Genomic DNA, 72089 nt, shown 5'->3' with positions numbered 1-72089 from the left:
GAAGTTCCATATCTACTGAATGTATTTGAAAATGCAAGGGTGTATAAGTGTATAAGTATATGAAGGTTTTATGTTTTCTTTCTCTCCTAATTAGTCATTTTTCCTTATGTTGGAATCCTTCTTGTTGTTATAATGAAGCTGAAGTCACACAAAGACCTTCTAAACTTGAGGAAGATCAATTATATTTTCTAGGTATTAACACTCATTAGCATTGAGCAATGTCCATCTTGAAAAGGATAACATATTCTAATTTCTCTCTAGAAATGGCAATCTAAGTGCCATGTCCTAATTTGCTAAATTTAAGGGATCAAGATAATTAGCATTAAATAATGATTGATTCCAATTTAATGAAAAATGGCTACATGTCATGGAAGAATGTTTATTCAACAGACATGATATTCTTTTTTGAGTCTTATATGTGTTGAGAGAGTTTTTAACTTATGGAGTCCTCTCTTGATAATTACTTTCATATATGTTTTAACCTCATTTGAAAGACTTCTTACTTTCTAGTGCGCCTAAATTTTATGTGAAATTACTCTTTCGCCCTCTAATCCACAGTTCTTAATTTTTCTTTTTGTCGGTTTCTCTTGCACTGGTGGGTATGGTCCACCCCACATATTGAAAAAGAACATAAGTAAACTAAATATTGGCCCAGCTGTGGGCCCTAATTTTCCGTTTAATTGGATTCGTTGGCAAATTTTGACAATTGCATGGGCCATATGTGTTATGGGCTTTAAATTACTGGTGATGATGTTTATGGGCTTATTTTTAATTTGTTTACAATTCTCTCATTCAAGCCATTGTCACTTCAGGCATCTACATGTATATAAAACCGAAACTTTTGAAACTCCCACAATTTTCCACGTCAGCACAATATTTAAAAAATAATTTTTTTTTGATAAATTTAAAAAATAAAATTAAAAACTCTTTTCACTAAAAAAAAAAAAAAACAAAAAAAAACCGAATGCTTATCTAAAAAAAAAAAAGAAGCGTTAGACACAAACTTAGCTTTGGAAACACGATTGGAGTCTGCAAGAGAATACGCAGAAACCCCAAAAACTAAAAACCCTAGACCCAAATCCTTCTTCTTTGTCTCCACTCCCATCTAACCGGATGCTTATCTTAAAAAAAAAAAAAAAAAAAAAAAAAAAAAAAAAAAAAAAAAAAAAACCGTTAGACACAAACACAAACTCAGCTAGGAAACACGATTGGAGTCTGCAAGAGAATATGCAGGAAACCCCAAAACTGAAAACCCTAGACGCAAATCCTTCTCCTTGGTCATCACTCCCATTTGAGTCAATCTCATTCCGGTAACGGTAAGCGATCAAAACCCTGCTCTATAAAAAAACAAAAATTCTAATTTAATATACAAAAATTTTGATTTTCTATTTTCTGATCTGTTAGATAAAGAGGTTCTTGTGTGTTTTTGTTGTTGGAATTCTGGATTTTAAGTTTCAATCTTGGAATTCAATCTCAAAGTAAGCAAAAATAGAAATACTTGTTTGATCTTATTCTCTCTCTTATATACCTACCCTTGTTTTTGTTGTATATTTGGGTTAGAGTTATAATATACATACATATAAGTTTAGATCTTTCAATTGATTTTTTTTCTATTAAATGGATCTTAATATGCTTTTTATGTCGTTTTGGTTTTCAAAATTTGTAAAATATACTCAATTGAGAAAATTTTATATTGGGTTTTTTTTTTTTTTTTTTTTTTTTAAATGGTTTATTACATTCTGTTTGCAACTAAATTGTGTATTGTGGTTTTAGCTGTGTTTCTCTTTGTATCTGTAATTGAGTCTGTGCACACACTTAGATAAGTCTTTGGGTTTGGAACTCTGTAATTGAGTTTAGTATAATCAATTTGATTTTTTTTTTTTTGGTTGTTGTTGTGGAAACTGAGCTATGGGTTTCAATTTGTTTAGTTGTGTTCTGTTTGTGTGTATATGTGTACATACTATGTATGTATTTAAGCTTCGCTGAAATTAATGCTATGTGTTTCATATTGTTCTGTCGGTTTTGTATTTCGTGACTAGGTTTTTGTGTTTGTGTGGTTGGTTTCAATGTTTTGCTTAATGAAATGATTTGGGACATGAAATTTTCTGAACTCTATTTTTAGTTTTTAACTGCCTTGATTTAAAGCTTTGAGAACTTCTGATTTGTTCACTTGATTGTGGTTTACTTTTATGCCAAAACTGATATAACTACACTAAACTTGATTTAAAGCTTTTTTGAGTTGTGCTTAGAAAGTATGTATTTTCTTTTATGCATGTTGTAGACATTCATTACGTTGAGGTTAGACATTCATTACATTGTTCAGATTGTGTGTTGCAACACAATCTAAATTTTATATGTTGAAGATGCTATGCTACCTTAGCAAAATTGGTGTGGTAGATTTTTTGTAGGTTGTGGCTAGATTTTTTGTAGGCCATGTGACCCAAGTGTAAAAAAAAATTTTCAACACAAATAGAAAACTGTAGAGTGTAGCTTAACATTGTTAAAATTTTAGAAGCAGAAAGTGTAAGTCAGACTTAATGTTCATTGAATTGTAGTTTTAGCTGTGTTTCTCTTTGTATTTATAATTGAGTTTGGAACTTTGTAACTGAGTTTAGTAGTGTGTTTTGACTATAATATTTTTTGAAGTGAGTCACATCTTCAATATTTTAAATAGATATTAAAATGGTGATAATCAATTTGATTTTTTTTTGGTGGAAACTGAGTTATGGGTTTGAATTTGTTTAGTGGAAACTAAGCAAAATTGGTGTGGAGTACGTTGAGGTTAGACATTCATTACATTGTTCAGATTGTGTGTCGCAACACAATCTAAATTTTATATGTTGAGGATGCTATGCTACCTTAGCAAAATTGGTGTGGGTAGATTTTTTGTAGCCCATGTGACCCAAGTGTTTAAAACTTTTTTCAACACAAACAGAAAATTGTAGAGTGTAGTTTAACATTGTTAAAATTTTAGAAATGCCCGTGAGCACAATGTTGTTTAGTTTTTCAGATTTGAATATTGTTAAGATTTTTTGTCTTCAAACACATGAACGCATGGACATGCAAGGTATAATGCAGTTGACACATTGATTAGATAAGATACATTCAAATACTTGCAAGGCTGCAAGACTATAACTGAAAGTAATTGCATAAAACAAAATGGAATTCTTAAATCAATTAGAGGATTTAGTTTAGGCTTTTGCTTTTAATTTCTAGGTTCTTTTGCCTCTATAAATTACTGGTCACTATGGAAAACATGAGTTGAATTTAGCTGACAGCAGCAACTATGGTGATGCAGGTGATTGTTTTTTCATTAGATAGAAACATTGAAATTTTTATGCTAATCTCTTTAATTCTTGAAGAAAATAACATATATAGGAATATTTCTCATTTTTTTAAGAGGGTAAGCTGCCTGCTATCACAATCAAATTGTTTGATTGATGCCTCAAAAAACTGTGTTTGAAGTGGTGCTGACGGGAGCAGATTTCTCCTTGATCATCAACTGCTATCTCTACAATTTTATGTGTGTGGCTTTCCTTGCATCATTCCATTCTATTTGATGTAGTTTTGGTTTATTATTTTGTCTTTACTACTATTAATGATCACTAGATCATAAGCGGAAACGCATTTAGAATATATTACTAAATCAGTTACCTATTTAAATAATTCTTGGTAATTCATGTTGACAATGACATTGATTTTGGGTTTTTTCTCATTTAATTGGATGTCTAATACCATCCTATCTTAGCAACTCGATTCATGAGAAATTTAGGAAAATTGTTGGAACTACCTTGCTTGAGATGGTTTGACTTTTTTTTTTCCCCTTTTGGATTGTTTTTGAAGCCTTTGTGAATTGCACTCGGCATGCCTTTAGTTTTGGTTTGGCATAAACTTGAAACAAATGCCATAACTATCTAGATTTTTGGCTTTTGTATTCTTAATGTTTGAGGTCTCAGGTCATGTTGTATTTATATATGGCAAAAGATAGTACCATTTTCCACCTTAGCACAATTCGTACTAGTATTTTTTTATATAACTTGGATATATTGAAGTTTTTTTGTGTGTGAATAATCTATTTTGTTATTTATTTCTTTAATTCATGATGAAAACCAATGTAATACTTTTTTCATGAAGATTATAGAAATGCTGAACTTTTTTAATAATTCAATAGTTTGGGTGGGGTTATTATGAAATTTATTGACATTAAGAGTGTTTAGTTTTACATTGTAAATATTTGATGTATTGGTATAATTTGGTGTTATTCTTGATACTAATTTGGCAAAAAATTAAGTGGTTTGAAGAAGTTGAGAAAAGAGAAGAGCCTAAGAAAGGGAGGAAATACATTCTTGAAAAGCATTGGATAAAGCTTGAAGATGTAAGCACAATTGTATATTACTTATTAAACCATGTAAGAGCACATTATGATTATTATAATATATTACTTCATAATATTTGTATTTATCTCATTTTTAATATTACTTCATAATATTACATGTGTCATCTTATATTAGAGACAATTTAGCTTTCAATAATTGAAATTTAAGAAATGTTTAAACCTAAACATGTTAACATTTGATTTAAAACAATCCCGTACATCACACGGGTTAGCGACTAGTTTCTTATAAACCATAAAATTATCACTGTTAAGACTAACAAAAACCAACAATGATGTGCATTAGATAATTTATATAAAACGGGTCTAGTTGGGCCCAACCAAGCAAGCCATATTGAACACAAATGGCACCGGCTCGTTATCCTTCCACTGCAAAGAGCGAAGAGTGGTCGTTGCTCTGTGAAGCCAGCCTCACGCATTCCCCTTCACTTTAGGAAAGGCTGGACCCAGAGCTTTTTGCCACCGGCTCGCTTTCACCCAAAGCCATTGATTCAACTCTTTGCTTGGAGCGGGCGAGCCAGCGTGAGCCAAAACCCCCACTTGACCAAGCTCGGCTGCAGGGGTGCATTGTTTGAAAGCTTATAAACGTATACGTTGTTGTTCATTTAGTCGATGTGGGATTGCTACCTCATTGTCCCCACTTCACCTGGTGCTTTGAGGTTTAGCAATCTCTATTCTAGCAATTGATTTTTGACATCATTCATGGAAAAAAAGAGGCATAATCTCACTTGTTTTATTCCTATTTTGTTCATTGCAAGCCTTTTATGTACAGGGATCAATAAATCTTCCATTAAAAACCACGTAATATTATTCGGGTCGGGTCGTCGAACCAGATCAAACAAACTAGGCTCCACAAAGCCCAACATACTGTTTAGCAAAGGAATTAGAGATTGCATGAAAACTTCCAATTCCAAAAGTCAATAGGCTAATATTGGTCACTAGTTAACTGATGATTTAGGTCCATTGAAGACTGGTTTGTGTTGTGCATAGACAGATATGACTGTTAATGTTGAGGGCTGAAATCAATTTGTGTAGAATTTAACTATAACATCCCAAACATAGATATTATTTCCTTATTTGACTTGCAGCAATGGACAGGTTGTTTCTTCTTATTGTATAAGAAGCAAACCTGTCATTCAAAGGAATAGACATTGCCATACACAATTAGAAGGTTTTAATCAAGAAGTATCCACCACATTGCAAACAAATGTCGTTAACTGCTATGATGGAGTAGTAATTTTTATGTTCTTCCTTCAATTCTTTTGTTTGGATTGATGAAGAACGGATAAAGACCCAAAGACAAGAACACCTCACTCCTGAAGGATGTGGAGAAACAAAAAACAAAATAGAAAGGTCTTTCAACAATCTGCTAGTCAACTACCATTCCCATGGCAATATTTTTGCAACTTTGATTAGTATTAATTCCATTGCTACACAAATTATAAATTTTATGATGGAAGCTTGTCTGTACAAAAATGGTTACCTTGCTAGACTAGCAAATTTGTTACAAGACCAATGTCCTTGATCTAGAACCTAGTCTGTATAATCGAACACATACACAAGTACACCTGTTTCTAGCATGTAAAGCTTTTTTTTTTTTTTTCATTTTTATTTTGTTACACCACAAAAGAAAACACATACTACGGTTCCACATGGTTTATAAAAAAACAAGCAGTTTGGTTAGCCCATTTTCTAATATGATCCATTAGCAAATCATTAACTACAATGCACCCTATTGCTCTTCCTGCATCTTTCCAATGATTGATGTCTTCGTCTAGGATTGAATCTCTCCGGATTATATGGTGCTTCCTTGTCCGCAGGGGCGGAGTCAGGGGGGGTCGAGAGGGGGCACTTGCCCCCCCTGACCTGCCCAAAATTTTTCTTTTTTTATGTGTGTAATAGTAAAAGGTGGAGATTTAATTGAAACTGAGATAAGTAGTGCGTGAGTAATTAAGCTATATTGAAAATCTCTTCAGCTACATGTTTCAAAATAATACTGTAAAGTGCAGAGCCACCATAAACAACCACATACATCCTTTTTTTCTTTGTGGGTATATATATCTCCCTATCTTTTTGAAAAGTCAAACTCAATTGATATATCATATATCTTCATATCTTTTTTTACTTTATCAATATTTTTTAAAGTTCAAAATTTATAAAAATAAACTTAAATAAAGAAGAAAAAGTCTTAATTGAAGAGACGAAAATAGCACCCAAAAAAAAAGTTTCCTTTCAAAAGTATTAAGATATAAAATTTGGAAACAATTACATGATAAATTCCATAAAATATATTAGGGGATTATTTTATTCGCTATATATTAAAAAAAAAAAACACTAATAAACTATACACAATATAATGATATGCAATGATTTTAGGGGATCTTTCAATATTGAATGATCACTTACTATTCATATTATTGGCATTTAATTGTCAAGTTTGGTTAATATTGTGTATATATGATGCATATGTTGTATGCTACATACACAATATGTATTTGTTTATAGAGACACATGTATATTAGTTATAAATTTTGCGCCCCCTAAAGTCGAATCCTAGCTCCGCCACTGCTTGTCCGCCTTGGTTAGAATCATCATGCTTGTGAATCCCCTCCCAATTGCCTGTTGTATTGCTTCCATTGCTGCCAACATTCCAGAGGTGTTTCCAAATTTTCCCTTTGTCGGTATTGTAGTTTGTATCTTGATTAGAGTTTCCATTATCAGTTGGTATCCCTTCTTGACAGTATATGTGCCAGAAAAATAAAGGGGGCCAGATGAGCTAGTCTTCCCCCACATTTTTGAGATGGGGATTGAGCTGATTTGCTTGGCTTCCCCAAAATTTTAAACCTGGTTCAATAATTGTTGATTCCATACTCTGGAGGAGTTGTCTATAAGGTTAGAAACCCTTGTGATGCCTAATTCTTGGAGTTGAGAAGAGGTGAATTTGGAGGGAACCAAGCAGTATGGTAAGATTTCAACGAATGGTCAAAAGTAGAGTAGAATACCTGTCGACGCCCGACCTCGAAATGGAGAACCGTTGGGCCTTCGTTCGACCACACGCCGTGGCGATGCTCCCATGTGCGCAGGGCCAGTTGGAGGCCCCTCTCGATGATGGCGTGGTTTGCGTGAAGCTTCAGGTGCTCTCTCTTTCGGTGGAGGAAGGTAGGTCTACCTTTGGAGGGGTGGCAGGAATTTTGGCCAAATTTTAAGGGAATTACCAAAGGTAAGTGAAGTCGCTACCAATCATTAGGTTTTTCTAAGGTGTGATTGGTCACCTGTTTCTAGTTGATTTTATTACCAATCCTAGGCTAAGAAAAAGGGCATTTTTCCTAATCTAATGTGGATGGAAAAAAATCTTGATTCTTGAGTCTGGAAGTTTGGTTACGTGTGGGGAAGGTGTTAGGCACCCCACAACGCCTGTCCAAGGACAGTCCATTGTTTTGATAAAACCTTAATTTTCGGAAATTTGCAGTAAAAACATGATTTTGGCATTGGCTTTCGGGGCTTTGCATGCATGGGGGTTTTGAGGTTTGGCTTTTGAATGGGTGTGGTCCCAATCTATGCTTTCCTAAGGTATTTGGGCAAAGTACCAAATTTTCACGGCGAAAATCTGGCGACATGTCACCTTACTTTTGCGGCAGAAATTAGGCATCGCTTTGCCTCAGGTGACATGGACTGTGACAATCACACCGGAAGGGGGGAGTAGGTATATATATACATGATTTTGGCATTGGCTTTCGGGGCTTTGCATGCATGGGGGTTTTGAGGTTTGGCTTTTGAATGGATGTGGTCCCAATCTATGCTTTCCTAAGGTATTTGGGCAAAGTACCAAATTTTCACGGCGAAAATCTGGCGACATGTCACCTTACTTTTGCGGCGGAAATTAGGCATCGCTTTGCCTCAGGTGACATGGACTGTGACAATCACATCGGAAGGGGGGAGTAGGTATATATATACATACATCATGCACAATGCAAGCACACAGAGCAGGAAAGTAAATGCCTACATCCCTAGAGCATGGCCCAAAATATAGGTGTAGGAAAGTAAACATGAGTCGCCATACTCTAGAGATGAGGACGAATGGTTCATGGCATGACATACCTAATACAACCCATCTAAGAGAGAAAGGAAGGAGAAAGGAAGGGGGTTTAAAAGAGTACATAACCAAATGGGTGAAGCTAGACTCCTAAATCTATTGCATATAGCCGCTTGGCTTATATCCACATGTTCGCATCCTCACCCTTTTTGCTTGCGCCTGGGAGACAGTGCCCCAGCACCATGTGTCCTTGCTCCATGTGTGTACATGCAAAGGCAAAGACAAGAAACCAGCAGACAAGCAATGGAAGGAAAAGATGCAAAGAGCATATGAAAGAGGCATAAAGTAGATAAGCATGATAGACATGGCAAGCAAAGAAACAAGAAAGCAAGCAAACAAGCGAGAAGGCAAACAAGCAAGAAAGCAAACAAAAGGTGGTGTCCGCGAGGGACAAATGTAGGTTTGGATCAAATGTCCATAACTTCATTGTGTTGAAGCATGGATGACAAACTAGCAAGCAAGACTCATGCATGGACATGTGAGCAAGCGTGTAAAGATGCATAGAAAGCCAGCGGGCATGGCAAGCATATCATCTCACGGAGCGGAAAATGGAAGGGTATGCACGAAGCAATCCGGCATCTGGAGACGCATCTCAAGTGGTCATACCCAAACAAGACCTTATGGGCGTCAGATGTAACCACACAACCACAAACCCGCTAAGGGTGTCAAGCATGGCAAAACCTAGAACTAGAGAGGCTAACATAAGCATAAAGCATAGACATGCAAATAGGATGATCCAAACCCTTTGATATGGGGCAAGGTGTACGGATGATTGTCAAGATCTAAATCCTACCAAGTGGCCAAAACACAAGAAAATGTGGTAAAAGGAACAAAAGGGCTACAATAGCACATGGCATGACAAACAAGGTCTAGGCCTAAGCACATAAACAAGGCGTGAATCACGCAAGCACATAGATAATGGCACAAGGCATGTAGAGAACATCGATCTAAGCATGTAAATAGAACGATCTGCACATATAAGCATGGAAATATGCATGTAGGAATGTAAATGTACATCTAAGCATGTAGATGTAAGCATAAAAGCATGGAAGAACACAAATCCTAGCATAAAAGCATGTGAAGGCATAGACATAGGCATATAGGCATAGAAACATGCATGTAAACATGTAGATCTAAGCAAGGCATGGACGGAGACGTAATATCAAGCATGTGAGCATGTAGACCCAAACACCAAAACATGGGAAAGAGAAGATCTAAGCATCTAAAGCATGACATAAAGCATAAAACATGTAGGAAGGACAAATAAACATGTAAACAAGCATGGAAGAACATGGATCTAAACCTAGAACATGCTAGGAGCAAGATAAAGCAAGAAACATGCTAAGGAAAGCAATAAATCATGTTATTAAGGCATAAAAGAGCAAGATAAATGCTAGAAAAAGATTTAGAAAGTTAGGGGTGTGGATAGTAGCTAAAAAGCTACATCCACACCCCTAAACCCCAAATCAAAAGTGTAGAAAAAAGGAGAAAACGATTGGGTATAAGAACAATATTTTGTATTTTTGGTGAAGAAGGAAGAATCAAAAGGCTTTGGTGGGATTTTTGTGTGTTTTTTATGTTTGTGAGAGGGAAAAATGTGTAGAAAATGTCCAGGCAGAGAGCAAAACCCAAAAAAGTCTTTTTTATTATTATTATTTTTGGTTTAAAGGTGCCTGGGGCCTTTTATAGCCCCAACACGCTTTTTGAGGCAGTGGCCCTTCAAGGGCCTCCATCTTCAAATAGCCTCGGATTGGGTTGTTCTTGACACCCCTAGAAAGATCTTGACTTCCTGTTTTTAAAAAGGTATGGAACTTGAATATCCAATGGTTGGATCAAAAGTTATGGCTCTTGGAAGTTAGTGGCGCATTGATCAGTGCATTATCCCGGATTTCATGATATCTCAGCCGTTCTAAGTCTGATTTCGACCCATGAATAGTCGTTGAAATGAGAATCTGATAATATTTGCAATAACGTTGGTTTCAACCCATTTTGACAGTCGGATCAAAATTAGGGCTTCTGGGGCCCACCAAGAGTCAACTTGGTCAAACTCGGTCAAAGTTGCCAAAAATCTCCGAAAAGCTCGGGTTTGATACAAAACCATGAAAAAAGTTATTTTGTGAGGATTTTGACTTTGTTTGACTTTCAGTCAACCCAGGGTTGACTAGGGGCGCTTTGAGTCATTTTGGTTGAAAGAGGCACTTTAAGTGCTTCGGTGTCCGAACAAGTTGTGCCACGTTATTCTAGATGTTCTCACAGCTCCATGGAGAGAAAATAATATTTTTTGATTTTTCGGAGTCCGGCACGTAAATCGAGGGTGGACAAAATACGGTATCAACAATACCAAAACAATTATAAAAAATATATAATAGAATAATAATGTATAAAATTATGAGGCCTTAAAAGCTAATTTTTCAAAATATCAAAAGGTCAATAGAAAGTCAAGTGTTTTTGTTATATATATATATATATATATATATATATATATGTATATTAAGTTTAGATGATGATGATGATGATGATGATAATAATAACAATATTAATAACAATGTTATTATTATTATTATTATTATTATTATTATTATTATTATTATTATTATTATTATTATCATCATTATCCCTTTTTGATTACTCTATGACATAACAAGACAATACACCAGATGGCCTACTTTGTGTTTACATGTGAATCATGTGATACTTTTTGACAAGTAGCGATAAATGGTTGTCCATATAATGATCATCCAAACAAGTGACTTCGTTTTAAATGGACGAACATAAGCGCATTAATCTCAAATATAAACTCAGCATTTAATGGCGAATGAAGAATGGATATGGAGCCGTGGATGACCGTTACAAACCTTAAATGGATAGGATTAAATAATAATTACTAAGCCATTTAATCCTCCAGCTTAGGTGCAACACAAGGTAAAGCCAACAAGTTACGCATTTAATTACAAATGGGCTATATAAAGCCAGAGGAGACAAGTAAGTGCATCATATCTACATTACGCACAAATTACTCTACAGATTGTTGATTTCTAAAGAGTTTAAGTTAACTTAAGTATTGGAGGGTCCTTTGCAGACCCCAAATAGGTGTCATCATTTACTTGGTGTTTTCTCTCAAACAGGAACGTTCATTGTCCAACAGTGCTGACGAGGAACGTACTGACAAGGCAATTTCTTGTTTTACTAGTTTGGCGCTATCTGTGGGGAATGACAAGCTATAATTCGACAAGCCATTAAATCTCTATTGATAAAGTTCCTAGAAGCCAATGGACTTAACTACAACTACGCCGCCGATTCCGGTGGTAATGGCCCAACAAATTCAAGCACTAACAGCCAATGTGCAAGAATTGATGAAGCAAAATGAAGATTTGAAGCGGTGGGTGTGTCTAGAGGGCACTAACACGTCCCAGTCACAGCGTAACTGTAACAATAATGATGACAAAGCCCATAGCCCAGAAAACAATAGGAGAGAGACTTCTGAGCATACTGCGCAGTAGACCTACAGCAATGATCAAATGATGAGAAATATGAGGAAGGAGTTAGACGAAGTGAAGAATGCCATGAAAGGAAAAGTGGCAATGAACCTTGAGGGCATAATCAAAAGGAGGGATTCACCCTTCACCGCTAGTGTTTTGGAGTGCCCCTTGCCTCCCAAATTCCATCTTCCACAGCTAGAGGTCTATGATGGCACTAAAGATCCCCTAGATCACATAGGGACATTCAAGATGATATTGAACCTCCAACAAACCCCAGACGAGGTGATTTGCAGATCCTTCCTAGCAACCCTCAAGGGAGTAGCAAGAGTGTGGTTTAGCAAGCTACCCGCGTCGTCAATTGCCAACTTCGAACAATTGAGCAACTTTTTTTTTCTGACATTTCATTGGAGGCTAACGCAATAAGAGGTCCACTTCGTACCTACTGACTGTGAAGCAGCAAGAAGGAGAAACCTTAAGGGAATATGTGAAGCACTTTAACAAGGCAATATTGGAGATCGATGAGGTAGACGATCAGGTAATAATGACAACCTTCCAAGCAGGCTTAAACAATCCTGATCTCGTCTTCTCCCTAGGAAAGATCCCACTAACTTCGATGATAAGTCTACTATTTAAAGCACAAAAGTATATGAATGGAGAAGACACACTAACCGCGAAGGGATTAGTGGGCAAACGAAAGAAAGAACAAAATGTCAGGTCGTAGAGCAAGAAGAGGGATCGCAAAGACAATTCCTCAAACACCAAGACCAGTAAAAGTAGCCCAAAAGCACCATCGAAGAAAAAATTGAATTCTACTCCTTTACTACTGCCTATAGACAAAAGTCTCATGCAGATAAAGGATAATCCTGCACTGAAATGGCTTAAACCGTTGAGTTCATCCTTAAAATGAAGAGATCCAAAGAAGTATTATCGTTTTTCACGAGGATCATGGTCATTACACTGATGAGGGTCGCAACTTGAAGGAACAGATAGAGGAACTAATTCAGAGTGGAAAACTCCAGAAATTTGTCAATAAAGACTATCAATCCCACCCTAGGATGGAAGAGAGGTCTAATGATGACCAAAAAGAAGATGAGTGGGACCATCCTAAACAGGATGTAGGGAAAATAAGGATGATCACCGAAGGACTGGTCATAAGGGGTTCGTATAGGTCCTTGAAAAAGGTAGTTCAGAGACAAGTCAATAGTGTCCACATAAAGCACCCAATAGCCAAGCATCGTCGCTCAGGAGATGAAGATATTGTTTTCTCTGAACGAGATGAAAGGGGAGTCAGATAGCCACATGATGACCCCCTCGTTATTATGCTAACCATAGCAGGGTACAATACCAGGAAGGTTTTGGTAGATAACAGAAGCTCGACAGATGCGATGTACATGACAGCATTCCAATAGATGAAGTTGGATCAAAAGCAAGTCCGACCTTTCAGATCTCCTCTAGTCAGTTTCAGTGGGGATCTTGTATTCCCAAGGGGCATCATTTCCATATTGATCATGGCAGGGAGCTATCCAGCATAGGTAACAAAGGAGGTAGACTTTTTAATCATTGATTGTCGTTCATCTTACAATGTGATTCTAGGACGACTGGCTCTTAATCGCCTTAAGGCTGCAACTTCTACATACTGCCTAAAGGTGAAATTCCCAACCCCTCAAGGGATCGGAAAAATCTGTAGAGACCAGCTTTTAGCTAGGGAATGTTACCAAGCAGTACTGGTCTCTAAAGAAAATCACACCTGGATAATGGAGGAAGAGCAGCCTAAGCCTATTGAAGAGATGGAGAACGTGGAATTGGTGAAAGGTGATTCATCTAAAACTACCAAGGTAGGAAAGGAGCTTTAATCATCATTAAAGGACGAAGTGGTGAAATTCTTGAAAATGAACCTAGATGTCTTCGCGTGGAGCCATGAAGAAATGCTAGGGATCGACGGTGATGTGATAGAGCATCATCTCAATGTCGATCCAATGGAGAAGCCCATCCAGCAAAAGCGACAGGTATTTGCCCTAGAACGAAAAAAGCGGTTATGGAAAAGGTAGAGAAGATCCTAACTACAGGCTTTATTCGAAAGGTTTACCACCTCGAATGGCTTGCCAACGTTGTCATGGTAAAGGAGTCCAATGGAAAATGGAAAATGTGTGTGGATTTCACAGACTTAAATAATGCATGCCCGAAAGACAGTTTTTCCTTTCCCAGAATTGACCAGCTCATTGATTCAACAGCTGGGCATGAGCTACTAACCTTCATGGATACTTTTTCAAGTTATAAGAATGCAGGTGCCACATACCAGAGACTGGTGAACCAAATGTTTAGCAAAAAAATAGGCAGGAATATGGAAGCCTATGTGGGCGACATGCTCGTAAAAAGTAAGGAAGCAAGGACTCACCTCGATGACCTCCAGGAGATGTTTAATACCCTGAGAAAATATCGAATGAAGCTCATCCTTGCTAAATGTGTATTAGGAGTTTCGTCAGGGAAATTCCTCGATTTCATGGTCTCTCAGCTAGGGATTGAAGTAAACCCAGAGAAGGTAAAAGCTATGCTTGATATGGCTTCACCAAGGATGGTGAAGGAGATGCAAAGGCTAACAAGACGAATCGTAGCTTTGAATAAGTTCATCTCCAAGGCTACTAATAAGTGTCTCCCCTTTTTCAAAACTCTTAAGCAAGTCTTCCAATGGACAGACGAGTGTGAAGCAGCCTTCTAGATCGTTAAGGAGTATTTGGCTAAACCACCACTCTTAAGTTCGTCTATAGAAGGGGAAGATTTGTTTTTGTATCTGGCTGTATCACAAACAACCATTAGCTTAGCCTTGATTCGTGAAGAGTTCAAGGTTTTGCGACCTGTTTACTACATTATCCAAGCTTTTCATGGTGTCGAAATGAAATACCCACAAATAGAGAAGATGGCCTTCTCCTTGATTGTCGCTTCAAGAAAGCTCTGTCCATACTTCCAAGCTCATACTATCATGGTGATGATGGACCAGCCAATCCGGAAGGCCATGAGTAAACCCGATGTAGCAGGACACATGGTCCAATGGGCGATTGAGCTAAGTTAGTTTGATATTGAGTATAGACCAAGGACAACAATCAAAGCTCAGGCACTAGCAAACTTTATCATTGAATTCACTCTTCCAAATCCTGATCCAGAAGCAGAAAACTGGACAATGTGTGTAGACGGCTCATCTGTCACAGGTCTCGAAGGTCTTAGAGTGATTGTAACATCACTTGAGAGGGATGTCCTTAAAAATGGAGTTCAACTCCAATTTCCAATGATGAACAATGAAGTAGAGTACGAAGCAATCCTCACCAGCCTGAGGATAGTAAAAGCTCTTGGAGTCAAGAATTTAAAGCTGAGAACTGATTCCAAGCTGAATGTTAGGCAAATAACCAATGAGTATGAAGCAAAGGAGGAAAGAATGAAGAGGTATTTGAAGTTGACAAACCAATTGGTTGATTACTTTGATGATGTCAAGTTCGAGCAAATCTTGCAGGAGAATAATTCAGCTACTAAGGAGATAGCCAGGTTGGCATCATCTAAAGATGCCATAGAGAAGCCTGGGCTATATATGGAAGAACAGACGGTCTTGAGCATAGAGGGATTACAAGCCTTCCCAGTCCAGCAGTCATGCACCTATATGAATCCAATCCTTTCTTACATTAAAGACGGCCAGCTTCTATCGGACCCATCTAAAGCAAAGAAGGTTAAAGTTAGAACCGCGAGATTCACAGTCATGAATGATGAACTCTATAAGAGGGCGTTTTCATTTCCCCACTTAAAGTATCTGAATCCCAAGAAGCAATATATATGTTACGGGAAATCCATGAAGGTATATGTCGGAATCACTCAAGACCTTAATATCTGGTCAGGAAGGCAATCAAAGTAGGCTAATTTTGGCCGATCATGCAAAAAGACACAATTGAGCTCGTAAAAAAATGCGATAAGTGTTAGCGATTCAGAAATGTGCAGCATATTCTCGAAGAACTAATGATGAGCATTTCTTTCCCATGGCCATTCTCAACTTGGGGGATTGACATTGTTGGCCCCTTGGCACAAGGCAAAAAGCAGGTTAAGTTTTTACTTGTTGCTATCGACTATTTTACAAAATGGGTTGAAGCAAAGCCTTTGGCAATAGTAAAAAAAAAAAAAAAAAAAAAAAAAAAAAAAAAAAAAAAAAGATTCAAAACTTCATCTAGGAGAACATTGCCTGTAGGTTTGGAATCTCAAGGGCAATCATATTTGACAGTGGACGACAATTTGATAGCCAAAAATTCAAAGAATTGTGTAGAGCTGGGAATAAAGAACCATTACTCGTCACCTGGCCATCCACAGGCGAATGGATAGATAGAGGTCACAAATCATACTTTGCTCAGACTCATCAAAGTAGGACTTGAAGGGGCAAAGGGTGCATGGCTAGAAGAGTTACCAGGTGTACTATGGGTTTATCGAACAATTACAACGACACCAATAGGAGAAACACCTTTCAAGCTAGCCTTCAGTATGAAAGTAGTAATTCCTATCAAAGTAGGGCTATTAAGCCTCAGATCAGCTTATTATGACGAGAGGTCAAACAATGACGAGCTGAGATTAAGTTTGGGTTGTTTATCTAAAGTTAGAGATGAGGCAGCTCAAAGAATGGCCCGATACCAACAGAAGATGGCAAAGTATCATGATTAGAGGGTGTGGCTTAGAAGGTTTAACCCTGACGATATGGTACTGCGAAAAGTTTCACAGGTCACTAGAGACCCGACCCAAGGGAAGTTAGGCCCAACTTGGGAAGGTCCGTATAAGGTCATCCGTTACTCGAGAAGAGGAAGCTACTACCTGAAAGACCTTGACAGCAACCCATTGCCTCGTCCCTGGAATGCGGAGCACCTCAAGAAGTACTATCAATAGTAAGTACTTAAATCAATAAACTCCATCCATAAGAGTACCTCGTCTGATGAAACATTAGATAAGCGCGATTTATTTAACAATTGCTTTTACTTTAGCATTTTCTTTCAACATTTCAATTTGGTCCAGTTATTTCCCTTGTAATCCCTTCATAAATAAGGGTGAATGAAATAATAAGGCTTCCCAAGCTGTTTCTTCCTCAAATGGCTTGACCTTCGATTCAGTTGTCTATAGCAGTACACTCCAAGGGTAAAGTTGTAGACGTGGTTAAAACATGAAAAATAGATACCAATGGTAAAAACTTCAAACGAAGATTTTAAATCGTAAGGGAACTATTAATGGTAAAAACTCTAATGACGAGTTTAAATCATGAGAAAATTATCAATGGTAAAAACTTCAATGACGAGTTTAAATCATAAAGGAAAATTATTAACGGTAAAAACTCCAATGACGAGTTTAAATCGTAGAGAAGTGTTACCAATGGTAAAAACTCAAATGATGAGTTTAAATCATAAAAGAAAATTATTAGTGGTAAAAACTCCAATGACGAGTTTAAATCATAAAGAAGAGCTATTAACGGTAAAAAAACTCTAATGACGGGTTTAAATCGTAAAGAAGTGCTATTGATGGTAAAAACTCCTTCGATGAGTTTAAATCATAAGGCCATGGAAAAAACTATTAGTGGTAAAAGTTCGTTAAGGAACTTAACTGACAAACTATCAGAAGGTTTAATTGACAAATTCCCTCAATCCAAATTGCAAAGGAGGCCCTTCCAAAGGAAAGGTCAAAGCAATCAAAACTAGGTAGATAATAGGAGACAAAAACAAGAACTAAAGCTACATTCAAAATAATTGTTGTCTTTTGAACAGGATTAAAAAAGCCTCAAAACAAGGAGGCAACCAACATCCAAAATGTTCATTGTCTTCAAAGATGAAATATTAAAGCCTCAAAATAGGGAGGCAACCAATGTTTCCAAATAAAAAAGAAAAAAGAGAGATATCAAAAGTCTTTTTAGGGTGCAACAATGACCTCGTCCTCATGGCCTTGGTCCATTCGCTCAACATTAGTAGCACCGTCCCCTCCAGAAATAGTTTCTTCTTGCTTTTTGGCTTCATCGGCAAGGATCTCAGTATCAATAGCCTCAAAGTCAAGGTTGGAAAAGTCCACAGCTTGATTATGATGCTTCATCTTCCATCTACGAAAGAGCTCAAAGCTTTTGTAATACTAGATAAATTGAAGGTCAGAAAAGCGCACGAACTTCAGAAACTAATCAATCACTTTTTCACGCTCCTTGTCAGTCTTTAGAAGAGTAGCTTAAATTCTGTCATCCTTCTATATGACAATCAATTTCTCAACCTTCAATGCCTCGTTGAGCTCCTTGACCTTCTCCTTGGCTTTTGTGGCTTGATCATAGCCTCAATTAAGTCCTTTCTCAGTCTCGGGCTTTCAACCTCAACAGATTCAACCTTCGAGTTGGCCACCATTACCTTCTCCTCGTTGCTTAGGTAGTCAGTCGTCAAACGTAGTGATTCTCCAAGAACCTAAAAGGGGAGTACAAAATCAAACTCTACAAACAAGGTAAAAATTCAATGATGAAAAATCGATTGAGTACAATACTTGCACTAGTTTATGTATATGACGACTAACTAGTTCATAAGATGGAATGGAAGTCAGCCCTTTAAGTTCCTCGTCGGTAATTACATTATGGGCCCACCCAAGAGCTGTAGCTAGGTCCTCCTAAACGCTCTTCCCAACTTTGCTTTTCCCTTTAGAACGAGTAGTTGGAGGCATTACCGTCATCATTTCGAGGGAGGAAGTTGGAGAATGAGGGACTGTGTGGACAAAGGGAGAGATGATCGTCTCACTTTTCTATTGGGTCAGTTTGCATTTCTTCGTGTCGACGGCCAGCTAAGACAAAGGTTCTTTCTTCATTCCCTTAACATGAGAATATTTATACTTGCTATATCTGGTGGCCATCTCTACAAGAATAGGATCAGAGGAAGATGTAAGCCTTAGAAAAAAGGGAGGGGGGGGGGGGGGGGGGGAAGGAGGTATACATACTTTTCTCTTCTCGAAGGAATTTTCTCAACACATATTCTAAAGGTTCAGGTCCAAGGCAATGGTCGTATAGTCGACAAGGATCCATCAGATCATCAAAGTCATCAATCTCACAAGCAAATTCTAAGGCAGCTAGAACCCAAATTTGGTAGCAGCTCTCCAAGTCAGGACGCTAAGAGATTGCAAAATAGGTAGCAAAAGAACAATCACATATATGAAACAAAAGTTGTAAAAAAGAAAAAGATGGGGAAAGAAAACACAGGTTCAAAAGGATGCACCAAGGGATGGGATCTCCCATTTCCGTAGTAACCACGGGACTTCGCCCCAAAGGTCATCAGACATAGTTTCCCATCCAGAGCTAGAAGTGAAAAAGTATTGTGATTTCCAATCTCGAAAAGAAGAAGGAAGTCCAGAGACAATCCTAGATTTCCTATCCTAAGGCAAGAGCTCGTAATACCCGTAGTGTGTAGAGGATTTCAGACGGTATAAATGGAAGAATTCATTCAGAGATATCATATACCCTTCATGGACAGAAGCCTTAATTGACATACAACTTATAATCGTCCTCCAAGCTTTTGGGACAAGTTGTCCAAGAGTGATATTGAGGGAAGAAAGAAGCTACATTATAAATGGATGGACGGGGAAGCGAAGTCCACATGAAAAGGCATCTTCGTAGAAGCACACCTCGCCATGTGCAAAGGCACAAGCCTTCTTGTTTAGACGAGGTAAGTGAGCGACGGTGCCACGAGGGAATTGGAACCTCTTCCTTATCGATTTTAGTTGTTTTGTTTTTAAACAATAACACTCAGAAAGAGCACGAAAAGGGGTTGAAGAAGAAGACGGAGAAGGGTTTAAGGGTTGCAAAAGCTTCGACACAATAGTGTCAACACCATGTTCCTCAAACTCATAGTTCGAAGACAGACCTATTTTGAGCTCGTTAGACCTAATTTCAAAATCTCCTTCCTCTATGACGGCCATCTCTAAATGGTATTTAATCAGAGAATGTTGAATTAAAGGAAAAAGGGTGACTAAGACGAGCCTAAAAGTAGTGCAACAACGGGGTAAAAAAAAATCTACTTGGGGGCGTTTCCCACCAGAATGTTCAAGGAAAACCCTTAGCCTAGTGAAGAAAAAGGAAACAGAAGAATTTTGTTGCCTAAGAAAAACAAAATCAACCATTAATGGAGATTCGGAGCGTAGAAATCTTACCAGGATAAGTGTGGGAGTTTATGAAAGCTTCAAACTTCAAACACAGAGGCTGCAAAGAAGAAAAAAGGAGAAACGATTTCTCTAAAAGGAAGAAAGCAGAAATTAAGGCATGGGAAATTCAATGAAAAATCGACATGAGCAGCAAATGAAGAAGGGACATATGTCCATCACCTGATAGGGAAGTCGCATCGCATTTATGATGATTAAATGAGGATCTCGAAAGAGTGGCCCAATTTTTAGGTAGATAAAGCAATTTGAAAATCAACAAAAGAGTGACCCTATTTTTTAGGCAATATTTTACTAGGAGTTGTAGTTGTATTTTTCCCAGATTGTCATTTAGTTTTGTTTTTCCTTAAACATAGGGGCGTAGGGGCATTTTTGAACCAAAAAAAATGAGGATCCCAAACAAGGGAAGCCCTTTAAATAGTAGTATATATATATAGACACACACACACACACACAAAGAAGGGAAACAGTGTAATACTGAAGTAATTATATTCACGAAGGGGAAAGAAATCTTGTTCAAAGGCATGGACAAAGTTTGGAAGCAAAAACAACAACAATATTTTCTTTATTGTCTCAATCTTTACCAAAAAAAAAAGATGCTGAAATTTTAGAATATTTGTGCATGCCATTTTCTACTTCCCTGTTCAATATCTATTAAGAAAATCAAATTTGATTAAGAACACTGGTACTAAAGATTAGGATCAAATCCAAGTTTTATAAATCTATATTATCATTTTAAACCAAAACCAACATTTTAGATTAGATAGTTCATATCTTGGACAAGTTTGTTTTAGATTCTTCTAAAAGAAATGTTGTTTCAATTATCCTTAATAACAACGTCGGAGAAAAGTTAATTTGGTTATAAAAATGAAATGAAAAACTAGAGATAAAAAAACAGAAAAAGTGATGGTCAGTAGGGCAACCCAATGGGCCATGTTGGAACCAATTGGTAGTGGCCCGTTATCCTTCCACTGCAAAGAGTGGGAGGTTGTCGTTGATCTATGAAACCAGCCTCACGCATTGCCCTCATCTTTAGGAACCACTAAACTCAAAGCCTTAGCTTAAGTCCACTAGCTCATCTCTCTGCTTGGAACGAGCGGGCCAGACTGAGAGCCTCATTGAATCCGACCAACTGGTATGGACCAAAGTCCCATCATATTTATGCCCCCACTTGGGTTACAAGCTCACATTACTAAGCTCGGCAATATGCAGGCCTTGTTTGGAATCTTATAAACATTTAAGTGATCATTCATTTTGTAAATGTGGGATTGATATCTAGCAATTGGTTAGCATATTTCAACAGCAACTTAGGGAGTTTTGATCTTTATGATATTGGAAATGTGTATTTATTTGTTTCTTACACTGGAATGCATTCAAAGGTTAAGGAACAGGTATAGTTTTGATATTACATAAATGGTCACTGAATAGGCCAACATTGTCTAAAATTTATCAAAAACATAACTGAAGAGGGCAAAATTGGGGACGACAAGTCTATTCAAATAAACCTGACGGCGCTGATGGTGGACGGATCCAAGACGCACGGGCATAAGGTGGATGGGTCAAGAAGCCACGTGACCTCCACATGCTTCGGGTAACCTCCAAGGAATCCTAAATGGAAATAACTTGCGTTCCACGATCAACCCTAATTGATAGAATCCTGATATGAATAGGATTCTATCGTAAAAGGGATCCCGTAATATACGCCCATTAATGATGATCTTTTCCCTAAGAAAACACCTTTCTACGCAAGAAACGAAGGTCGGTTCTACACTACTATAAAAACCCAATGGCTCTCGAAAAAAGGTACACATAATTCACCCTAGCTCTGGCACTCTAGAGTTGTAGAAGGGTTTTCTGACTTAACCTTTGGAGGGTGTTTGGCCAGTACCACATCGGTACTCTCTTAGGGTTTTCTCTATTGTTGTTTTACAGGCATCGTTTCGAGCACATAGGTACCATGTGGCTTACTGACGATTTCTGGCATCATCAGTTCACACCATCTGTGGAAATGAGAAATAAGCCACATTCATCGCTTCCCGGGTAAAAAGTTGCATGGTACTTACTCGTTCGATGGCGACCACAACCAACAATCAAGGCGACGAACCGCGACCCACTGCCCTGGAAAGGCAAGTCCAAACCCTCATGACAGCAGTGGAACGTCTTACCAAGCAGAATCATGACCTAGAGGAACAACTACGCCAGAAGAACACAACGATGGATACCCAAGAGGAAGACCAAGAAGGCACTAGCACTGAGAGAAGGAGCCAAGAGGGGCCAGAAGGAAGCAACGCCCTGAGCAGGCCAGAGTGATAAGACACAAGTTGCCCATCCATCACAGATACGATCCCACCTCATATAGTCGCCAAGATGTAGATGATGAAGGAATAAATGGAATTTATGATGAATGTGCTTAGAAGACGGGTGTCTAGTGACCTCGATGATTTGGTCCATCGAACTGACTCACCATTCATAGCATCCGTCACTACATTCCCCCTCCGACCGAAGTTTCGTATGCCGCAGGTGGAAAATTATGACGGATCCAAGGACCCCTTAGATCACATGGAGTCTTTCAAGACCCTGATGCACCTTCAAGGGGTGCCAGATGAGATCATATACCAAGCCTTTCCCACCATGCTGAAGGGATCCGCAAGGATCTGACTTAGCAGGCTAACACCCAACTCCATTAGTACCTTCAAGGAGTTAAGTGCCCAGTTCGCCTCACACTTCAGCAAGGGGCACAGGTATAAGAAGTCCACAACATGCCTGATGAACATTAAGTAACGGGAGGATGAGGCGTTGAGGTCCTACATCACCCGCTTTAACAAAGAGGCTCTCTTGATCGATGAAGCAGACGACAAGATACTTGTGGTTGCCTTCACGAACGAACTATGGAAGGGTAAGTTCCTATTCTTCCTATACAAGAACGACCTAAAAACTATGTCAGATGTGCTGTACAGGGCAACCAAGTACATAAACGCAAAAGATGTGTTGCTGGCCCGAGAAGAAAAGCCAAGGAAGCAGGAAAGAAAGGAGGACATATGGTAGGATAGGGGGCGGAAGATGGCTAGGACCGGAGAACGGTGGGAGGACAGGCATTCCAAGCCCCTCACAGGAAGATTTGCGAGTTTCACGCTGCTGACTGCCCCGATCGACCAAGTCCTAATGCAGATTAAGGACGAAAGGTCCCTGACCTTCCTTAGCAAGCTAAAGGGAGATCTAAATAAGAGGTCTAGAGACAAGTATTGCCACCTCCACCGTGATCACGGCCATAACACAGTTGACTGTTACGACTTAAAGCAACAAATTGAAGCCCTTATCAGACAAAGAAAGCTGCAGAGGTTCGTCAGCAAGGAGAGGACGGACCCGCCTCAAGAGTAGGCTCCCCGACGAGAGAATGAGCATCCCAAGCCGCCTATAGGAGACATAAGAATGATTGTAGGGGGGACGACGGTTACCAGGTCATCCAAAAAGGCCCGTAAAACTTACCTTAGGATGGTTCAGAACGTCCAGCTGACGGGTTCTGTACCTAAAATGGCGTGGATAGACAACCCTGTCATCGGATTCTCGGAAGAAGATGTCTGGCGCCTTCACCACCCATATGATGATGCACTTATCATCAGCATACGAGTAGGGGATTACAACAAATCATGCATGGGCATATAAGAGATATGCCCAATTATTTTTCTTTTTATTTTTCTTTGCATATTTTTCTTTTAAGCAAATCATGCATGGGCATATAAGAGATAGAAAAGAAATACCCAATTATGTTAAACAATTGACATTCCAATTTTGCTATGTCGAAACACACAAATGTCATTCATGATTGGCAGGAAATAGTGATGAGATGGTTATTTATGTCTTTCTCTTAGGATTTTCTAGTCCTTCCCGTCAAAAAGAGTGATACGAGTGTTAAGTACAAGAGATTACTTAATCTTACTCATCACAAACACGAGCCACAAAGCTCACTTGCTTAGTTGTACATAGAGATGCTCATCTAAGCTACAAAAGATACAAAGTTTAGAAAACTTTGTTTCAGTGGCCATTCAAAGTACACAAGTACCAATGTATACATACACACACTATTTTTGTATTTTTCAATTTTTCAATTTTTTTTAATATGAAAAACAAAATAAACCAAAATTGAAAAGAAAACAAACAAAAAAAAATTTAAACAAGGCAATGCATAAAACTAGATGCAAATGCATGAAAGCATGATTCCAAAAACAAATAAGAAAGCAAGAAAGAAAGTCCAACTTTAGATGGAAAGAATTAAAGCAAAGGACAAACAGAAAGACAATTAAGTCTTAGGCTCCCTTCTCATCCACACAGCACGAGTCTTTGGTCGTGAAGATGACAAAGCACATGTCCTAGTATGTCTACTAAAGGACAGAAGAATTAAGATTCTCCTGAAATTGAGTTAAAAAACTCAAGGCTTTTAATAACTCTCCAAACAAAGGTATAGGTCCCTGAGAGGAAACTTGTGACCGTTTGGACACTTGCTTTTAAGGATGCAACTTAAAGCAATTAGGACGAGTGTGTCCAGAAACACCACAGTGGTGACAAACATGAGCAATTTTAGAGCTACTCGACTTCCTAGAAGGAGGTCTAACCTTAGAGGTTGACAGAGACCTCAACTTAGGACAATTTGGCCTAATATGACCAACAATATGACAATGATGACAAATGGTGACAAATTCAGAATTTTTATTCAACCTAGAAGGAGTTTTAGACATGGTTTAGAAACTTCAACGTTAACATCAAATTGTTTACCTTTGTCTATCCTAGCAATATTAGTCTTCAACTCTTCATTATTCCTTTTAAATGGAGGAATATAAAAATCCTTTTCTTTTGAGTTAGGCTCAACAAGAAGTTTGGCACTAGTTAATTTTTTAACTTCAGTTTTAAATTCAACTAGTTGCTCTTCCAAACTCTTAATTTTTTCCACCTGAGATGAAATTTGATTTTTAAAATTCTCATTCAAATTATTGGCTTCATCCAATTTTGTGATAAAATTATCTTTTTCAAGTTTGACCTTTTTAAATTTAGCTTTTAATTTTGTAGAACATTCAAGAGATTTCATACAAATATTATAAAGCTTGCAATAGGCATCTTGAATATCATCAACATCATTCAACATAAGATCATGCAAATCAAAACAATCAAGATTTTCCATGACAACAGGGGTCAATGGATCACACAGCAATGATTAAAACTTAATCAGAGTGTACCTACTCTGATACCACTTGATAGGCCAAAAACGAATTGACTCCTTATGATGAATTAATTGATTAATTGGCCAAGTTTATTAATTAATCAAATTAACATGCAAGATGCGTGGTAGCACAAACAAATCACCAAATAACTAAATGCAGCGGAAATTAAATTTGACACAGGTGATTTGTTTACGAATAAGGAAAACCACTGAGGCAAAACCCCACTAGATGATTTTAAAGTCACCACTCCCAAAAATCTACTATTATCAAAACAAGCGGTTACAAGTAAAGGAATCCTAGTACCTTATATCAACCTACAATTGAACCCTTACCCCAATACCTAATTGGACTTGCTCTGTAGTGACAATCTCTCATTTTGATGCACGACTCCCAGTACGTGACTAACCAATCTGATGCGCGGATCCCAGTACGCGGCTTACTCCTTTGCACGAATCTAAATACGTGACTAACTCCACAACAACCCTTTGATTGTTGTAGTTGATTTGCAACAGCTTCACATAGAAACACCAATAAGATCTTCAATGTTGGTGCAAGAGACTTTGCTTAGTTACAGAACCCAAAGGTGTACAAGAAACGCAGCAAGAACTCTTTCTTCTGTAGGAGGAGGCTAGGGTTTCAAAAAGAAAACCTTATGAAACTCTCTAGGGTTAGGGTTTTTCTTTTTCCACTTCCTTTAAATAGGAGCTTAATGGGCTCTCCTATTCCAAATAGGTTTACACAAACCTTAGGCTTTCCTAGTCCAATAGGATTATACAAACCCACAAACCTTGGGTTTTCTTAGTCCTATAAGGATTATACAAAACCCATAAACAAATAGCCTTTTAGAATAAAAACGTTGATGGCTATAATCTAAATCCCATAAGCTCGATAGATCAAGACATCTGTCGTGCTTTAATGAATCTTGACAGATCGAGCTTCTGTTGAGGAGGTATCTAGACTTGCAGATTGCACTTTTCTTGAGCAGTTCTTGAGTAATCTTCATGTCTTCAATTTAACCACTTGTAATGATCATCTTGAACCTACTTAGATTTACCCAAATACAAGTAAAGTGCGTTTTGTCAAAGGATATGCCAATTACATAGAAATATGTCGCTAATAGACTGCTTGTCCACTTACAATGCCATCCTAGGACGACCTACCCTCAATTCGTGGAAAGCTATAACCTCAACCTTCCACTTAATGATCAAGTTCCTTACAGATTATGGAGTTGGGGTGCTGCGTGGAAATCAGGTAGCTACGCGCGAATGCTACATAGCTATGATGGAGATGAATGACCACCTCCAGGGCATGAACATAGAAGAACATCAAATGGTGATAGAGCCCGTTGAAAGGCTTGAAGAGATATGTTTCAATGACTCTAGGAATGATCGAACAATGAGGATTGGCACCCTCGCTAGCCCAACGATCCGCCAAACACTAACAACTTTTCTCAAAGACAACCGAGATATGTTTGCTTAGAGGCATGAAGACATGCCGAGAATAGGCCCATCAGTCATGGTGCACAAACTAATCGTGTCACCCTCCTTTTCACCCATCCATCAAAAGAAACGGGTATTTGCCCTAGAATGAGACCAAGCTATAGCGAAAGAAGTACACAAGCTACAAGAGGCAAATTTCATCAGGGAGGTTTACTACCTCGACTGGCTGGCAAATGTGGTGATGGTCAAGAAAGCCAGCGGGAAATGGAGGATGTGCGTAGACTTCACCAACTTAAATAAGGCATGCCTCAAAGATAGTTACCCCCTCCCGCGGGTTGACGTTCTGGTTGACTCTATGGCTCAACACCAGTTATTAAGCTTCATGGACGCTTTTTCGAGCTACAACTAGATCAGGATGGATGAAGCAGATCAGGAGAAGACTTCGTTCGTTACTATAGAGTGATGCAATTTGGCCTCAAAAATGTGGGTGCAACGTATCAAAGGCTCATGAACAAGATGTTTGCACAGCAGATTGGGAGAAATGTCTAGGTCTATGTCGACGACATGCTAGTGAAAAGCCCAAGAGAGGAAAATCACTTAGACGACCTCAGGGAAACATTCGACACCCTTTGTTCCTACAACATGAAGCTCAACCCAGGCAAATGTGCCTTCGAAGTGACGGCGAGAAAATTCCTAGGGTTTATGGTGTCTCATAGGGGTATCGAGGCCAACCCAAACAAAATCCAGGCCATAATAGAGATGACACCCCCAAGGAACATAAAAGAAGTACATAGCCTTAACGGTAAAGTAGCAGCGTTGAACAGATTCATGTCAAGGGCAACGAATAAATGCCTACCTTTCTTCCACACGCTAAAGAAATCTTTTGAATGGACAGCCGAGTGTCAGCAAGTATTCGAGGATCTGAAGACCTACCTCATGTCCCCCTTCGCCCCCCCCCCGGCGCTGCTAAGTCTTTCCTATCCCGAGGAAGAACTATTTCTCTACTTAGCAGTATCCTCGACAGCCGTCAGCGTAGCCTTAGTTAGGGAAGAAGACAGGGTACAGAAGCCTGTGTATTACACAAGTCAAGGGCTCAAAGGTGCAGAAGAAAGATACGCACCAATAGAGAAACTTGCCTTAGCTTTGGTTATAGCGGCCCACAAGTTAAAGCCATATTTCCAGGCCCACACTATCATCGTATTGACTAACAAGCCTCTACAACGAGCAATGAATAGTCCTGAAGCTGTCGAAAGAATGGCACTATGGGCAATAGAACTGAGTGAGTTTAACGTACAGTATCGCACGCGTACGACCATTAAGGGACAGGCGGTCGCCGACTTCATTGCAGAATTCACTAACGAAGAAGGCCAGGGGGCAGAAGAGGTCCCACAATGGAACATCTAGACTGACGAATCCTCCAATAAGCAAGCAGGTGGAGCTGGCGTAATATTCCATAGCCCGGAAGGAGATAAGATCAAATGCATGGTCTGTTTGGACTTCCCTACTACCAATAATGAAGTAGAGTATGAAGCCTTGATAGTAGGGCTAAATCTAACCAGGGCCGTAGGTGCAAAAAATTTGGTCGTATACTGTGATTCCCAAGTAGTAACCAGTCAAGTTAATGGAGACTATGAATGCCAGAATGAACAGATGAAGAAGTATCTTGGGCACATGAAGGATCGAGTTAACAACCTCCGTGTAAAGTTTGTTCAAATTCGAAAGGAATAGAACGAGCACACCGATCGACTTGCTAAGGCTGCTTTAGCGAAGCACATGGTCATCCCTGGTCAGGTATTATCCTTCGTCTAAATGTCATCATTAATAAACAATACAAGTGTGTAGGAGATAGGCTTCAAGAATAATTGGACAACACCAATAGCATCCTACCTAAAGGACAGTGTGCTATCAGGCACTAAGGAGGCTGCAAGAAAGTTGAAGGTTCAAGTGGCACACTTCATTCTGATTAAAGACATTTTCTATAAGAGGGGCTTCTCTCGGCCATACCTAAGGTGCCTCGTCCCCGAAGAGGCAGATTACATCATGAGGGAAGTCCATGAAGGAGTTTATGGAAACCACTCTGGATCACGGTCGTTGGTTCATAAACTGATCCGGGCCGGGTATTATTGGCCAACTATGCAAAGGGATGCCCATGCATACGTCAAAGCATGCGACAAGTGTCAGAGATTTGGCAACCTCATAAGGCAACCAACCGAGGAGCTCACTCCAATAACGACCCCATGGCTGTTCGCTCAATAGGGATTGGATATCATGGGCCCGTTCCCAACAGCGGTCAGGCAGTTGAAGTTCCTAGTAGTCGGTATAGACTACTTCACCAAGTGGGTAGAAGCAAAAACCCTGGCCATAATCACGGAGAAAAATGTGCGAAGCTTTGTATTGAAAAACATCATTTGCAGATACAGTATACCAAGGGTATTGGACTCGAACAATGGGAAGCAATTCGACAATGATGCATTTAGAGACTTCTGCTCACAACTTGGGATCAAGAACCACTTCATGTACAAACACCTTAATTGACATACAACTTATAATCGTCCTCCAAGCGTTTGGGACAAGTTGTCCAGGAGCGATATTAAGGGAAGAAAGAAGCGACATTATAAATGGATGGATGGGGAAGCAAAGTCCACATGAAAAGGTAGCTTTGTAGAAGCACACCTCGCCGTGTGCAAAGGCACAAGCCTTCTCGTTTAGACGAGGTAAGTGAGCGACGGTGCCACAAGGGAAATGGAACCTCTTCCTTATCGATTTTAGTAGTTTTGTTTTTAAACAGTAAGACCCAGAAAGAGCACGAAAAGGGGTTGAAGAAGAAGACGAAGAAGGGTTTGAGAGTTGCAAAAGCTTCGACACAGCGATGTCAACACCTTGTTCCTCAAACTCATAGTTTGAAGACAGACCAATTTTGAGCTCATTAGACCTAATTTCAGAATCCCCCTCCTTTATGACGGCCATCTCTAAATGGTATTTAATCAAAGAATGTTGAATTAAAGGAAAAAGGGTGACTAAGACAAGCCCAAAAGCAGTGTAACAACAGGGTAAAAAAAAATCTACTTGGGGGCATTTCCCACCAGAATGTTCAAGGAAAACCCTTCGCCTAGCGAAGAAAAAGGAAATAGAAGGAGTTTGTTGCCTAAGAAAAACAAAATCAACCATTAATGGAGATTCGGAGCGTAGAAATCTTACCAGGATAAGTATGGGAGTTTATGAAAGCTTCAAACTTCAAACACAGAGGCTGCAAAGAAGAAAAAAGGAGAAACAGTTTCTCTAAAAGGAAGAAAGCAAAAATTAAGGCGCGGGAAATTCAATGAAAAATTGACATGAGCGGAAAATGAAGAAGGGACACATGTCCATCACCTGATGGGGAAGTTACATCGCATTTATGATGATTGAATGAGAATCTCGGAAGAGTGGCCCTATTTTTAGGTAGATAAAGCAATATGAAAATCAACAGAAGAGTGACCTTATTTTTTAGGCAATGTTTTACTGGGAGTTGTAGTTGTATTTTTCTCGGATTGTCCTTTAGTTTTGTTTTTACTTAAACATAGGGGTGTAGGGGCATTTTTGAACCAAAAAAAATGAGGATCCCAAACAAGGGAAGCCCTTTAAATATTAGTATACATATATATAGACACACACACACACATACACACACAAAGAGGGGAAATAGTGTAATACTGAAGTAATTATATTCATGAAGGGAAAAGAAATCTTGTTCAAAAGCATGGACAAAGTTTGGAAGCAAACACAACAACAATATTTTCTTTATTGTCTCAATCTTTACAAAAATAAAAAAATAAAGAAGGATGTTGAAATTTTAGAATATTTGTGCATGCCATTTTCTACTTCCCTGTTCAATATATATTAAGAAAATCGAATTTGATTAAGAACACTGGTACTAAAGATAAGGATCAAATCCAAGTTTTATAAATCTATAGTATCATTTTAAACAAAAACTAACTTTTTAGATTAGATAGTTCATATCTTGGACAAGTTTGTTTTAGATTCTTCTAAGAGAAATGTTGTTTCAATTGTCCTCAATAACAACGTCGGAGGAAAAGTTAATTTGGTTATAAAAATGAAATGAAAAACTAGAGATAAAAAAACAGAAAAAGTGATGGTCAGTTGGGCAACCCAATGGGCCATGTTGGAACCAATTTGGCAGTGGCCCGTTATCCTTCCACTTCCCCTATTCAATATCTATTAAGAAAATCGAATTTGATTAAGTACACCGGTACTAAAGATAAGGATCAAATCCAAGTTTTATAAATCTATAGTATCATTTTAAACAAAAACCAACTTTTTAGATTAGATAGTTCATATCTTGGACAAGTTTGTTTAAGATTCTTCTAAGAGAAATGTTGTTTCAATTGTCCTCAATAACAACGTCGGAGGAAAAGTTAATTTGGTTATAAAAATGAAATGAAAAACTAGAGATAAAAAAACAAAAAAAGTGATGGTCAGTTGGGCAACCCAATGGGCCATGTTGGAACCAATTGGCAGTGGCCCGTTATATTTCCACTGCAAAGAGTGGGAGGATGTCGCTGCTGTGTGAAACCAATCTCACGCATTGCCCTCATTGAATCCGACCAACTGGTTTGGACCAAAGTCCCATCACATTTATGCCCCCACTTGGGTTACAAGCTCACATTACTGAGCTCGGCAATATGCAAGCCTTCTTTGGAATCTTATAAACATTTAAGAGATCATTCATTTTGTCAATGTGGGATTGGTTTCTAGCAATTGGTTAGCATATTTCAACAGCAACTTAGGGAATTTTCATCTTTATGTTATTGGAAAAGTGTATTTATTTGTTTCTTACACTGTAATGCATTCAAAGGTTAAGGAGCAGGTATAGTTTTGATATTACATAAATGGTCACTAAACAGGCCAACATTGTCTAAAATTTAACAAAAACACAACATTAAAAACAAGGAAACATTACATTCATCAAAGCTCCCCTCCCAGCTAAAGCATCAGCAAAATGATTTGTTTCCCTATAGTTGTGCCTAATTCTAACTTTGAGGAAAGCATTCATCAATTAGTGCAGTAAATTCACAGTTAGTTGTTAGTGCATCAAGTTCTATTTTTAAATTTTGAATATTCATCTCAACACATAGCAATTTCCCATTTCTAAGGGTTCACAGCAAGACTCTCCACTTCCCTTGAAAAAAAAAAAGCTTTGGATCTTCATGTTGAAAGATTTTCCTGTTTCTTTGCAACCATAGCATCTAGATTCCAAATAGAAAAAGCTGTCCCGTTGAAAAAATTTATGGAGAACTATGCAGGGTAGCTTGCTCCCTGCAAAAATCTTGAGAAATTTTATTTGAGGTACCACTATCGAGAAGAGAAAGTTGTACCTTGTAAGTTGGAAAATGGTCACTCGTCTGAAAGCTGATGGGTTTTATGGGACTGTGATGTCTTATTTAGACAAATTCTTTAGGCCATGAAAATCTCTATAGGATTAGCCACTTATCTAAAACTCAAAACTTTAATAAAATTTACATCATTCCTTGAAAACAAAGAGATGCATATTCTCCCTTGTTTTATTCCTATTTTGTTCATAGCAGGGCTTCTTTGAACAGGCATCTTTATTTGACATGTAGAAGAATGAGGAGAAACAAAAAATAAACTCGATACTAAACCATTCTACAGATTGGACAACAATCTACTAGACAACTACGACTCCTAAAGCAATATTTTCCACCTTTTGATTATTATTAATTCCATTGCTACACAAAGGAAAATCTGTAAGCTGGAAACTTGTCTATAGTTACTCTGTTAGATGCACAAATTTGGTACGCAAGCCGGCTAAACACCGTTGGTCACTTTCCAGCATGTTAAGCTTTGAGTTCCATTTCTATGGATGAAGGTGTTGTTCCCAAAACATAACCAAGCATGGCACTTTCATATGTTAAAGTTAAACCTCTGAAGCCAAATTGACTTCCTCATTACTAACCAATACCATCTATTCCCTTTATTCTCTGCAAATTTTTCAGACTTCAATTTCTAATTATATTTTGTTCTTCTATTAGTGATCTTTTGAAGTAATGGAAATCATCCAAAGAAAATAAAAACCTTTGGTTTTATCACCCACAAAATAAAGTCTTCCTGGTAATCAGTCATTTAGTAGAGCACCAAAAGATATATGATCAACAGTCCAACTAAAACATGTTCTTATACTTCATATTATTTTATTTTATATATTCTTGCTAAAGAGTGAAAAAAGGTATTTCATAAATCCGATATATACATCTGTCCTCTCATAGTTTGCGGGAGGATGCATATATCTGATGATAAGATAATTATTGTTAAAGTTTTGATATAATCTAATTAGACACTTTAAAGATATTATTCTTTTGTGAAGTGGTTATATAACTACATAAATTATCATGGGCACTTGGTATGGTTTTCATATATATAGTTTAAGGTCTAGCATTTTGGTATCAATTTCAATGGGTAAAATCTCTTGTTTGATGAAAGAAATCTGAGGTTTGATTCCTACATACACCAACCAATAGGTGTCATGATTTGATGATAATGAACAATTATTATGGAACAGATGCCATAAATTGAAATACTATCTTATCTAAAAATAGAGATCTCAACCACTTAATATATGAGTTGGCCATCATAAACAAGGCAACTTAATTAGGATCTTACTTATGAATTCCAATCTAGGTAGCAAGAGAAAGAACGTTAGACAAATTTGTTTCTATTTTGTGATGAGTAAAAATTTATAAAGTAAAATTTTTGTAGAATGTGATGTGACCAACCCTATACACACATTTGCTTTTCTCTCTCTTTCTCTCTCTCTCAATTAGTATATACTAGCTTTTTAACCCGCACTATGTGCAGGAACCTTTTTATTTACATTTATTAGAAATAATTTTTTTTAATAATATTTAAATACATTTTTACCATGTACTAAACACCCAACACGTATCTCCATTTACAAATCTATTTACAAACACCATAGGCAGATACCAAAAACTAATTTAACCCAAATCTAATACAAAATACTCAAAACAAAATTTATTTTAAACCCAATACCATAATTAAAACCAAATCTAACTCAAATATCTAAATTTAAAACAATCCAACCAAGTGCATTTGAAGATGCTGATTCAGCATCAGCTAACTTTTTTTTCTTTTAAATTCCAATGTGCCTTTACATTGCTTTTTGTGTGGTTATGTGCTCAATGCTCATTTCATATCTCAATTGTTCTTTTTGTTCTTGCTCCTTTCCAATCGACCAAATATCGTTTCCTTTTCATATTTTCCGCCTATCATGTCCCTTTTGTGAGGAATAAATATAGACCTTTGTAGATTCTGTTCAACCCCAACATTTATATACTACAAAAGTAAATGTATCATAAATGCATATAAACCACAAAGTTTGATCATAATCTACAGTAAACAGTACAGTTGTAACAGCAAGGCAGAATATGAAATTGCAAAAAGTGTACACGTATCTCCTTGCAATCAAAATCTATTGCAAGTTGGACTACAAATTTGGTTATACAGAACAAAGTAAGTTTTCTTATACATTCACAAACTTATATGCCTCTAATTCAAGGAAAAAATTCAAGTAATTAAAACATAATTAAAAAAAATATATAACAATAAAGAAATGTTAGATCCAAATGGAAGTTTCCATACCAAAAAAAAAAAAAACCTTAAGTAATACATGAATATTACAGAAGTTCAAAGTCCTATAAAAGCTCAAATCTCTTAAAACATTACACCAATATAAGAAATTTGAGTGGTTTATTCTATCTAGGCACAAAGTTAAAAGTAACCTCGAACTTTTTATAGCTTATCCAAACCTTCAAATGCTTTAATATGTCTATAAGTCTCTCATCAAGCTCTCTGATCCGTTCAACCTCACCCTTTGATATTTCAAAATTAATATTTGCCTATCATTAAAAAAATAAATGCATTATTACCTACCAATTTTCTCAAAAGTAACATACTCAACATGCTTTAAAAAAAATGCTAAAGCTTTATTACAATCTAGTCAAATTGTAATATTAATAACCAAAAAAATGGTCATTGCATCTACAAAATTTTGATATATCAAGTGAAAAAATAAATCAAACAATAAGACAACCCCTATAGAGGGCACATAAATAAATGAAAGAAGGAATATATTATGTGCATTTTGGGTACTTATTTTTTATATATAGTGAAATTTGTAAGAGATGAGAGTAAGATAAAAGAATATGTGTTGATGAGAAAAGGAGGATCAGAAAACCAAAATATCAAACTGTGGTCTGTAATCAATCATAGAAACATATATTGGAGTATAAAATCTAATCTTATTAGAAGATAAGTTTAATTCACTTATGCAAACCTGTATGCAAAAACCAAGTCCAAGTTCAATACCACTGCCACTACCAAATCAGTAAAAATCTCCAATGTAAGATCACATTCACAGACCCACAATTTTTTTACGAATATACTTTCAAAAACACTGAGCCACCTCTAAATCAAACCCAAATTCATTGAACTAACAATTCATTCTCAATGACAAATTAAAAAATTTGTAGAAAAAATACAAACTCTAATCTCAATGCACAAAGCCACCAAGAAATAAATCATAAACAAACCAAACCTACTTATCAGTTTCCCCTGACTTTCAAATACATAATCTTAAAGGCCATTGTAATTCAATTTTATAGAGAACAATATAGAAGGGTTCCAACTTGGGAGCCCTATAAGAATTAGAGTCTAAAAGTTCATTTTAAGATTAAGTTTCATATTCTTCCAAGAAGAGAAAAAATGATTATGAGGAGATAGAAATAGGGATTTACCACCAAACTTTCTATGGATTACAGGGCCAAACTGTCATGGATTTCAATAATAAATTTTCCTATTTTATCTACAAAGCAACTATATTGGAATTTCTGGAATTCTCATTTAACTTCATCCAGCAGAGATGCTATGGTTGAAAAACATACACAAACACAGATATTAACCCAACACACACACAATGTTGCAACTCTATCACCCAAAACAAATCAAGAATTGAAGTGAAAAGAACCAAAATACTCATCTAATCTTCTTCTCCAGGGTAATATAACCTTGGATTGTACAACATTTTTATTAAATTTCAATTTCAAGGAGATGGAGAGTCATTGTTGCATCAACAAAAACCTAAAGAAACAAATTTTTAGAATTAAGATACAGAAGAAAACAAATAAGGTAGAGACAGAAAGCATAATATCATAACCTAAAGATTACCTTTTAGATCACGTTCTCTCTTATTTCTTTGCTTTTGCCCTCTCCAAACCTAAATCATATATAACCCCAAATTTCAAAAAATCAAATCAAAACCTAATGTTACCCAAGAACCTAAATGAAAATCAATCCAACCAAATTTCTCAAAACTAATTCATATTTCATACCCATACCTAGATCTAAGAAAGAATGAAAAAGAGAAAAACTTACCGGTGGTAGTTCTCTCAATGTCTGTCTCCTTCTCATCTCTGTATCGCAAGGTTTATTTTTTCCTTCTGGATCGCAAGCATCGATGTTAAGAAAATTGAAAAGGAAGTGAAAAGAAAGTATCAGAATAGGAGAAACGGAAGGCGCCCTTACGATGATGGCAGAAGATCTGGGTGGCACCCTTCTCTCTATCTCTGCCTCTCTATTTCTCTACCTCTCCATTTCTCTGTCTCCCTTTTCACTTGATCTCTCTTTCTCCTTTCTCCGTGTAGTAATTTTTTTTTTTTTTTCTTAAGCGGTTAGTTTCCTTTTTATACTGCTCCAAATAGTGTTTTAACGTAATGAAACATTATAATTTATCGCATTTAAATGGTGTTTGTAGCGTTACCAAACAATGTAATTTATCGCTTTTTAACTTAAATGTGGCTGAATTTTAGATAGCCACTTTTCCTACATGGCAACACCTCCTTAATTGTATAAATCAACTTTCTCTCAGCTTCTGCTATTGCTATTATATATAGCTAACCTATAGGCCATGCAATGCACGGGATTTTTTTTTCCTACTAAAATCAATTTCACACCATCCTCATGGTCATCGTCAAATCAACATGGTAATACAAGATAAAAAATGGGATATTTGATGGTTTTTATCTTTGCTTCTTTTTTTTCCCCCTAAAAGGGAAAACATATATTGTATTGCAAATAAAATTAAACAATTACATCTAGGATAGGTTATTGTTGGACAAAAAATGGAGCTTTTTCCATCCTCTTGTAGTGGTTGCCAGTGCACTGTAGGCTGTAGCTCAATGTTTTGCACTATTCGACTTGAAAACAATTGAAATCAATAATTAATTCAATTTCTCAATGAATTTGTTTGACTACCAAATATATATTCAGCTATTTATAATAAAACCTTGAACTAAAACTAAACAACATGAAATTACATTAAAAAAAAAGGTAGATTTCTGAATCCAAAATCTTCTCAACTACCTTATCACCTATGAATCATCTCACCTCTCCGTCCCAAATTATGATGCATTTAAAACTTCTCCTAGAGTCCTAATATTCATAATTAGGAATACTAAATAGAAAAACATATGCAAAATTCGGCCTAATACAACCATTTAGCCCACTTAATTAAGACATTCATCCAATTTTGAGAATCCCCAGAACAGGTTATTACCAAACACCAAACCCATGAATTTTCATGTTTTTTCTTCACTTCTCACCATACACGCATCATTCACAGCACACAGGCTTTAGAACATTCACCCTTTCACTTCAAAAAGCAATATTTATCCAACATCTATATTTTTAAGGTAAATAATAAGAAATCTTATATAATTTTTTATTCTATTTCATTAATTAATTTTCCAGAGTTGTAGCAAATCTATTTGTTTGGTGAATTATTACTATAACTAATTATAAATCAATCTTAAAAACAAAATCTTTATGGACTTTAAACAAATATCACAAAACATTTTCCTATCCCTCAACATATACCCTTAATTTCATTAGCCAATCAGCCATGAAAATAAAATTATGTAAACACAAAATCAACTAAAATATTAACAAAAATAATTAGTTTAAAAGGAAAACAAAAAATCAAATTCAAATGAAGCATTTACAATGTTTTCTTTATTTATCAAATATGACCACCCTCATTCTCTGACATTACAACATCATTGAAAGATTATCTAGATTAAAACAAATCATATATAGACGTGTGTGTAGCAACAGTAAATAAATAAAATAAAAAAATAAAATAAAATAAAATATAAAAAAAAAAAAAAAACAGAAAACAAAACAAAAGTCATAGTTTGTTCCAAAGCAATTTTGGCATTATCCATAATTTTTCCCTTAAAGGAGATGGGACAATCCGATTTGTGAAAGACACATCAAACATGTTTTTATGTTTTTAAAAATGCAGAGAGTACATTTGATCAAGTAATTTTGGAAACTGCATCAAAGTGAACACTACAAATGAGAAATAATATAGGCTCAGATGATGCATGTGATGTCTTAAAACTCGGAATTCAAATACCATGAATGAAAAATGAAATGGTTATAGTGTGGAATTATGGCCATTAGATAAACTCAAATAGACAGTTGGTTATCATGTAGTTTAATCCATTGATATCTCTTATGACTATGTTAACATCATAGCGCACCACTACTACTACCGTGAAACCTTGTCATTTCTAAGCCTAAGAGAATGCATCAATTCATTTTTCTAAAACACATTAAAACACAAATGTACAATCTGCAAACTTCCCCAATAATGGCAAATTTAAAGGCTGTCTCTAAGAGAATACATCAATCTCAAATCAATATTTTTTTTTCAAACACATTAAAAGTTAAAACACATACTTGTACAATCAGCAAAATTCCAGATTTAAGTTTAAGTGTTAACATGTTCAGGCTTAAATATTTGTCTAATTTCACCTATTTGAGGGCTAAATCTGATCCAATAAAAAAGTTGTTTACAAATTGTCAAAAATTTACACATAAGATCATTATAAATATGAAAAATATAAATATTAAGAACTAATATATTACGGTAATCACAATGTGCTCTTATATTTGGCTTAAGTTGCTCTTATATTGCTCATAACGTGCTCTTATAGAATAGTGCTTGAGACCCAACAATTAAATTGCAGCAGATTGAAGGTAAGACCAAAATTAGACTATATTAAATGAATTAAATTACCTGGGTTGCAAACTCTTATTGACTTTGCCATAACCAGCCATCAAGTTGGGTATTCTAATACCAAACGGAACAATTAATAAATAAGCAAATTTCAAGCATAGAGAAATTGATTTTGAAACGTAATCATATTTATTAAACAAACTTAAATGTGGAGATAAAAAAGACCCAAAAAAATATCAAAGCCTGATCCAAATCAAAACCAATCCAAACAAAATATCTAAACCTAATCATATTTAACAAACAAACTTAAATGCAAAGATAAAAACTCACCAGTAGTGGTTCCAGCCTCTCTCTATCTTCCCCTACGTGAGACCTTTATTTTTTCATTCTCCTCCAAACGTTAGAAAAAAAATGGCAGAGTTTTTTTTTTTAACAAACAAATTTTCACTCAGAAGGAGAAGAAGATTAAGAAATAAAATCCAAAGCACTACAACTGAAAGGGAAAACAAAAGAAATCAGTTTTACCGTTTTACCGGTAGTGGTTTCGCTGGCTGAAGTGTGGCGGCAGGCTAGTGAAGGCAGGCTTCTGTTCTTTCTCTTCAAGCGTCGCAGGATTTCTTTTCGCAGAGGAAAAAGAGCATAAAAGAAAAAGGGAAAAATTGAAGAGAAGAAACAATATATAAGAAGGCAGATAGAGCGGTTACATACTGAACCGGTGTGGGTTTTTAAAAGTTAAAAGTAAATTTTTGGTGAACATGTGTGAAGATGAGAATGAAATCAAATTTAACCCAAACATCTAAATTGATATCAATCCAACCAAATATAAGTAGAGAAATGCTATATCTACAACATTTCTACAACATTTTTACAACAAATCCTAAGTGGTAAGTTGTTACTGGTTGTTTTTGTTGGGGTAAAAAAGTAATCTTAGTGTTAGTTTTAAATTTGAACCAATAACAACTAACCACCTATGATTTGTTGTAAAAATGTTGTAAAAATGTTGTAGACGTAGCATCTCTCATATAAGTATATAGCCAAATCCATATATTTTAACAATAAAAAAAAAAAAAAAAATTACCGTGGGGTCACAGGAGTCTGACGGTTCTCCCTCTTACGAACTCTGTCTCTGTTCCTCTCTACCTCTGAATTTCAAGGGTTGGTCTTTTTTTTTTTAATAATGAAAAATATTAAACGGTGTTTTAAAGTTGTGAAACAGTATAATTTATCTAATAACCCTTCCTCTTCTCTAATGACCCAGTTAGCAAGCCAAAAAATAAAAAAATTCAAAACAAAACAACATATGAAACTGAAATTCATGAAAGCAAAGGAACAAAACCTAGAAACTGAAAATTCCTAATAACAATTCAATTAGTATTTGATCTTCTAGGTTGTTTCCCTGATTTCAACGAAATCCCTAAATTGACAGCATACATAATTGAAGACAATAGGGTAAGATATTAGTTGAAAATTACCGAGAAAGAATGGTCTGATATCGAGAGTTCCTGGGAAAGGCTTTTTTCGTGCTTATGCTGAAGGCCGCTTCATCTTCCTTCCTCCTTTTTCTCTGTTTCTTTCTCCGTGTCCCAGGCCTCATCGCCTCTCTCTCTCTCTCTCTCTCTCACTCTGTGTGCGTAGTATTTTAAACGGCTAATTTTTTTTTAATTTATAGGGAGGCTTATAAACGGTGATGCAGCACTGTCAAACGGTGTTAAACTTGTAAAACAAAATCGCAACCAATCCAAACAAAATATCAAAACCTAATATATATATATATATATCATATCATCATATTATATATAATAAAAGTTGGGCTTAGACACCATGATTGCATCATATGACTTCATTAAATTACAAAAATTTTATTAAATTTTTAGATTTTTAAAGAACTAAAAAGAAATAGTATACAAACAGGACTCTAATTCATTCTTATCATTACGTAAAATTAGATTAACTTTATTTTTTTATTTGTTAGGATATATTTCTCAAATTAAGGGATAACATTTTTCTTTTTGTTAAATTTGTCATTTTTCATTTTTGCAGGTTGTCTTTCATCATACTTAAATAAAAGTTGGGTTTAGACGTTGTGGTTGAGCCACGTGATTTCACCAAATTGTAGAAATTTTATTAAATTTTTAGATTTTTAAAGAACTAAAAATGAATGGTATATTACCAGGACTCTAATTTATTCTTATCATTAACTAAAATTAGATTACCATTATTTTTTTATTTGTTAGGATATATTTCTTAAATTAAGGGATAATATTTAACATACAAAAATTTAATTTAAATAATATTTATCATCTAATTAACATTTTTTTTTATTTGTTAGGATATATTTCTTAAATTAGGGGATAATATTTAACATACAAAAATTTAATTTAGATAATATTTATCATCTAAATTTTCAAAATTTTAATATTAATAAATTAATATTATTTTATCAGAATATCAAGCTACAAAACTTGATTATTAAGGGATAAGTACAATCCAAATTCTTCAAAAGGTGATTAATATAAATCTATCCCAAGAAACAGTATATATCTCCAATAATTTGATGATCTCTATTTATTCCAAAAAACAGCATATATCTCCATTAATTTGATAATTTCTACGTGTATATATATATATATATATATATATATATATATATATATCAAAATCCCTTATAGCTATCAACCACGTTCTCTTTCTCTCAATCAACTCTTTTTTTCTTTTTCTTTTTTCATTCTATTCATATGACCTTTTTTTAATTCTAATTTTTATGGGATAAAAACAAACACATTGATTAGATATCTCTAATTTCAATAAGATTTAAATGAATTATATTTCAAATGGAACTCTACCAATATATATAACCCTATATATCCTTTTTTGAGTGAAGCTTATTTCAATATGTGAATGCTTAAATCCCATGACAATGCAAGTATACATTCTTTCTTCTTTTATTATTATTATTTTCATTTTTTTTTTAATTTTCTTTAGTGTTATTATTGGTTTTTTGTCTTCATGTGATTTTAATTAATGAATTCAAAGCATTTGAAAACATTGTCAAGTTTCTAAAGGCTCCTTCTTTGTTTTTGTATTTTGTTTTTATTAAATTGATTAGGTTTTGTGTATTGGTTGCCTTTTGTTTAAACTAAATTTCTTAGCTTTGATCTAATTTATATGCTTAGGGTTAGAGTCTTACAATTAATGATTAAATATGGTTAGAATTAATAGATTAATTTTAACAATTTTCTTATTTGATTTTTATGTTACATCAAATTATCAAGATGTTCTACACGTGTATTCTTGAGTTATCAACTTTAATTTTAATTTATAACATTATCAAGATTATAGTAATTTTAGATTTATCAACTATTTAGTACATTTTTTTTAAATAATTATCAATTTAAAATTTAATTTGGAATTATTAATTTAATTTAGTTTTAGGAAGAAATCTTACCCTTTATTTTAGTGAGATAATTATTTACACTTGATAATTTTTTTCTTTTATCTTTATTGAATCTATTAAAATATATAATTATTTATACATTTATTTATAAGCTTTTTCATAAAACCGTGCAACGCATGGGCCTATAACTAGTATATATAAAACCGAAACTTTTGAAACTTCCACAATTTTCCAAGTCAGCACACATTAAAAAAAATAATAATAAATAATAAAACAAAAAAAAAAAACCAAAACCAACCCGACTGCCTTCTCGTATGACGCTTTCCCTTTCACGAGTACTCTGCCATTACCTTCCTCCCAGCTCCTCTCGCCTATTCTCTGCCTTTTCCTTTCCATGGCAAGACCCAACAGACCGATCCTCTGCCTCTTCCTTTCCACGGCAAGACCCAACGACACCTTCTTCAGAGCACTTATCCACCGATTTGCCACAAACGATCCTCTGCCTCTCCGTTTCCACGGCAAGACCCAACAGCCCGATTCTCTGCCTCTTCCTTTCCACGGCAACACCCAACAGGCCGATTCTCTGCCATTTCCTTTCCACGGCAAGACCCAACAGACCGATCCTCTGCCTCTTCCTTTCCATGGCAAGACCCAACGACACCTTCTTCAGAGAACCGATCCACCGATTTGCCACAAACGATCCTCTGCCTCTCCCTTTCCACGGCAAGACCCAACAACCCGATACCGATCCGACCCAACAGACCGATCCTTTGCCTCTTCCTTTCCACGGCAAGCCCATGGCCACAGATCCCACCATACCCATATCCACTTCGCTCAGTTTCTCGGTCGGCAATGGAACCGACCCAGCCCATCGAGACCGCAATGCAACCGACCTAGCCCATCGAGACCGACCCAAAGGTATTATCTTATAAACCTATAATATATATATATATATATATTTTTTTTTTTTTTCTGAATCCGAACTCTATATAGATTAGGACTCTATAACTATATATATAAACCTTTCACGATGCTTTTTTTTTTCACGGCTATTCAATTTCTAGGTTTATTGCTTTTGCCTTTCTCTTCATTCTTTTCCTCCATTCGAATCAGAGTTAAAGGTATGGTTTGTGGAAACTGAGCTACTATTTTAGTGTGGATTTCTTAACTTTTTTTTTTTTAATTTTAGTTATATGTTTATGTTTCTGTATGGAAACTGAGTTATTGGTCAATTTGAATTGTTTTTTTGTGGAAACTGAGCTACTATTTCAGTGCGGATTTCTTAACTTTTTTTTTTTTTAATTTTAGTTATATGTTTATGTTTTTGTATGGAAACTGAGCTATTGGTCAATTTGAATTGTTTTTTTGTGGAAACTGAGCTACTATTTTAGTGTGGATTTCTTAATTTTTTTTTTGAATTTTAGTTATATGTTTTTGCATGGAAACTGAGCTATTGGTCAATTTGAATTGTTTTTGTGTTTTTTGAATTTTAGTTATATGTTTTTGTGTGTGGAAACTGAGCTATTGGTTTGAATTTGTTTAATGGAAACTGAGCGAGGTGGAGTTATCAGCTTGCTTCCTGATAATCTTAGCGAAATTGGTGTGGAGTACATTGAGGTTAGTTATTCATTACATTGTTCATACTGAATTATATGTCCTTTTTCTTTACATTGTGTTTAAATTTGCTTTTATACTTGGAGTTTTAATATCATAGTGTTTTTTTTATCAATTTATAAGTGTGAGAAAGTTTAAATTACTATCTGGGTTTTCATTTTTGGGAAAGCCTATATTTGATCATGGGAATCAAATGTGTAGATTGTGGACCTGGAATTAGTCATTGGGTTGTGATCAATGGGGAGGTCACCTACTTCTGTGTTTTAGTTACTTTGGTCCTGTACATCTACTTCTCTATTTGGTAACCAAATTTGGTTCTATTTGTGGAGCTAAATTTCAGTTTCAATTTCTGTAGGTTCAGTACCCTTTCTCTAACATGACAGTTTTGATTGAATCCGTAGCTTAGACCTTGAGTTTAACTCAAACTAGGCTTTATGAAATTTGTAATTTTAAATGGAAGACTAAGAATATAGTGACATACTCTCTCTGTGTTTATTTCTGAATTTTTTTTCCAAATGCTTGATCCAAATGCTCAATTTTGTGCCTGAATCTGTACAGGTTGAAAAAAAAAAATCAAGTTCTTTTATAACATATGTGTATGTACACATGCATAATCTGTCTGATTGACCCAAGTTTTTCCAAACTTTTCTGTTTTGGTATGTATAAGTGTTATGGTATTCTTATTCTTATTCAAAATTTATGTTCATTGAGGATTCATAGCTGAACTCAAAATTTTGGGAGTAAGGCTTGCTTTTTGTTGTAGTTTTATTGTTCATTGCCTTCAAATGTTATAGTTACTGCCAAATTTGCATCCAATTGTATACAGAAATTTCCTTGGCATCTAATCTTGGAAGATCTTTTACTTACTGAATTTGTTGAAGACTAAATAGGGCAAGTGGCCCATATCTCATTAAGATTTCTTCTAGATAAAGTTTAAATAACACACAACCAAGTTAGCACTTAGCAAAATAGTTCTTTGAAAGTAGTGTAACTTCATCTACCTATGAATTATGTTGAGTTTGAAACCTAAGGATTAACATATTGCACTTTAACCACATGAGGTTTATTTTTATTTGCATTTGATATATAAATATATTGTATTCAGATTATAATAAAGTTGCTATTTTGTTTAATGGCATTCTTTTATTTAAACAATTTGGGCTGCAAAATTTTTGAGGTGGGTAAAGTGTAACCTTTCAAACCACAATTTGGCAAATCAAACTCATCACAAACCATATGTGATGTTGTTTAGTCATTTTATCTTCAATCATAATTGCAAATTGTTCATGAAATCCTTGATTTGAAAGGAATTGTCTTAGAGTGGTTTGTAAGTATATTTTAATACAGTAGAAACATAAAGTCAAATTTCCATTTTAAATGTTGGGTATGATTAGGCGAACATTGAAGCTTACCCATCACATGATTTGGCGAACATCAATCATTCATTAGAACGTAAAAGGAAGTTAGAGGATTTGTAATATAAATGCACAGACCCATAAGATAGTTGGAGAGGATTGCATAATCTGATGATGGTGGTGGCAACAATGTTCCTCATCAAGTAGTTTTTCATCTTATTATTGGAATTTTTTATTGAAAGCATCGTTTGTTTGTTTGTTTGTTTTTTTTTTTTTTGGTTGCTTTAGTTTCAAAATTTCAATTGATGGTTTCAATGTTTTATATACTTCTATGGTTTGAAGAATACTTCTTTAATGATTATAGAAAAAAGAAAAAAGAAAGATTAGTGGTGCACCATAAGGATTGGTATATGGTTGCTGTTTTAAATCATTTTTTTTTTTTTTTTTTTTTTTTGGCACTGTACTATTTGTCTTCTATTAATGAGTTTTAATATGATGTATATATGGTTGCTATTAATTATGGTCTTTCAATATGGTGCAATGGATTTTTTCTTCTCATCAAGTAGTTTTTTCATCTTATTATTGGAATTTTTTATTGAAAGCATCGTTTGTTTGTTTTTTTTTTTTTTTTTTTTTTTTTTTTTGGCTTTAGTTTCAAAATTTCAATTGATGGTTTCAATGTTTTATGTACTTCTATGGTTTGAAGAATACTTCTTTAATGATTATAAAAAAAAGAAAAAAGAAAGATTAGTGGTGCACCATAAGGATTGGTATATGGTTGCTATTTTAAATCATTTTTTTTTTTTTTTTTTTGCACTATTCTATTTGTCTTCTATTAATGAGTTTTAATATGCTGTATATATGGTTGCTATTAATTATGGTCTTTCAATATGGTGCAATGGATTTTTTCTTCTTTTCATTTTGCGTTTGTGATGAAAAAGTTGCTATATATGTCTACAGTGTAATGGGGTGGTAGAATACTGCTTATTGTATTAATTTGTGTATGTGTGTGGTGAGAGTTTTTTTTTTTTTTTTTTTTTTTTTCTCTTTTCTTTTTGTGTTTGTGATGAAGAAGAACCAGACATTCATGATCCAATGTTCTATTTTCATTTTACTTTTAAATCTATAATAGTCTCAAGTCAAAGTTTCTTTATTGTCTATTTTTAACCTCTTAGACTTTGTCCTTTGTTATTCTTTTAAGCATAAAAATACACCGGTATAGCAATTGATCTTTTTTTGTGCAACTCCCAAAAAAAAAAAAAAAAAAAAAAAAAAAAAAACCAAGTAGTACCAAATACCAATCCTTATTTTTTTAATAAAAAAAAAATCAAATAGTATCATTGTGTGTGTGAAGAGTTTTTTTTTTTTTTTTTTGGTTGGCTGTATATATGTGTACATAATAATGATGTTTGTTGGCTGTACATATGTTTTTGTTATTGGCTTCTCACAAGAGTTTAATAGAACTCCTAAATAGTGTTCATATGGTTGCTGTTTTAAATCTGCTTTTATCATTGTCTTCTATTGGTTTTGCAGGTAGGGATTTAGCATTTTGACATCTGGCTTATTTGGTAATACAACTACAAGACGAGGAAAGTCAGGTATTTACCAGTCTTTCCTTTATTCTGTACTGTTTATTGCATATTTATTGGTAATATGTTTGTAGAGAGAATTTGAAATTGAAATATGATCTTATTTTATACAAATTGTAATACAATTTGTATTTTATCAAATAATCATACCTTTATGTTTTTTTAATTCTGAAGTTAGTATGTGAATGTTATATGTTTCTTCAATTTTTCCCCTTTCTATAACATCTACCTGTTAATTTGTAATATATGTTTTTGCTATATAGTTATATTTATGAATAAAAATTTTGTGAATGCTTTGCTTTTAGTTTATTCCCCAAGCATGGAGTCTACTTTCTATGCAAGATTGAGACAAAGATTAATTTTATCTGAAAAGAGAAATAGAAGGGGTACGATATTGACATATTAAAAAAATATTTTTCTTTAAAAAACTCATAATTAGTATGTAACCTAATAATTAGTATGTAACCTAGGCCAAACAAGAACAAGAGATGACGGGCCATTTGAAAGGAGTATTCGACGTAGACAATATAACATTAATGATGAAAGCAGAAAACAACGTAAGTGTTACATTTTTTAGTTCTCCCAAAAAAGTTCTAAAATTAGGAAGAAAAAGTGAATTTTTGTTTTTGTTGTCATAGGAAAATTTACAGAACCATTGGATTTAGGACCTCCAACAATAGTATGTGAACATTGTGGAGCTCAACTTTGGTATGAAGAGAGAACTGTAAAGTCAAAAACACCTACAAAACCGAAGTTTAGTTTGTGCTGTTCTGAAGGAAGAGTTGAACTCCCTCTATTGAAAGAACCTCCACCCTTTCTTGGAAACTTACTCAATATTAATAGTGATCAGAGATCAATAAACTTTCAACTAGGGATAAGAATCTACAACTCTCTCTTTGCTTTCACTTCTTTGGGGGGTAATGTTGATAGATCAGTTAATAATGGTTCTGGTCCATATGTGTTTTGTGTAAATGGTCAAACTCATCATAGAATTGGATCACTTCTTCCTGTCCATGGCCAAAAACCTAAGTATGAACAGCTTTATATTTATGAAACTGATAATGAAGTTAAAAATAGAATTGATGTAGTTATACATGAAGATGATAGAAATTATGTGGATCCAGATATTGTTACTGGGTAGATGGAAATGTTAGACCAGTGCAACCAATTGGTTAAATGTTTTAGAATGGTCAGGGACAGATTTGATGAATCAGATATACATAATGTCAGAATTCGTTTAATACGAAGTCGCAATTCTGGTGAAAGGCAATATGACTTACCTGTAACGTCTGAGATAGTTGCTCTTATTGTTGGAGATTTTAATATTGAAAGTTCTGATAGAGATATTATTGTTGAGAATCGAAGTTCAGGATTGCAACGTATAAATGGAACTCATCCAAACTTTATGGCATTGCAATATCCATTACTTTTTCCGTATGGTGAGGATGGGTATATGCTTGGTATACCTTATAGGAATTTGAATGAGAGCAATTTTAGAAAAAGGGAATCAATAACAATGAGAGAATACTATGCTTATAGGCTTCAACAACACTTTCATGAGGGCAAGACATTGTTGCTTGGTAGGAGGCTTTTTCAACAATTTATAATGGATGCATACACTTCTATCGAAGAAGAAAGACTACAATGGGTTAGATTCAATCAAAAAAAAATTGAGGTCAGAGCTGTACTATGGTTTGAAAGATGCCGTTCTTCGTGGAGATACAAATCCCATTACTGTAGGCAAACGAATAGTCCTACCATCCTCATTTACTGGAAGTCCAAGGTACATGGTTCAAAATTATCAAGATGCAATGGCGATATGTAGATGGGAAGGTTACCCAGATTTATTTCTTACATTTACTTGCAATCCAAAATGGCCAGAAATCAATCATTCCTTAGAATTTATAGAAGGCCTGAAATATGAGGATCGGCCAGATATTGTAGCAAGGGTTTTTAAGATAAAATTAGATGAACTATTACATGATTTGAGGCATAAATCTCATTTTGGAAGAGTTATTGCTATTGTGTATACAATTGAATTCCAAAAAAGAGGACTCCCACATGCACATATTCTTCTATTCTTGGATCCAAAGGATAAGTGTCCAAGTCCAACAGACATCGATGGTATCATTATGGCTGAGATACCAAATCCAGATAAGGATCCTGTTGCTAATGAAGTTGTAAAACAATTTATGATGCATGGGCCATGTGGATCTGCAAATCCGAAATCACCGTGCATGATGAATGGTAAATGTACAAAAAATTTTCCGAAAAGATTTTATGAAGAAACAACAATTGATGAAGAAGGCTTTCCAGTATATAGAAGGAGAAATGATAGAAAAACAATAGAGAAGAACATAATTCTTTTGGATAACCGATATGTTGTACCTTATAATGTAGATCTTTTGGTGAAGTACCAATCCCATTTGAATGTAGAATGGTGTAATAGATCTCGATCGATCAAATATTTGTTTAAATATATAAACAAGGGATCAGATAGAGCAACAGTTGTTGTAGAAGAGAATTTGCCAAATATTGGGAGTGATGGACAAGAGACTGACATTGTTGTTGATGAGACAAAAGCATACTTGGATTGTAGATATATTTCAGCTTCTGAATCATGTTGGAGAATATTTGAATTTCCAATTAAGTTTCGATATCCACCTGTTGAAAGATTAAATTTTCATTTGGAAGACGAACATCCCATCATTTATCCGGAAGATACAAGCTTGGATAATGTTTTAAATATACCTGGTATTGAAGAAACAAAGTTTACAGAATGGATGAAAACAAATGAGGCTTTTGAAGATGCTCGAGAGTTGACTTATGCTGAATTTCCTACAAAATGGGTATGGCATAGTAATGATAAGCAATGGCAAAGAAGGAAATCTAAATATTGTATTGGAAGAGTGTATTACGCACATCCCTCAAGTGGTGAAAGGTTTTATTTGAGAATGTTGCTTAACATTGTCAAAGGTCCAAGAAACTTTAAAGAATTAAGGACTATAAACGATGTTACTTATCCAACTTATAAGGAAGCCTATTATGCACTTGGACTTCTTAATGATGACAAAGAATGGCATGATTCCCAAATTGAAGCTTCGAGTTGGGCCAATGGGCAACAATTGCGTCAACTATTTGTTACAATGCTATTGTTCTGTGAAGTAGTTGATCCATTAAGTCTTTGGGAATCCAACTCGAAACTGATTATAGAAGATATACTAAATAGGCAAAGGCGTATCCTCCAATTCCAAGAACTAATTTCATCAAAATGACCAATTGAGAAATTATGGATTGTATGAAATTGAACAAATCCTCCAACAATATGGAAGATCACTTAGACATTATCCACAAATGCCCCAACCAAATATGGATCTTATTCAGAATGGGAATAGACTTATTCAAGAAGAAATGTTGTATGATGTATCAAGTTTGAAAAGAGAACATGAGATCCTAATTTCTGGCCTAAACAATGAACAGAGAATAATCTACAATTCTATAATGGAAGCTGTTGCTACTGAAAGAGGGGGAATGTTTTTTGTCTATGGACATGGTGGAACGGGTAAAACGTATCTTTATAGAACCATCATGTTTGGTATAAGATCAAAAGGCAAAATTGCTCTTGCTATTGTGTCTTCAGGAATTGCTGCTTTGTTGCTTCCTAGTGGAAGGACTACTCACTCGAGATTTCATATCCCAATTAATGTAAATGATGACTCTACCTGTGACATAAAGCAAAGAACACAAGCAGCAGAACTTCTCTCAAAAACAAGTATTATACTTTGGGTTGAAGCACCGATGGCACATAGTAATTGTTTTGAAACTGTTGACCGCACGTTATGAGATATACTACAAATTAAAGATCCTCAAAATGCTGAAAAACCTTTTGGTGGTAAAGTTGTAGTTCTAGGGGGTGATTTTCAACAAATACTTCCAATTGTGAGAAAGGGAAGACGAGAAGATATAGTCCAATCCTCAATTAGCAAGTCATATCTATGGAATGATTGTAATGTCTTTAAACTCCAAACAAATATGAGGCTTCTACAGAACAGTATGAGTGGAATAGAAACATCATCTATAAAGGACTTTAGTGAGTGGATTCTTAAAATAGGTAATGGTGAATTAGGAGAAGGAGATGGGGATTACAACATTTCAATTCCAAGTGATTTGATTATCCAACCTTCAGAGAATCCAATGCAAAATATTATTGACAACACATATCCAGGTTTGGAAAATAAATACACAGATCCAAGTTACCCACAGGATAGGGCAATTCTTGCCCTTACAAATGAAGTTGTAGAAGAACTAAATGACTATATTGTGTCATCCTTAAATGGAGAAGTTCATGAATATCTAAGTTCAGATTCTATATGCAAGGCTTCTTCAAATGTTCCTGACCAAGATCTCCTATATACTGTTGAATTTTTGAACACGTTTAGATTTCCAGGATTGCCAAACCATAAACTGACATAAAAAATAGGTTTGCCTGTAATGTTGCTTAGAAACTTGAATCAGAATGAAGGTCTTTGTAATGGAACAAGACTCATTATAACAAGATTGGCTACATGGGTTATAGAAGCAGAAATCATAACTGGCACTAATATAGGCAAACGTGTGTTCATTCCAAGAATAACATTATCTCCAAGTGATTCAAAATGGCCATTTGTTTTAAAGAGACAACAATTTCCAATTTCAATGTGCTTTGCAATGACTATAAATAAAAGCCAAGGACAATCATTGAAACATGTTGGAGTGTATTTGTCAAAACCTGTTTTTAGTCATGGGAAATTGTACGCTGCAGTGTCTAGAGTTACAAGTAGAAATGGCCTAAAATTCCTCATCATTAACGATGAGACTGAAAAAAAGTCCAAAACAAAAAATATTGTGTATAAAGAAGTTTTTACCAATCTTTGACTCAAGAAACCAACTAATAAAGGTAACATAATTTTATATATTATTTTTTTTTTCTGTTTATCACCTCCAAATTGATTTAGGCACTTCATATATGCTTATTATTTTGTTAAATTTCATGTCTATAACATAATTGAATACTAGCTAATTACTATTTTCTATCTTTAACAAGCTAATTACTTTTTGGTGTCTTTGTTATATTGCTTTGTTTTTTTTTATTCTATGAAGTATCTAAATGAAAGATAGAATTTTTATAAACTTTCAAATTTATTAATCTATACAGGTAAGGATCCAAGATGATGCAATATTCTCTCCTTAATCAGCTTTGTATAGACAAACACAGAAAATTGGAAAGTCAAGATCAGAATAACAAGGATGTGGAATGCAATCAACTCAAAAAATAATGATATTATTAGTTTAGATATGATTTTAATCGATGAGCAGGTTTGTTTTTCTTCTATAGCTTTTAATATTGTTTGATCATTATATATACCATCAACTCTATCTATATAAAACTGATGCACTTTACTTGCAGAATAATTCAATACTACAATCATTCGAAATAATATTGCTAAAAAGTTCAAGCCTCTTCTGCAAGAAGGAAAATTTTATGAACTCTCTTATTTTCAAGTGGTTGATGGCAATGCATTGTATAGACCAGTAGACAATGACATCAAGATCATGTTCACATTGAAAACTTGCATTAAGGAAATAAAGGAGGTTGATGTTGATATACCGCGTCATAAATTCGAATTTGTTGACTACAATAAAATACATGAACGCGTTAATAAACATGTCCAGCTATCAGGTATCTCTATATATATTATGCGTTATATTAAATTTATTAATAATTATGCATTATATTATTGTTATATATGAAAATAATTTTATCCACATCTTTGTAATGCCTAGATATCATTGCAAATGTGATTGGTGTTGGACCGATTGAGCATCCTTGCATCAAAGGATCAAATGTCTCGATGAGAAACATAAATGTCATGACTATAGAGTATGGCTTTTTTTTTAAAAAAAAAAAAGAAATTATTTTCAATACATGCACTTTTTATTTATTTATTTATTTTTGATAAACCAATACATGCACTTATATTTTAAATGAACTTACACTGTAACATTGGAAATTTTGAATAGAGGAAATGAAATAAAGCTTACACTTTGGGGATCAGTTGCAAATGAAGTTGAGGAGAGCTTCTTTACTGAAAATCTAGGCCCTTTTATCATAATTGCTACATGTTTGACTGTCAAGACTTTTAAAGGCAAGTTCATTTCTCTTTTCTAATTCTCTTTATAACCATCTTCTGAACTACATAAGAAATCATCCAATTGTTTGAAATACAAAGTATTTTGGCTAAATTATTATGTAAGCATTCAATGAATCAAGATAATTATGTCTCTAAATTATTGAGTAGAGAAAAATCATTTCAATGTATAACAATTAAAAAGATATTCATCACTTACTGTTGGGGGATTCATTCCCTCCCTTTACATTTTTCTTTATTGAGAGAGATTTTTTTTTTTTTAATCTGTTTCAACAGCATGGTTTTTGGGGTCCTTTGGTTTTCAAAATGTGACAAACATTTACTCAAGTGTCATTATCTTTAGCATCTATATCTACCATAGCAAAGTTGGATTATTTACCTCTGTATTGTACATGTCTACAAGATACTATACCCTCTAATCTAGACCTCTCACTGTTACAGTAATCATTTCATTGAAACTTCAATGTACTTTTTTTCCTAATGAATCCCTTACATTTCAAGAGAGTATAACTTATCATCAACAAGTGGAACAATAGTTTATATTGATTTGGACATTCCTGAGACTGCTGAATTCAAAGATCAGTAAGTGCTTTGTTTTGGATTCACATTTTTAATATATTTACACTCTCTACAATACTATGTCTAATATCTTTATGTAATATAATAGGCTGGTGGAAAATAACCAACCAATTGTACAAATGCCCAAGCAATTCAAACCACAAGTAACAATTGAAGAAGAGATGAACATCAACAGAAGAACCATAAGTGGAATCAAAAAAGTTATGTGGGACTCTGATAATGAGGTAAGAAAAAAATATACCTTCAACAGTAACATTGTCCTTAACATTGCTTTATGTACTATAGACTTGCTTTTACAAAATTTAACTATAAAATTATAAATTTATTGATATTAAATTCAATTTCTAGGAAACGATCTTTACCTGTCAAGGAAAGATTATAAACATTGACATAAATCATTCTGGTTGGTACTTTATCTCTTGCGAAGTATGTCGTAAAAAGGTAAAGTCAAAAGATGAATTTTTATGGTGCGACAATTGCAACAAAAAGGTATGCTTCCCAATCCAAGGTATGCAAAATGAAAATGTTTACTTTTTATATTAAAATACACAACAAATAATATGATATTAACATTATATATGTCATTTCTTTTATCAGGTATAGAATTCAATTAAAGGTTAAAGATAGCTCAAGAATGGCCACATTCATTTTATTTGATTCAGAAGCAGAAAAATTACTCAACATATAAGCCAAAGACCTTTTGAATAAATCTTTAGAGGTGAGAAAGTCGAAGATAAAATTAGTATTTAATATTTACTAAACTTTACTTCAGTGTACAATTTGAAAAATGTTACTTTCGTTAGGAGCCCAATGAAGTCATCCTTCCTGTGCAAATAGAAAATCTGAAAGGAAAACAATTTGTTTTCCAAATACAACTAAATGACTATAATCTCAACTATGGATAGGAATTCTACACTGTAAGAAACTTTTTGACTCTTTTGAAGAAACTGACAAAGCAATTCAACTTGATAAAATGACAGAAGTAAGTATTCTTTAATTTAGCAAAATTACAAATATGTTATTTAAGATGTATATGCTGTAATACATTCCTTAACCTGTTCTATTGCCAGGTTTACATCAGTGATACTTCAAATGAATGTAGCAACAACTTATCAATTGAAGAAGATGGTGATTGTACAAAATTTCAAAAACTTGATGTTCAAACCAATGTGCAACTCACACCAACATCTGCACTCAAGGAAAACAAAAGGGCATATTTAGGGACAACTACAAAGCAACAAAGGAAGAAGATACAAAAAAACACTTTAAAATTGTCTTTCAATCTCTAAGATTTTCTATGCACAATTTGGTTTTAATGAATTTGTGATTTTGGTACTAAAGACGTATTGGAACAAAGGAAATTTTTTTGCTCTTATTCACAATTTGGTTTTAAATTGAAACAGACAGGAATTAAACTCTTATATTTAGTTATTTGCGGATACAACTTTACTTTAACGTTTTTTAAATATAATGAATGGATTGAATATTTAGTGGAAGACATGAAATAAATGAAATTGAAAAATAAGAATGTGCTACCAGAGAATCGATGTTGAATTCCAATAGCTAATGTCACATCATTTGGAAAAAATTGGTAGCTTTCCCGTGCATCGCACGGGTTAGCGACTAGTCATGATTAATAAACAAACTTAAATCAAAGATAAAAACTCACCGGTAGTGGTTTTGGCCTCTCTCTATCTTCCCCTATGTGAGACTTTTTTTTTTTTTTTTTTCATTCTCCTCCAAACAGTAGAAAAAAAAAAAGGTAGAACAACTGGTTTTGATTGTTTTTTAACGAATCGTAGGGTGTCTTTTGATAGTTGTTCTAAACGGTATATGACGGCGGTGGGATGCTGAAGGAGTGAGAGAACGGCGATGGGCTATGGTTAGGACTGAGAAAGGACCCGACCCACCCGAAAACCTGACCAGACCCGACCTGAATCGACAGGTATTGGACGGGTCTGAGAACATTCCGGTCGGGTTTCGGGTCGTATTTTCGAGTTCAGATCGATGTCGGGTCGGGTGTCGGGTCATATAAGTACACTAGTCTGAACCCGATTTTTTCTTTTGAAAAAAACCCTACTCTGTTGTTGTTCTCTCCGCCTCCCTCAGCTCTTCGCCTCCCTTAGGGCCTCAGTTATCTGTGTAAGTCATCCTTCTTGTTTTGTGTTTGGTTTTAGATTTTGGATAGTGTTGTTGTGTTTGTATGTCTGTGATAGTGTTGTTGTGTTTGTGTGTGTGATAGTCTGAACCCGATTCAATAATGGGTTTATGTACTTATGGATGAGTTCAATTTGAGGGCCTTCAAGTTTCAATTTTTTTTCATATATTCTATCTGGGTTTGTGGCTAAAGCCTTCAAGTTTTTTTTTTTTTTTTTTTTTTGATTTCTGGGTTTACTCTCTCTTCACTCATTATACACAGTATTGGATTTCCTTGTAGTTTTTTGTTCTCTCTTTGAACAAGAACAAAAACCCAGTTGGAGTTTTGTAGTTTCAAACCGCCAGATCTGTTCTACAATGCTAGGTACGTGTAGTTCTTGTTTTCTCTATGCTTTTCATTCCAATGGGTGTTCTAGGTTTTGCTAAAGATAATATTTTTTTATCAGATTGGGTTTTTGGTTGTTGTTATGTGAGATTTGGGAGCTGGGTTTTGTGTAGGAGGTTGTTTGTGATGGTGGGTGTGGAACACCATTTGGATCTGAGAGAGATTTACTGAAAGAGAAAGGGAGAGTAATGGAAGGGAACTTTGTTATGGCTTTTCTTTCACTCTTCTTGATCTTCCCGCTTTCTCCATTATGCTTGATTTCAGCTAACATGGAAGGTTTGTTTTGATATTCATAAACTTGCTCTTATTCTTTTAGTGTTTTTCTTTTGCTTTGATCTTTGTTTCTTAATTTCTGGATATGGGTTTTTTTTTTTTTTTTGGCAAACTAAGAAAAAAAAACTTTTTGTTTTTTGTGTTGGTAGTGGAAATGGGTATGTTTAAGTTAATTGAATTACTTATGTGATTATTGTATTTCTTAATAGTTTCCTTGTCTTTTGTTGATTGGCTACTGTTACTGTGTTTGTATTCAAAGTAATAATTTTGAGTAGATGGGTACTCAGCACAGCTTTTTTATGGTTATGGTCAAGAGTTTGAAAGAATTTCTAAAGACAATTCTTTCTTTTTTGAATGCCCTTATGAGATGCTTCAGATATGGTTCAAGCTCGGTGCTTAGATTAGTGTACATTAAAATAATGAGTGGATGATTTGTGAAAATAACGGCAGTTTTAGAAAATTTGAATAGCTTTTAGTTTACCCTTCTCAAGATGGCCATAAAACCAAGCTATTTGATACAAAAGTATCATTTTTTTTACCACTTTTCCATTCTTTATGATCAACGAGGGATCCGCTAGTTTAAAGGGGTCTGACATACATTTTCTTTACATTCAATATTAATTTCCTTTCAATATCCTCGAATCTGTTATTGAAGTGTCTTACTTTGAGCAACATTTAGCTTTCTTCTGATTTTTTTAGAGATTTATAGGTGTCTCTGGTGATTGGAGTTGAGTATACTTTCTCACTGTATCTTTTCAAGTTCATGATCATTTATTATCAGCACGTAATGGTGTTCACTTACATCTTGAACCAAGTGATGCTTTGCACAGCCTAAGGACCAATTTACAAGATCCTAACAATGTCCTACAGAGTTGGGATCCTCCCCTCGTTAACCCCTGCACATGGTTTCATGTCCTACAGAGTTGGATTTTTTATGCAGTTTGAGGATGACAGTTTGGAGTTTGTAAAGACTGTGAAGCAGTGAAATGTAAAGATTATCTCAGTGAAGTATTGTTTTTCTTGATCTGGTTGGTTGTTTTGATCTTAGTTATGTTGAATGGGATATGAGTATATCGATGTCTGCGGCCATTTATTATTAGGATTTGATGTGAATGATATGGCAAATGTGCAAATTAGCAAGACTAAGCGACACCAAGATTGAACTGCAGCGTTGGATGTGTGGGAAAAACTAGAAGATAGGTTGGAGTTTATGCCAAAAGTTGGAACTTTGATAAAAATAAGTAAGGCATTGTAGTTGACATTGTTTATTTTAGGTGTGTGTGTATAATTGTTAATGTAAGACTTGGTCTTTGTTTTCGTGAATTTTGGTGAACTTCAAGGTTTTTCATTCATAGTAGTTGATACAGAGGATGCATTTTGCAAGAACACTGAATGAAGTGTTATGTGTTAAGTCACACTTCAATTTCCTTGATGGGTAATTGGAGATGGACCATGCAATTTTATTGATATGTAAATTTCCTTTTTTGTTGTTGCCAATTTGCTTTGGACAATACTAATCTTAAAACCTAGGAATGATTTTTTTTTTTTTTTTTTTTTGATGAATGAGCAAATTCATTCAAAAGAAATGACCCACTTTAGGCAAGGATAGGAAAATCTAAACAGTCAAACAAAGTATCCAAGAGCTGAACTAGAGATGACCCAATAGCAACCCTTACTTCCCATTTAACAAGCAATAGTGAAAAAAAAAAAAAAAAAAAAAAAAAAAAAAGGTCCAACCCGAGACCCGGAAAACCGACCTGATTACAGACCTGATTTTTCGGGTCGGGTCGAGTTTCGGGTCACAGTAAACCCAACCCGACCCAACCCAATATCAATCCTAGCTATGGTTTAGGGGTTTTGAGAATTGAGAGAGGCAAAGAAAACGGCTTCAACGTGGAGGAAGCGACTAAGAAGAAGAAAAGGTTTATCGGGAGAGGGTAGGTTTTGGGTTTTATGTGTAAATTGGCCTTTCAAATGTTGTAATGATCGGGATTTTGGTTGGATTAAACCGTAAACGTTGCAGAATCGATGCAGAGTTCTTCGCCTTTCTCTGTTTCTTTCTTCGTGTCCTAGGCCTCATCCTCTATTTCATTGCCTCTCTACTTCTTTCCCCGTTTCCTCCTCACCTCTCTCTATCTTTAATCGCCTCTCAATTTCTATTTCTGTGTATGCTTTAATTGTAACCGGTTAATTTTTTTGTTATTTATAATAACAGGCTTTTAAATGGTGTGTAGCAATGCCAAACAACATAATTTATCGCTTTTTAAAGTGAAACGTGTCTAAATTTTAGATAGGTAGTTATCCTTTTGTCAGCACCTCCTTAATTGTAGGAATCCACTTTCTCTCAGCTTCTGCTATTATATATACTAGCCTTTAACCCGTGCAATGCACGGGGTATTCCTAACAAAGCAACTTCTATTATAGAGCCTTTTTTTTGGGGGTTGCTTTTCTTTTTTCTTTATTTTTTTTTATAAAAAAAAGTCAATACTTTCTATTCAACCCAATTCAAGTCTGATGTGTTTTCTAGTTACATTTCATTTTATTAAAGTATCAAATTTTCTTTATTTTTTTAATTATTTCTCTTTCTTCATATACAACAACCATCATCTACTTTCTTCCTTCATCCTCAAGATACATAAAGAAAAGAAAAGAAAAAACTAAATGTAAAATAAATAGCATTGGTGTGAATTTAAAGGTTTGCTATAAATTTACACGGTTATATATGGATTAATGTGGGTCATTTTTGTGCAAAACTATGTAAATTTTACACATTTTTCTATTATACACTCATTGATGTGAGTGCTCTAACAATGGAAAAAAAAAAAAAAAAAAACCCTTTCTTTATCTCATATATAGGCTTCTTATAACCTTCCTTTCCCTCTATCTACAACATCAGTAGCACCACCTTTGCAAATAGTTGGATGTCCTCGTTATTGGCTTCTTAGCTTTAGGAGTATCATAATTATAGAATGATTTCTATCCCAACATAGCTAGCTCCTAGTATTCCATCCAAACCTTTCATATCAACCTGGAATGAAGGGCTTCTGTTATTAGTTTTTGCATAAGAAGATGAACAAAACTTTAATATTGAAAAGCACAAATTGAATGAAATTATAGAGAGATATTTGAGAGAGAGAGACATGGAAGTTAAGTATAGTACCATGTAACTGTATCTTTTTGGTTCTTTGATTTGGCAGGACCAAACTCCCAACTCTTTAAAATCACCATTTCTCATCAACAATAATTTTCTCAAAGAAAAAATGCAGTCATATTTGCAATGGACATATACATTCAGATTTATATAAATAAACCCACACTCATACTCAAATTAATAACCAACTCCCTGTTCTCCTCCAAACAAATCACACACAAATAGTGCTTCAAAGGAAATTAATGACCAAAGCCTTAATTATATTTTGCATCCAATTCAAAACCAAAGCCTTAATCATATGTTAGCAGCAAATTTGGAAATAAAATTTAAGACTTTAACAATAATATTTTGAAAGTTAAGATGGTGGCTTTAAGTTGTATAACAGGGTGACACTGGTTTGACAATTGTAAATTTCCTTAGATCTCTCTCTCTCTCTCTCTCTCTCTCTCTCTCTCTCTCTCTCTCTCTCTCTCTCAAGGAATTTTAATGATCTTGATTAAACCCTATAATCAACACAATAAGAAATAGAGAAAGCAGAAAGGTAAAGGAAACATTAAAGAAAGACATTTCAGTTAAACATTAAAAGAAAACCACAAAATAAATTAGAAAACAAATAGAAAGCCAAAGGTTATATACGCCAAAGGAAAGCATCCAAAGGAGGAGCATAACCCCATCAATTAACTATGCAATCAAAGTAACAGTATTTAAATAGGAAAAGCAATTGTGGGAAAACAATGAACTGGGAATTGCATAAACTACTGGCAGAAACAATATTTGAAGAAGGGAAAAAATTATGTTATGGCCTTGGGTATATATTGTTGAAGAAAATTCAAATAAAATATATGTAAAGAAATATCTAGAAGAAGTCCTATAAACGAATAGAAAAAAGAGCAGAATAACTCATATAAGAAATGTGTAAAAGAATAACTCACAAGCAGTATCCAGCAACGTAGATATGGTTGGTAGCATAGTGTGCAGATTGTAAAATTAATCACATAACAGCCCTGAACCATTTCAATCCTAAAATCGAAAACAAAAACAAATAAACAAAAAGGAATTTCTCTAACCCAAATACCTAAATCAATCAATCCAACCAAATATCCAAACATAAAGCATATTTAACACTCAATTAAAAAGAAAATTACCGGTGATGTTTCAAATAAAGTGGAAACTATACCTGGTAGTACTGTTTCTACTCAGACTTAGATTGCTTCCAAGGATATGCCTTTTCACCTGCAAACCCAGAAAAGAAAAGTTAAAGAAAAACCCTTTAATTTTTTATTACATAGATTTGGAATAGAAATCAATCAATGACAAATGAAATTTACAATTGAATCCAAGAGAGAGTTAAATAAGTAAACGCTAAGTGGGACGATTGGAAACTCTTCGCTAGGAATAATCATTCAAGAAGCGTAAAAGAAATTGAAAAGATCAAAAATACTCTACTCTCTATGCGATTGAAAAATTACCCAAAACAATTTTAACTTGAAAATCCAAAACCAAACCAAAGCAACACAAATACCCTAACCATAAACCAAATCCAATCCAATAAACTTAATCAAAATCAAATCTAGCCCAAATGCCTAAATCAAACCTATAGTACCAAACACCCAAACATAGATCATAGTTACCACAAAATTTTAAAAAGAATAAAGAAAACCTTTACCAGTAACAATTCCAGCTTCATGACGATGGTGGCTGCCCTGAGATTTATCTCTCTTTCAATCTCTGATTTTCTTCTATGTTTAAATAGTGTAACATTCTTAATGAGTTCATTATCTCAACTGAAGGCCCTTTTCTTCCTTTTCTTCTTTAAAAATATGGCAGCCATTGGTGAGAGAGATACAAAGACCTAAACTGAAACCAATCCAAACAAATATTAAAAAACTTGATCATATTTAATGCACAAACTGAAAAGACCTAAATCGAAACCACTCCAAATAAAATATCAAATTATGATCATATTTAATGAACAAACTGAAAAATGAAGAGAGAAACTTACAGGTAGCGATTCTAACAGGATGATGGTGGGAGGATTGTCATTATTGGGAAGTCTGCCTAATACTGACTATGTTCTCTGATTTTTTTTTTTTTTTTTTTTGTTTAGTAATCACTAATCAGGCAGTAACAAACAAAAAGGAAATTCAATTAAAAATAAATGCAATAGAAGATGGTTAATTGACAATTGCAACTCTTTATCAATCCAACATGAGATCAAAACATGCATAAAAGCAAATAACAATAATACACAAAGAAACAATAATTATAGCAGTAATTACATGACAAATTCCAACTCTTTTGGCGCACCTACTCATGATCTCTCTCATTTCTCTGTCTTTGCCCTCTCCAGACCTAAATTATATTTGACGCCAAATATAAATCAACAAAAAAATAGAGACTATACATGTTGACGCAGAGGTTGGATTGAAGTAGTTGGATGACAGATTTCTGAAAAAAAATTCGCCCTCCATGCCTTTCTCTTTAATGGACTGTCTCAGTTTGGGTCTTCAAATTTTTTTTTTTTTTTTGTCTTTTTTTTTTTAATCTCTTATAACTGTGAAACTATGTTAAGTAAACAGTTAATACCAAACCGGTGTAGTGTCTACTAACCCTGTGAAACAGATCAAAAGGTGTTTTCCAAATCAAAACCCCAGGAAAAAAAAAAAAAAACACTATGAACGCAGATTTTAGAAAACAGGGAAAGGCTTAGTGATATCAAAATAAGTGTGCGTTTGTTTGCACTTTTAGGAGCTGAAAACGCGCATATTAGAAAAAACTGAAGAAAAATTGTGTTTGGCTCAGCCGAAAATGCAACTTTTTGATAAAGTTGCGTTTTGGGCTCAGGCAAAAATCGCGTCCAAAATGCACAAAATTTATGAACCTCCTGAGGTCCATAAATCAAAATGCGCATACTGTTACCGTTGGGCTGATGATGAATTACGAAAATACCCATAACAATTCTTCTCTCACGCCTGAAGCCTCACGCCCCTTATCTGATCTCTCTACTCTCCCTTTGAACGAAGCTCCTCTCACGCCTCCCATCTCAAGCATAATCAAAATACAAACTCAAAAACATAATCTTAAAATTAATCAAACCACAACAATAAAAGCAAAAAAATTCTTGCTCTCATAAAACTGATATAATTTAAACAACAAATCTAAAATCAAAACAACAACAATAGTAGATCAAGAAAAGAAAAAAAAAATAGAACAACAATAAATGATCAAGAAAAAAAAAAGCCGATATGACCCCTGGTTGCATGCACTCCATAGTGAGGAGGAGGAGCAGCGGTGGTGGTGTGGTGGAGCAAAGACAATTTCTCCTCTCTCCATGCGTGTCTGTGTTTGTGTGTGTTTGAACTTTGAAGATAATGACACCAAAAAGGCAAGCAAGATTATGGAATCAAGTATCACAGAGAGAGTTAGAGAATTTATGGAATCAAGTAGGAAAAGAAAAAAAAAATTAAAAATGAGAGAGCTGGAGAGCTTCTGGAATCAAGTGGAAGTAAAGGAAAAAAAGAGGAAGAAGAAAGAATGAGGAGCTTCTGGAAAGTGGAAGTAAAGAAAAAGAAAAAGGAGAGGATGTGGACAATGGTATACGTGTGTGGTGGACAAAATGCATGAGGAAAAAAAAAAAAAAAAGGAAAAGGAAACGTATGGATGAAAGAAAGGCAAAGAATTAGAAATCACAATTTAAAAATATTCCCACAATATTTTCACAATAAATTTTAAGTAATTAGCTAATATTGATAAGTAAAAATATAATTTCAGTGGTGGGTTCAAATTAGAACTAGTAACAACTTTTCATATAAGATTTTGTTATGATTCTTGTGAAAGTATTGCAAAAAATATTGTGGATGTAACACTTTTTGTTGAAAAATATAATTGTTGAGAATGAATAGAAAAAAAAAATATTAAAAAAGAATAAATTTGATTACAAAATAAAAATTAAAAAAGTGGGTAGGCAAAAGATAAATGTCACTATTGATTGTCCAAACAGTACAAAAATTTGTCTAACCTGCTAGAGATTCTCTTATATATAAATTATCCTTTTTGGTAATTTATCCCTCAAACTGCCATTTTTATAAGTGCTAGCCAAACACTCAGTTTTTTCAAAAAACACTTTTTAACAGCTTTTACCAAACACTCAGTTTTTTGAAAATGCACTTTTTCATTATGCACTTTTTGAAAACTCCACTTTTTCATTATGCACTTTTACAAAAAGCTGAACCAAACTCACCCTAAATCGAAAAATTGAGAAAACAAACATTTTCATGGAGAACCCAAAAGCCCGAAACAAAAAGGAATCAAAACCAAAATCAAATCTAAACCTATCCAACGAAAAAACTCAATAAAAAGTAATATTTCATATCCAAATCTAAAAAAATAGAGAAAAACGTACCGGAGCCGGTTCCGACAATCTGATAGTGGCAGATATATAGCCTAACGGTGTTGATGCAGTGATGCCCATAGATTTTTCTTTTTGCTTGCAGCGATGCTCTAAGTCTGGTGAGGGAACTCTCTCCTCTCTGTATCTGCATTTTTTTTTATTTGAAGCTTTTAATTGAATTTTAACCGATTCTTTTTTATTGTGAGGGGCTTTTAAACGATGTGGTATCAGTGTCAAACAACATAATGTATTGCTTTTTTAACTTAAACGTGTCTAAATTTTGGATAGGCAATTATCCTATTTGTCAGCACCTCCTTAATTGTAGGAATCCACTTTCTTTCAGCTTCTGTTATTATAAGAGCGCCACCCAGATCTTCTGCCATCACCGTAAGCCTCCACTCACTACCCGACTATTGGAATTGCTACTAGTAAAGTTCCGTTTTAAATTTAAAAAATTAGGGTTTTTGGTTTTTATTTGGAGAATCAATTGGGTGTTAATTATGATTTAGATTGGTATTTTGGGTCAGATTTGGTTTTGATTAATAGATTGGTATTTTGGGTCAAAAATAGAGAGAGGTGATGAGACAAAGAAAGGCGACGAGTACATGGAGAAAGAAGTAGAGAAAGAGAGAAGCGACGAAATCAAAAAGTTTCATAAAACAATTTTGCAGACCCATAACCTTGGCAGAACGATAAACATAGAAGGCACGGAGTGGGGACTGGGTAGAGATAAATCTACCACCATCAAGAGACAAGCCGTGTACCCATAAGGCCATAACCGGTAAAGTTAATGTTTTCGTTTTTTTTTTCCCTTTCCTTTTCGTTTTCAAATCTGGGAATTGAATATAATTTAGGTTTGAATTTCTTGGTTGGATTGGTTTAGATTTAGATTTTTTAATAATTTACTCAGGAATTTGGATTAGAATTGGTTTTGTTTTGCCTATTTGGGTTGCATTCGTTTTGGGTATCTACCTACATGCATGGCATTTCATTTATGTTTTTTTTTTTTTTTTATAATTTTTTTTTAATAATTGATATATATTTCATTACCACTTCGATATATTTTGGTTTCCTATGTTCTCTTTGTTCGCTTTTGTAAAGTTATTTGAGTGCTTTTTTTAATAATAAAAATTATAAATAATAAGTTTTTCCTGCAGTTGTCAATAAAGGCTAGGGCGTTCACTGATCACAATGATTGAGGTATGAAATACATTATAATGAGTAACAAAATTAAAGGTAAGTTTTTACAAATTTTCCCCTTTATTTTCCTTGTTCTTAATTTATACTTCTGTTAACAAGTGGTTGATTTTGTATTTATATTTAAAAACACCGAAACATTGTCACTTTTCATTTGGTGCATTAAGGAAACGTTTCAATAATATTTTTCACATTTTATAATAATAATATATAGATATAGATATAGATATATATAATTAGATGTTTTTCCAAAAATTGAAAATCATACATGATTAGATAATTATAAAACGGTTTTTTAAGATTTAAGGCAACATTTATGGGGTTTCAAATGTAAGTAATTATATCTATTTTATTTTATAATTACATTGTTCATTATGAAATGGTAAAATGTGAATAGTAAATATATATATATATATATATATATTAGTAAATAATCTTTACAAGCACCATCACCTTTAAGAGTATTAAATACAAAATATTTGTCTAAAGATTGTTCATATAAAATTAGGGACAAATTGAGGGGGCCCGGCCCCCCCCCCCCCCCCCTCCCCTCCCTAGCCCAAAGAAAAAAAAAAGGAAAAAAAGTTTGGGGCCCTTGGCCCAAAGAAAGAAAAGAGAATTTTATTATTATTATTAATTATATTCTTTTTATTTCTAGAGTTGCCTCCCACTTCCAAAAACTTAGATCCCCTTCCTTTTAATTAGCCTAACCAAACTAGCAACTACTCAACACAAAAACTTAACAAAAACAAAAGTTTAAAATAAAAAATCATAGTCAACCCAACATTAGAGTACTAGTATCAGGTGTTCTAAATGTTAAATATTTAGTATTTAGAATACCAAATATCAAAAAGAGGAGGGAATGTGCATCTCGAGTTTTAGAAACTCGAGATCTACATTAAAACTCGAGTCTCAGAGACTCGCTTTGTGCTGATTTGTGCTGGCTATGTTGGACAAAAAAGCCACATAGATCTCGAGTCTTAAAGACTCGTTTTGTACAAAATAAAAATCTAGTCTTTAAGACTCGATTTTCTTAGACAAAAACATGTTATCAACTAAAGAAATATTTAATTAAACATTGCTTAGAACTCGAGTCTTATAGACTCGAGTTCCACTGGGAAAAATAATAAAAACACACACTTAACACTCAACCCGTATAACACAAGTGCTAACACAGATAATATGGTACACAACCTTCTCACCCAAAAACAGAGCATCCTCACTAAGTCTCTCAGCATCACTAACTCTCACCCTCACTAACTCTCACTCACCCATAACTCTCACACCACATTGCCTCTCACTCTCACTCACCACACTGCCTTTCTCACTACTCTTCCTTCTCAACAAATTCATATCTCAGGTAAGGGTTTGCATAATTTGATTGTCATTTTAGTTGGGTATTAGTTGTCTATGGGTGTGGGTTAAAGAGTTTGACTATTATTTTGTAGATAGTTAACATAACTTAGTTAATTTACCAATATTGTGAATTATAGAACTTTATTTTGTTAGTGTTAATTTTTTGAGTATTTATTTGCATGGTTTTTGTTATCAAGATTTTATTCATCATTTCTAGGCTTTTATTTTTATCACGATCTTACAAGTTTTTTTTACTTAATTCATCATTGTTTTGGGTATGAAATGGGTAGTGAATGAATGTAATGAATGGGTATTATGGGGCCTGAGAATTTGTGGCCCTGGCCCACTTTACATTAGGGCCCAAGGCCCAAGCCGAGGAGAATTATTGCCGAGGACGCATAATGAAAGCCCAAAAAAGGCCCAAAGATATGGCCGAGGATAATCTTATGCTCAGCACCCCATAGAACGCCTAAAGGAAAGGACGAGCTCAGTGCAGGAGCCAGCCAAGTGAAAAAAGCTGTCAAAACATCAATAAAGAACTCTGCGTCTGACAGGTCCATACCTTTCACCATGCTATTCAGCTTTTACAACCACTCCCAACCACTCGAGGTATGGGCTGATAGGACAAGTCTCAACCCCAGAAAGTGGATCTTACACGTGGACGCTAGAAGGGGGGGTAAATGCTAGTATAAAAGGAAAGGAGAACCAATGGAGAGGGGGATTCGGGCCATGAAGTCTTAGAAGAGGAGAACAATAACATTAAGCTCCTCAAACGAGGTCTAAAGATCGTTAAACCCGTCAGGTTCACCTTCATGCAAATTTCCATAGACACCATCGCTAATCGCTATTTGATGATCCAGGCCTAGCCTTTCAAACCCACGCTCTACAAATGATATTGATTGGGCCCTTAAATGTACGCACCCAATATCTTTCTTGGGTCGCTAAAATCGTGTCCTTACAATTGGCGCCGTCTGTGGGAAGGCTTGCGCGTTGGCACAGGTGGTGGCAGAATCAAGCCTCTGTCAAACAAGGGTCTGCAAAAGCTCCTTCATTTCCAGCAACACGCTGTTGTTGTACCAGTGTTCAATCCTAACCAATTTAAACTATAAGCTTTAGCAATTTGGAATTGGAAAATATAGATTAAATAGTGTCATTATGAAAAAGAATTAAACTAAAATTGAATATGTAATAACTACTAAGTAAAATTAAACCAAAAGGACCAAAGAAAATTGATGATATAAAGAGTTCTATAGTCTAAAAAATTACGTCAGAAAATATGGTAGTAAACTCTATACTCTAATGAAACTAAAGATAGAAATATTAAAGATGAAACATATCAACCTCTAACGATGAAGAAAATAATAACACAGGGAAACATTAAGTAAAATTGTTCCTAGACTCAACTATTCGATGTATCTTATAGCATTAGACTCACGTCCACTTGTCAGTTTGATCCAGCAACTCTTCTTGCAAAACACTAGTGTCATATCCAGTAAAGAATGTTATAAATCTAGGTTTAAACAAAAGGATGGACAAAAAAATTATTTTAACATTATATGAAAAAAATGAAAGAGAGACTACAAAAGGAAGTTGAAGCAATCATTGCAAGGAATTTTATCACAAAGCATAGCAAAAAAAAAAAAAAATCAAAATAGTTTTGCAGTTTAGTTGAATACAAAATAAGAATTTGTTGAATTAAAAAAAATGAAGAAAAAAGCAGACTAAAATATGGAATTCAAAGCCAAATCAAACCCAAAAATATCAATGGACAAAATTTAATTCAATTTATGATATAAATAAAGGGAAAATCAGGCTATCCTAACCTCTCAGTTTGATGCAGCAACTCTTCTTGCAAATTACCCAAGTGTTGTACCTGGCAAAGAACTTAGTAAATCTATATTTCAACAAAATGACAGGGTAAGAAGGTTTTTTAAATCACAACAAAGAAAGATGAAAGAGGGACTACAAAAGAAGTGGAAGCAAACATTGTAATATGGTTTGAGTTGTAAAAATATGAAAAATTGTTCCCATATCAAAGGTAATTTATTAGTCCCACAAAAATACTTAAGCATTAATGTGTAAACATACAACCATATTTAGTGAATAATCTGCACAATGTTTAACATTTTGTTGGTTATTGTTTAACAATCTATTGGTTATTTCCCATATGATGATGGCTAAGGATGTGGCTTTTGTTGGCCAAGGATATATAAAATAAATACATAAATCAAGATTAACATCGAACAGTAACCCTTTTTGGCACAAACTTGAATTGGAAAGTTTGTTTTCGTCTTATACATCAAGATTTTAAACAAGAGAAATGATATATCTACAACATTTTTACAACAAATCCTAAGTGGCAAGTTGTTACTGGTTGTTATTGTTAGGGCAACAAAGCTAACCACTTATGATTTGTTGTAAAAATGTTGTAGATGTAGCATCTCTCTTTAAACAATCTAAGGTGAAATTTGACTTTTAACCACAATTAGTCAAAGGAAAAATCCCTAATGTTACCAAAAGCAAAAACCAAACCAAAGCATCCAAAAAAAGAGAATCAACCCATCTACTTTTAAAAAGGGTAAAAGAAGAACCCTAGACAATTAAGCAGGGAAAAAAAAATTAATATAGATATATTGAAGAGGACAAATAGTAATTTAAGTAGTATAAGCATTAGGTTTTAAAATAAAACATAGATATATTGAAGATTAAAGATGTTAATTCGAAACGGTGAGATGATGCTAAGCTTTTATAGATATTGCAAAAAGGAGATGGGGGCAGATCATGAACACAAACAACAGATGCCACAGAGAGTAGTTGGGGGCAGAGCATGAACCCATCTATTAGAATAGGTCTGTTTAACTCTTCTTTTGGCTTAGAATTGTACCACAATACATTGTGGCAATAAAGATGAAGCAAACATTAGACACACATTAATTTCAATGCTCCCAAAAAAAAAAAAAAAAAATCAAATCTGACTAAAATATGCAAAACAGTGGCAGTAGTCTAGTGGTATATCTCTTTGCGTCTCACTGAATATGGAACCTCTGTTCTCTCTTAGTGTATTTTGTTTGTTCATATTGTTTTGTTTGTGTTTTATTAATATTGAAAAGGTTTAAAACCAAGCAATTCCTTTTCTTCAAACGGTATTTTAACTTTATTAAAAAAAAAATAAAATTAAAAAGCACCCCCACACTGCCACAATTCTACACTCCCACATTTAGATTAAAAAGAAACACTCCCACCCAAAAAACACAATCCCTAATTTAAGGAAAAGAAAAAACCCAATCCCTAATTTAACTTGAATACTCTAAACTAAAGCATTCTTACCTAGATTCCTTAATCAAAATCAAATTTAATCCAAACACCTAAATCGATTTCAATCTGACCAAAATATCCAAATCTAAATAACAATTAATCCATAAATTTTAACAATGAAAAAAAAAAAAAAAAAAAAAAAAAAACTTTACCGAGTCTGATGGTAGTGTGAGATTGGACTTTGGTAGGCATACAGCCTAGTGAACTCCCTCTCCCTCTCCCTCTCTCTTACGAAACCTAAATTACATTCAATTCCCAGATTTGAAAACGAAAAGGAAAAAAACAATAACAAAAACAATAACTTTACTGGTTATGGGTACACGGCTTGTCTCTCTGGTGGTTGCAGATTTTTCTTTGTCTAAAGGCTTGCGGTTCCGGTGGTCTACGTTTGGCGAGGAATCGGACGGGTATCGCGATTTTTTTTTTTTTTTAATCGCAAGTTGTTTTGGGAGCATTGTAAGTCTTCTATTTTAACCAGTTATTTTTTATTTATATACGGAGAGGCTCTCAAACAGTGTTTTTACATGAAACAATCACTTTTTAAGTGTGAACGTGGAATTTTAGATGGACATTTTTCCTACATGGCAGCACCTCCTTAATTGCAGGAAAAGGCTTCTACTATTATATATAGTATATGATATATTATATGATATGATATATGATATAGATTAGTGCCAATAACAACTTACTACCTATAACTTGTATTAAAAATATTTTGGAAGTAACACTTCTCGAATATAAAACGGGGCAAATATTTGCAACATTATCACACGTACATCACTATATATATTTACAAAAGAAATTTTATATACTAAACTATCTTCTTTTAATCACCTTAATAAAAATGCTAAACACTATGACTTGATAATCACAAGAATTTGGGTTTAATAAAAGTAAGAGTAATGTTACATCTATAACATTTTCATAATAATTTCATAACAAATCCCATGTGGTAAGCTGTTACTAATTTTAATTTAGACCCAACATTGTCATTACTTTTTTACCCACTAATAACAACTTGTCACATACCACATTAGGCTTGTCTAGATTAGCACGGAAAATATATGTATATTATGATGTTTATTGTATGATTTGATATAATTGAATGATAATATCTAAGGAATATAAAAATATACATTGTAATGCAAATTTGGTGCATCAAATTATAGTTATGAAAACATGTTTTTATTTTTATTTTTTTTTAAAGCATTATAAGTGGAGCAAAACTATAGAGGGTAATGTTTCCTGGTCACTAAGAAAGTTCTCTCTCTAGCTTCTCTTAGGAAGTAGAATTGCAGTCCCTTCCTTTGAACATGGTTTTTTTCTTCAAAGAAATAACAAGGTTATTTTTCTGGCTTGTTGGGTTATTTTCCACGGGTGTTGGGAATCAGTTTCTTTGTCCTATCCTACTATCATAATTTTCTTCTCTTTTGTCCTCTACCTCCACAAACTCTTTTTTCCTAATGGATGATCTTACAAAAACATGGGATTGTCTTACACTGTCTGACAAGGAGGGTCCTGGGTCCTGCCTAGATGAGGACTTTAGCTTGGAAGAACACTTTATTGCCTCACATTTCCTTACTAAGCGTGTCGTAAACTTCAATTTCATTGCAAAAACCTTCACCCCTATTTGGCGATCATGTAATGGCTTTTGGGTTCACAACATGGGTAATCTCAAAGTTTTGTTCGTGTTTGACAACAAGGATGAAGCTGATAGGGTCCTCTTGAATGAATCATGGAGCTTTGATAAGCATTTGGTGGTAATGCAATGCTATGATAACGTTCTGATGAGAATTAACAAGCATTAAAGGATCCATTGCATGTTCTAGTTGGGCCTATTACTTGAGCAAGATCCAAGAAGATCAAAGAAGCCCTTAATGGGTTGATTCAGGAGATTTGAGCTAATCCTAACATAGGACATTCCAAACTTGGCCCAAAAGAAGATGAAGGCGTAATAAATTTAATCCAAACTATTGAGGGATAATCTGGCTTAATTGGGCGTGATTTATGCTGTGAATTAATGGCTAATTGACTTTTCAGTTCCATATCAATTAATAGATATTTTTTCTATTCTTGAGCTGCTAATTTCAGACCAAATCTACCTTAATTTTAGGCTTCTATTATTTAGAATGTTTTTTTAGCTATTTTCCTATTTTGGAGCTACTAATTTTAGACCAAATCAACTTTATAATTTAGGCTTTTATTATTTAGTACGTTTTTTATATTTTCTATTTTCAATCGT

The 72089-nt window shown here is 34.6% G+C and overlaps 3 long non-coding RNA genes across 5 annotated transcripts; 1 reads left to right on the top strand and 2 right to left on the bottom strand.

The window, feature by feature from the left end:
- Window positions 1–34523: 34523 nt before the first annotated feature.
- On the bottom strand, window positions 34524–37910 carry LOC126721125 (uncharacterized). Its single transcript, XR_007653831.1, has 4 exons — window positions 36408–37910; window positions 36258–36322; window positions 36051–36099; window positions 34524–34723 (listed from the first exon to the last, which is right to left on the bottom strand). It is a non-coding gene; the product is annotated as an uncharacterized LOC126721125 (long non-coding RNA).
- Window positions 37911–38096: 186 nt separating this feature from the next.
- Window positions 38097–40526, bottom strand: LOC126721124 (uncharacterized). 2 transcript variants are annotated; one of them, XR_007653830.1, is made up of 4 exons: window positions 40377–40526; window positions 39983–40046; window positions 39235–39521; window positions 38097–39018 (listed from the first exon to the last, which is right to left on the bottom strand). It is a non-coding gene; the product is annotated as an uncharacterized LOC126721124 (long non-coding RNA). The 2 variants fall into 2 exon arrangements; XR_007653829.1 differs by having other exon boundaries at window positions 38097–39521.
- A 15191-nt stretch (window positions 40527–55717) lies between these two features.
- On the top strand, window positions 55718–56305 carry LOC126724412 (uncharacterized). Of its 2 annotated transcripts, XR_007654969.1 has the most exons (3): window positions 55718–55765; window positions 56061–56144; window positions 56227–56305. It is a non-coding gene; the product is annotated as an uncharacterized LOC126724412 (long non-coding RNA). The 2 variants fall into 2 exon arrangements; XR_007654970.1 differs by having other exon boundaries at window positions 56061–56305.
- The last annotated feature ends 15784 nt before the right edge of the window (window positions 56306–72089 follow it).

Source organism: Quercus robur, chromosome 4 (genome assembly GCF_932294415.1).
Source record: "Quercus robur chromosome 4, dhQueRobu3.1, whole genome shotgun sequence".
NCBI lineage: Eukaryota > Viridiplantae > Streptophyta > Magnoliopsida > Fagales > Fagaceae > Quercus > Quercus robur.
This window is presented reverse-complemented; position numbering and strand designations above follow the sequence as displayed.